Source organism: Urocitellus parryii, chromosome 16 (genome assembly GCF_045843805.1).
Source record: "Urocitellus parryii isolate mUroPar1 chromosome 16, mUroPar1.hap1, whole genome shotgun sequence".
In the NCBI taxonomy this organism is placed as follows: Eukaryota; Metazoa; Chordata; class Mammalia; order Rodentia; family Sciuridae; genus Urocitellus; species Urocitellus parryii.
In genome coordinates, this window is record NC_135546.1 from 4,540,757 (window position 1) to 4,612,845 (window position 72,089).

A 72,089-nucleotide genomic window follows, 5' to 3' on the forward strand; every position below is an offset into this window, starting at 1 on the left:
GGTGGAGGAGTCCTTCCAGATCTCACAGCAGCCAGCGTCAGAGGCCCAGGTGCCTGGCTCCAGAAGGCAGGCTTTTAAGCACTCTGCTATGGGCATCTCTAGGTCAGGCCGGCTTGGGAAGGGCTGCAGGACACACAGTGCTGTGGTGCCTGCCTACAGAGGGACGTGCCAGGTCATAGGATTGCTTTACCCAGAGAAAACATAGGTCTACAGTTCTGCTGTGGCCAGGAGTGTAAATACAAGGAAAAAGACAATGTTCAAAGATTCTTGGGAGAGGAAGAGGCCTTCTAGTAGCCTGAGAGCCTTTTGCTGAGCAGAGCAAACAGACCTTTGGAGGAGACGTCAGAGCAGAAGGGATGAGCCCGCAGGGGTGGGGCAGCCAACAGAGCCAGAGGCTGGTCCCAGCTGTGCTCTGAGAGGCTCAGCCCAACTATCAATTTCCTATTTCTGTTTTACTAATTCATCAGTTAGACTCTTCACATTCACAGAGCCTCAGGATGGATGGAGTCTTTCATTTAGAAATTCTAATAAGCGTCGTTGGCAGAAATGTGAGTAAAGCACAATAGCCCCTGTGTGACAGGTCAAGAGAAATCAAAGGACAGAAGACAGCTCCACTCCTCCCATGCATCCTTGGCCCGTAACCTTGGCTGCTGGTTATGCCTGCTCGTGAAGACCAGGCGTTCGAATAAAACCAAGGGGAAGGGGGCTGGGGTTGCGGCTCAAGCGGTAGCGCGCTCGCCTCGCATGCGTGCGGCCCGGGTTCGATCCTCGGCACCACATACCAACAAAGATGTTGTGTCCACCGAGAACTAAATAAAATAAATATTAAAAATTCTCTCTCTCTCTCCCCTCTCTCCTCTCTCACTCTCTCTTTAAAAAAAAAAAAAAAAAAACCAAGGGGAAACCACCATGAATCCAGTCCCTCTAAAGTCATTGCAAGAATTCCTTAAAATTACTCTTCTTAGACAAATTGCTCTCATAAGCCCAGACCATTTTTTATCTTGAGGGTGCAGGGGGTGGGGTGGGGGGGGATACTACATCTTCTTGCTGACACAAACTCGTTTCCAGATGGGCTGGGGATTCCATCCATCACAGGTGCAGGTCTCCACGCTGCCTGCTGTATCAAAGGTCACACCCAAGAATGTGCAGGGGACTTCTGGCAGGGCCTAAGGACACCCTGCTAGTGGACCCCAGGGAAGCTCTTCCACCCAGCCACAAGGACAGATAAGCTCATTATGAGCTTAAGCGAAAGCCCACAATTCAACCGAAAACATTCAAACCCATTTGTGTAAACACTCTACAAGATGAAGAGATTAAAGGATTAAGGGTTCAATGGGCTCCAAGGGAGTGTGTGTGTGCGTGCATGTGTGTGTCATATTTTTGGAAGAAAAAGTCAGAGATATATAAGCAGTTTAGATAAAATTGGTAGAATCAGTTTTCAGTGGCTTCTGAACCCAAAATGTAATTTAATGACCATATTTCTTAGCACCAGATACCAGTGTCGGGCCTCTGCAGAAGTTGACAGCAAGTTTCTTTTGTGGAATGAAGCTGACTTTGGTGTCAAGGGAATTCTAAACAAAAGAAAATCTTGCCCAGTTCTTTGTAAACATGTAGGCACATTTTTTTTTTTTTTTTTTGCCATGGAGCATGGAGTGAAACAGACCTCAAAGTACAAAGCCAAGATCACTCATCAGCAACTTCATACCTACACACTCAGTTTAATGGGCAGATTTATGGGTGGCATTGTGTCACAGATTTCAGAGGTGTGTTTTTGTCCTTCAATTAAAGCCTGTGTCACCGGTCCAAACCCGCAGCTGATCAGATGAGAGAATGTCATGAATAGTTCATACCTGGCTTTAGCCAAATCTAGACAAAATAAATTACAGGATAAAGACACCGTCTTAGATTACCTTTCAAAAAATTGACAATCAAGACAGGAAAGATGAGAATTTTATCTACCAAATTAGTTGCATTCATTCCTTGAACAACGTCTGCCAAAGTGTCAGAAATCAAAGTGATTGCAGCCAAGAAATATTGAAAGACTCAGGGAAAATGAAAAAGCATTTAGCTGGAGGAGGAAAATACAAATAATGGAAAGAGACATCTTGTAGTTAATTCCCGGCAGGGGATCGCTCCTTTGCAAATTCATGTTAAGTCAGAACAGTTTATAGATTCTAAATTCAGAGATTGCAAAATCCTCAGTATATTTGTTGTGGACAAGATAGAAGTTCAGTACAGGGTCAGAATCTGCCTCCATTTATCTCTTCCACCCAAGAAAGGTACCAGAGAAAAGTACAAATTTCTCCTTATACCGAAAAGTGCACAGGAGAGAAAATGAGACCACGGTATACGTTTTAGTCAATTTTTTTCATCACCGTGACCAAAAGAACTACGAGAACAATTTGAGGAGGAAAGTTTTATTTGGCTCACAATTTCAGAGGTCTCAGTCCATAGACTGCCAATTGCATTGCTCTGGGCCCAAGGTGATGCAGAACAACACACCTCCTATGGCCCACCTCCTTCAGCCACACCCTACCTGCCTACAGTCCCCAGTAAGTTCAGCCCTATTAAGGGAAAAAAGCACTGATTAGGTTAAGGGTCTCATAATCTCACTTCTAAACTTCCTTGCATGAGCTTTTGGGGGACACCTCACATCTAAACCATAAAAGTTTATCATGAGGTCCTAAAATCAAGCCAGGCAAATCCAGGAGAGTCTACACTCTCAAATTCATTCATTCATTCATTCATTCATTCATTCTTTCTTTCATATTTTTTATTTGTCAATATATTTTTCATTATATTTATTTATATGCAGTGCTGAGAATCGAACCCAGGGCCTCACACATGCCAGGCAAGTGCTCTACCACTGCGCCACAACCCCAGTCTCTAAACTCTCTAATTCTTAATTTTGCTTCTGAGACATGACATGAATTTTAAAAGAACACAGCGATATGCCACTATAAGTTAGTGATTCTATCACACTGAAATTATGTTAAAGTCTATGCCTGAATTGGGGCTACTTTTCTGGCTACAAATAGGTAGGGTCTGGTCACTAAAGGTAACAGGTGACATTCATGGTAGTAAATTCTGTTGGCCACAAGATTCAGGGTGGACAGAGGAAGGTTTTGGTAACTGTGTTCCACTCCCTAGAGATGTACCCAGGCAGCAAAGAGAAAAGCTGGAAGGACAGGAACAGAAACAGTCTGACAGGAGGAAGACTAAAGTTGCTCATGTCAGGAATAAGCCCACTTCACAGACCCTTTGCAGTCCTCTGCTTTGGCAAAGGGCCAGGAACTGGGCTGCTCCAACATCAGAATCTTGTTTTCCCATAGCTCCTTCTCGGGCCCCTGAGAGAGACCTCATTTACGCTCTAGCTTTTGGCTTGTTGACAGACACCTGTCTTCTCCCCGTGTCTCCTGAAATCATTTCCCTCTCTGAACTTCTGTGTCCATATTTTCTCTTTTTACAAGGACAATCATATTGGCCTGGCTGTCCACCCCAATGATCTATTTTTAACAGGATTACCTCTGGGGAGATTTTTCTCTCCAAATAAAGTCACACTCTGAGATATTGTGGGTTAGGATGTTTGCATATGAATTTGGGGAGGACACTACATAACCCATAACAATTCTTGTAAGACATGTTGGTTTGTTTCCCCATGGAAGTGAGTCCCAGAAGAATCCGTCAAGCTATTATCTCTATCCGTATTTTACTCTTCATTTAAGGCTCAGAGAGCAGAAGGAAACTGCCCCAGGTCATGAAGCTACATGAGCCAAGGAGCCAGAATGTGAACTCCAGTCTTACAGATTCTGAGACCACAGTCTTTCCACCGTATGACATGTCCAATCCATGTCCCCTGAGCACCACTGAGTCAGACACTGTATCAGGCATTCAGGAATGCAGACAGGAAGAAAATCAATTTCCTTCCTTCTAAGAGCTACCTGCTTTTACTAGAAAAAGACATTTTTCCATAAAAGCTGTAGAAATGATGTCATTATTCAACAAAATACATAGTCATAAAGCATGAGTGTCAACAACCCAGAGGATCCAGGGCCAAAGGTGTCTAATGTTTTTGATATCTTTCCCACTGTTAAGAAGTAGTTAAACAGAAAACCACGGGAGCAAAGCAAAAGTCCATCATGGAAAATTGACAGTGCAGACTGACAGTGCAGACAGACACGAGACCTGGATGAGAGGAACACCAGAGGAACGGTAGACGTGGAATTTTGACAAACTTATTTTTATTTTTTATTTATTTTTTATTTTTTATTTTTTAAAATTTTTTATTTATTTTTTAGTTATCGGCGGACACAACATCTTTGTTGGTATGTGGTGCTGAGGATCGAACCCGGGCCGCACGCATGCCAGGCGAGCGCGCTACCACTTGAGCCACATCCCCAGCCCTTGACAAACTTATAATAAATTGTGCCAGCAAAAAAATCCCCAGTTAATCTATTTTCAATGTCATTCTATAAAAATTTGCTGTTTTAGGGCACTGTAAAACCTTTTTTTTTTTTTTTGGCCTCAAACACTCCAACAGCCCAAAGCTCTGGGGAATGGCTTCTTACCTTCCATTTTTATTTCTAAATGCCCAAGTGATACAGTCTGAGTGAGAATTGTTTTTATGAATAGATGCAATGAATTAGGGACGATGACTTACACCTGACTTTTTCATCCTTTCCTTTCATGAAATAAACACTGTGTGGAGTATCACACTTACTCTTTCATGTTATTAAATTTCTTGTCAAAATCTTACTTAAACCACAGAGACAAAGATGGATTCTGCCTCTGTGACTCCGAGCAGTTAAATTTACTTTTCTGACACACTGCAAGTTGATTTAGAGCTAATCTGTCTGCGTTTTATTGGTTTTGTGTAAAACATTGCTTTCTTTGGTTTATTTTCTTTCACTCTGCATTGTCTTTTAGAAATATGTAATTTCAATTTATACTGTAAGAAATTAGACTGAGAAAAGTCTAGAAAGACTTACAACAACAGAGAAACCTACATTAGTCATAGGCTTTTGGATATCTGCCACATAACAATGGGAAGGAATGTTAACAGAGGGGACAGAGAGGTGGTAATCAGCACTTACAAAGGAACACTAAAGGGAGGTAAAAACCATGAACAGACTAGACAGCAACATGGTGGATGGAGTTACCTGGGCTAAGGGATGGAGTCACCTTGGATCTATGATACCACATTTGACATTTCTGTTCATTTCGTTAATAGAAAGATGAGTTGTGGACATTCAGGTATAAAAGAAAAACTACCACCAGCAGCAGCAAAAATCCCCACCAGGATCTTGGAAAATAAGAAGGGGTTACCTAAGAGGCAGTTTTGCAAATGAACCTCACATTCTAATATTTGCGTTAGGTAGGAGACTGGATGTGGGGAAGGAAAAGGAAAGGTGGAAGGGAGGGCCACACCACTAGGGTCCCTCTGCCCCTCCCACCATCTTCCCAGGACTGAAACTGGGCCATCCTCCAGTTAAGGGTGGAAGCTAGACCACCACAGAGATTCTCTGACCTTGGGCATGTGCAGTGGCCCAAGGGACTGACCTTTAGTTAACCTGTTGCTTATTAACATGTCATTAGCATTGAGGTTTGCTCTCCTTCTGTGCATTTTCCCAGGGAAAGAGAAACATTATGCACAAGCAGTACGGAACAAATTATGTTAAGTGCAGCTGTCAATCAACGTGCCAATCAACCTCAGATCCACCCAGGGGAGAACAGAGCCCAATAAAAGCAGTCCCACTGTGTAGATGGGGCCCTCTGCTCTCCTAGAGTACATATTTTCAGTTTCAATAAACGTTTACTTTGTTTGCCAACCTCTTGAGAGAGGTGTAGAAGGGCTTAGGCAGCCAGGACAATATGGTGAGTGAGGAGGTCGGGCAGGGCCAGGACAATATGGTGAGTGAGGAGGTCGGGCAGGGCCAGAACATGGAGCATGGAGAGGGTCTTCCCAGGAGGTCAACTTCCTGGTTGATGAAAGTGCTTGTCGACACAAGTGGGGACCCAATCAAATAGACACTTCCATGCTTGTGCTCCTAAGCCGGGGATCCAATAGAAAACCTAAAACAGATGCATGGATAGAGGAGCCGCCTATCAATAGTAGTAAGAAGCCCATGGACAGGAAAAAGAACAAGCCAAAACTCCCCCACTGGACACCTGGGCCCTTCTCTTTGGAGAAGCCTGTCCCTGTCACTTTTATAATAAACCTGCTGTTTTCAGGTCTCTGTGCTGTTCTTCAGTTCTTTGCTGAATGAAGACAATGAACCCAGCACCCCTAGATGGTGACACTCTCATGTTTTCCTCAATTCTCTGGGACCTCCTGGGGACCCCTGCCCATGTGCTGGTAACACATGCAAAGCTTGAGATGTGGGTCAATGACAGCCTACTTCACTGAAGACTCAGTGCTAGATTTTCTGGAATCCTCTTGCAGGAATTTGGACCTGGTGATAGTATACATTGGCTTATATATTGCCACTTCTTTGGACAGCCATACTTACACTATTATTATTTAAATCTATTTTAAATCATTAAAATCTCTTTGAATCCCATCCTTTTGATCTGTTATTGGCTGTCTTTCCTGATTTTGAATCATCAGTCAATGGAATGATCAAGCCCTATTATTTAAGAAACAGAAATCTGAGTCAAACTTGTCTGTGTTACTATTTATATTACTCTGTTCCTGTGCCACAGGTGCTTGATTTGGGCCCTGGGAGGCTACAAGGTCCAGCACATGGCCCTATCTTGAAGGAACTTGCAGTTCAGATGGAGAAACCCCAGGAAGAGGGGTGTCAGACAACAGAGAGTGAAGTGGACTGTACTGTGCTGCAGACTTTGGCAGGATTCAGGTTCAGCAAGATGTAGAGGGAATCCACAGAGAGGGTGATAAAAGCTCAGCGATGGTGTCTACAGAAAATGCTACCGAACATGAGAAGTGAAACATAACATAAACATAAACTGAGGCAGGGGAAGAGCAGGGCGAGTATGGGGAGCTGGACCTCAGAGAAGGGTGTTCCAGGAAGAAGGAGAGGCAAATAGAAGAGTCCTAGATCCCAGAACAACTTGGATAAAGATGGAGAGAGGAGCGTGGTGAAGGTTGAGGTTGCCTTGGTAACGTCCACTGTACACCAACTCCATAGTGAGAGGATAATTGGCTTGGACACCATCTACATTTCCAGGAGAGGACTTGATTACCTAACGCTATCACAGCAGGTTCAACATCTTGGCTCTGATTGCTTTGCAGTCCAGGCGGAAGCCATGTGGTTCTTGCACTACCCTGACATAAGGCTGGGAGCACAGTGGAAATCCCCTAGGTCCTCAGTAACAAGGCTGAAGCATCCGTCACAAGGCACCGGCTGCCTCTGCACTTCTTGATAAGCCCGTGAGAGGCTCTGTCGCCTAAACAAGGGAGGCTTTGACTTTTGTCTCTTGCTTCTGAAATCTGGCAAATGATAGTGTTTGGTGATGACATTGATGATTCAAAATTAGGAAAGACATACCCAAAGGATTTAAAATCAACATATTCTAGGGATGCAGCCATATCACAATAGCTAAACTATGGAACCAACTTAGATGCTCATCAATAGAATGATAAAGAAACTGTGGCATATATACACAATGGAATATTACTCAACAGTAAAAGAAAACAAATTATGGCATTTGCAGGTAAATGGATAGAGCTGGAGAATATCATGCTATATGAAATAAGCCAATCCCCCCAAACCAAAGGCCAAATGTTTTCTCTGATATGTGGATGCTGATCCATAATGGGAGGAATGGGGCATGGGAAAAATGGAGGAACTTTGGATTCAGCAGAGGGGTGTGAGTGGATGGGGAGGAGGCATGGAGGTGGAAAGATGGTAGAATGAGATGAATATCATTACCCTCGGTACATGTATGACTGCATAAATGGTGTGACTCCACTTTGTGTATAACCAGAGAAATGAAAAGTTGTGCTCTATTTGTGTATGATGAATCAAAATGCATTCAGCTAATTAGAACAAATAAAATAAAAATTAAAAACTTTAAAAAATAAAAAAGTTAGGAAAGACAGTAAATAATGTTGATCAAAAAGACAGGCCTCAATAAATGGGATGGCATCAAGTTTAAAAACTTCTGCAAAGGAAAGTTTCAGTAAAGAAAACAACTAGGAATGTGAAGAGAGAATCCATAGAATGAGAGAAAATCTTTGCTAGCTGCTCTTCTGACAGAGAATTAATATCTAGACTACAGAAAGAACTCCAAAAGTAACACCAAAAATTCAAATAACCCAACTGATAAATGGGCAAATGAATTAAAGATAATTCTGTAAAAAAAAAAAGAAAAAGAAAAAAGAAAGAAATACAAATGGCCAACAAATATATAAAAAAATGTTCAACATTGTTAGCAAACAGGGAAATGCAGATCAAAGGCACACTGAGATTTCATTTCACACCAGTCAGAATGGCAGTCATCAGGAATACAAATAATAATAAATGCTGGGGAGGTTGCAGTGAAAAAGGAACATTTTTACACTGTTGGTGAGATTGTAAATCAGTACAACTGTTATGGAAATCAATATGCAGGTTTCTCAAAAGACTAGGCATGGAGCCACCATATGACCCAGCTATACCACTTCTTGGTATTTACCCTGAAGAATTAAAATCATTATACTACAGTGATATGTACATTTCCATGTTTATAGCTGCACAATTCACAGTAGTTAAACTATGGAACCCGCCTAGTGTCATCAACAGATGAGTAGATAAAAAAATGTGGTAAATATACACAATAGAGTTTTATTCAGCCATAAAGAAAAATAAAACTATGTAATTTGCAGGAAAATGGATGGAACTAGAGACCATCATGTTAAGCAAAATAAGTCCAACTCATAAGGTCAAGGATCATAAGTTTTCTCTCATATGCAGAAGTTAGAGAGGAAATAGGAAAAGAAAGGTGTAGGGATCTCATGAAAATCAAAGGGAGATCAATAGAGGAAAGAGACCAAGGGGCAGGGAGGTAGGAGAGGGGGGGAAGTGTTGAAGAATGATATTTTATTTGCCAAATTATATTGTTATACTGTGTGCAGGTACATATATGTAACAATAAATCCTGCCATTATACACAACTATAATGCACCAATAAAAAATATGTAACAAAGATGGGAATCAAATAGGGTTTACTGAGCTAGATGCTGAACTTGAACAGAGAAGGAAAGATTTAATAAAGATAACCAGCTAGGTGCAGTGGCACATGCCTATAAGCCCAGCAGTTCAAGAGACTGAGGCAGGAGAGTTGCAAGTTCAAAGCCAGCCTCAGCAACTTAGCAAGGCCCTAAGCAACTCATTGAGACCTTTTCTCTAAATAAATAAAAAAGGGATGGGGATGTGGCTCAGTGGTTGCGCTCCTGGGTTCAATCCCTGGTACCAAAATAAGTAAAAAAATAAAGATGAACATAAGACCATAGTCTGATTATGTATCTAGCTATCTATGTGTCTATCTATCTATAATAATACAAAAAAAAAAAAAGGCTTTGAGGGGACTCAGGTGCTGGTGCAGTGGGTGTGACCACTCAAGGATACAGTGGCATTATCAGTTTGCCACATATAAATGTATGATATGGACACCAAAATCTCAATGTGGGTTTAATCACCATACTACTCTCCAGGTCTACAGAATTTACCATCCTTTTTCTTATTCCATTTGTTATTTATACAATGAATAAAATCCATATTTTTGGAACTATATTTGAGAAGGTTCAATGATATACAGTAGAAAAAGTTGAGTGTAGAAATCAAGTAGTTTCAAGATGCTGGGAGGGGCAGTCAGTGATCAGCATGGGAATTATGAAGAAGGCACATCTGTGACCCCATCTTCCCCTGCCTTCAGGGCCCTTCACCCACAGGATCCTTTCCCTCTGAACCTCAGTTGATCTCTGATGTTGTCACAAGTTAGCTGTCCAGGCAGTGAGTGTCAAAGAACCAACACTGGCATACTAAATAAATGTAGTTGCTACTTCTTATTTACCTAGAAACGATAGGGCAAGAGTAGCGGGGTTCAGAGTTGCATGTGTGCAATTGCAGGACATCCAATTGCAGTGGGTACACTAAGGTCGAAACTAAGCCACAGCATGCCTGACCTGAAGGCATCCAGCTTAAAATTAAAGGAGAAAACCCTCAGCCAGGTACAGTGACACATGCCTATCATACTAGTTGCTCAGGAGGCTGAGGCAGGAGGGTTGAAAATTCAAAGCCAGCCTCAGCAATTTAGCAAGGTCCTAAGCAATTCAGTGAGACCCTGTCTCTGATAAAATACAAAATAGGCTGGGGATGTGGTTCAGTGTCCTTGAGTTCAATTCCTGGTACCAAAAAAAGAAAAAAGAAAGAGAGAGAGAGAACCCTCAGTCTATCTGCAGAGACAGTGCAGTGGCCTGTGCCCTCTGAGCTAGGGAAACCCCCAAACATCTCCAAACCCGTGCAGGCTGGGTGAAGTGACAATCCTGTGACTTGCTCCACAGGAGTTAAGAAACAGGGGTTGGAAGACCCAGGAGACACACTAGAGAATCAATTATTTTGTAATTCTTGAAATTGTCCAATAATAATTCTTTCCCTCTTTCCACACTACTCAGGGTTGTTCCCTCTCAGAAATGCAGAGTGTGTTTTGTTTTCTTTTTTTTTTTTTTTATTGTTGGTCGTTCAAAACATTACATAGTTCCTCATACATCATATTTCACAGTTTGATTCAAATGAGTTATGAACTCCCAATTTTATCCCGTATACAGATTGCTGTATCACATCAGTTACCCTTCCATTGATTGACTTATTGCCTTTCTAGTGTCTGATGTATTCTGCTGTCTGTATTATTCTCTACTATCCCCCCTCCCCTCCCCTCCCCTCCCCTTTTCTCTCTCTACCCCTTCTACTGTAAATCACTTCTTCCATTTGAATTATGGATCCAGATAGCCTCTGACATTGTGGGAAAGGACGCAGTTGGGTGCATTTTCCCCAGGGGATGTTCTTGTGGCTCCTTTCAGGTAATCTGCAATGTGAGTTCAAAAGCATCAGAGTGGCTGGCGCAGACACAGAGCCCTGTGTTGACTGCCACTCATTTCCATTCCCAGATGTGTTTTTCCTTCTCCTCTGCACTTAGGTGAGGCTATGATCGAGTTCTGACCTTGGGTTGTGCCCCGAGCCCATGACTAACCCCTGAAACTTCCCATTCTGTCCTGCACGCTCACGCTCACTCTTCTCCCTTGTATGACATGAACACACCTTTCTTTCCTGAACTCCTGAGATTTGGGGTTGTATGTTACAGGTGTGATACTAACACCAACCAGTTCAAAAGTAATATGTGAACAGTAATTTTAAGTACACATCCACTGAGTTGGCATGTTTTGGGTTCGTGACTCTGAGGCATACACCCGAACATTTAATGTGTTTTGAAGCATATCAGGCTTTGAGCAGAAATTTTTTGAAGCATGCAATTCAAAATTGATATTATTGGGGGTTTTTAGACCTCCATGATTAATGGCATTGAAACTACAAATAATGATATGCTTTTACATTTTTGCAAATAATGTCTAAAGAGACATTCCAGTTCTAAATGTGCATCCATAGTCAAGCCCGGCCCATTAGGGACTTATTAGATGAGACTTCAGTAAAGGATGCTGATATGGAGAAGGCAATTTTACTCCATATTTTGAGTGAATTTATCAATAGTTTGCTCTATGAGTGGTTTGCTCTAAAACCTTCAGTTCTCTCCAATAAATTTCAGAGGTATATCTCAGCCTTGGCTCTACTTGCAATTACTTGGAAAAAAATTTAAATATACAAGTTTAAGCTTTATTTCAAGAAATTCAAATTTAACCAGGCTTAATATTTTTGAGAAGACCCCCTCAGTCATTCTAGTGTATGGCCCCGGGGAACACAGCATCCATAGGATTGAGTTTCATTTACATGGCAGAGTTTTGTCAGTTTTCAAAACAGGGTGTAAATCTGTGGGACTCCATTATCCACATGTCTCACCAGTCTGAACCCATGCATCCTACACCCAATTATTACCATGTCTTCAGTCCCCGCCTTTCTTAACAAGACCCTCAGTAACTGCTGCTAGTTTTGCCTTAGGCCCTGAAATGAGAACAAACTACAAATATAGCAGGCTGATTACTCCAAGGTTGCTCACAGCTCTGTTCATCATTATTTTCTTCTAATGTACAGATAAGAAAATCAAAATACTCAATTTTCTGGCTTTGGCAGAAATTCAAATTGGTAGTGTGGTATTGTTGTTGCTAATTTTCTTTCCTGAAATAAGTTGCCTCTCCTCCTTTTCACCTTCCAAAAGAATAACCTATAGCTCTTTCTTGAATCCCCTCCCTTCCTGCCTGCCTGGACCTCTGGACATGAATGGTCTAGGAGTAGGGCAGCTATCTTGTGATCATGAGGAAAACAATATGAAGAATAAGGCCTATATGTTAAAGAAGAAAAGATAAACGAACCTGTATCCTTTGCATCACTGAAATGCCATGACACCCCAAACTACCACCATACCAAAGTGTGTTTCTGAGCCACTATGGTAGGTTTTCCTGTAATTTGCAGCAAAAATCTTCCTAACTAAAATATTTTGAACTACTTCATTCCTCAGGTGATTGGAAGACCAATCCCATCATTTAAAACAGGTAGACTATTAAAGGAAATGTCGGTATCAGAACTGAAGAGAAACAAGGTACTACAACAGAATGGTTGATTTTATGATGAGCAGAAGTTATACTTGTCAGCAGGTAGAGGAAAAGCTCAGGGAACAGTTTGGCAGGATCCAGAAAAATGTTGTTGGTTTTTTTTTTGTGTTAAGTCTTTAGAGCTGGGCCAGTGGTGCATATCTATAATCCCAGCAACCCAGGAGACTGAGACAGGAGGATAATAAGTTGGAGGCTAGCCTCAGCAATTTAACAAGGCCCTAAGCAATGTATCAAGGCTCTCTCTCTCTCTCACTCTATATGTGTGTGTGTGTGTGTGTGTGTGTGTGTGTGTGTGTGTGTGTATGTGGCTAAAAGTGACTCAATGACAGAGCACTCCTGGGTTCAATTCCCAGTACAAAAAAAAAAAAAAAAAGGCATTAGAAATATGGGGTTTTTTTTGTATGTATATTTAAAACAATTTTGCAACCGCCCCATCCTATCCATCATCTTTGATTCATTTGTGAAATCAGTGTGAACTCACATTAGAAAATGGCTGGTGGAAGTATCCAGATGATCTCAGTGATTCCCTCAGAATTAATAAGCCTTTTGAAGGAACATGCTTTGGGCTCCTCCTGGGTCGCCTGAATTCACGATGGCAGAGGTCTTGCAAAGCATGATGGAGAGTCGCCCATTCAGGAACATTCCTTTGATGGATTCAATTAAAATTGATTCAGTTGTCGGGGCCTCTTGAATAATGAGAAGTCTGATGTCCACAAATCCAGATATTTGATGTGAAATCATGTACATTTAAAATACAGTCTTATTAGGCATATCCACTTTGAAATCAAACGGTGGGGTTCTATAATCAAATAGATTTTGGAGCATGAGGGTTTTTTTTTTTTTTGGTAATGAAAATAGGTCTATAAAGTCTTTATGACCAAATTCAAAATCTAAGGTTAATACAAAAACGTTTGAAAGCAATCACCAGGTAAGTAAAAATTTAGCACAGGAAATGAAAGGCAAAGATGGGGAAATGAAATGAAGAGAAGCAGAAAAGAATCTGAAAGGGACATTAATACTTCACTTAATGAGAAAGAATATAGGGAGATGATCCTGATTGGGCGGTGGCGTAGAATAACTGATGGAGCTACTCCAGTTCACGCCAGAGAAAATGGATAATAAATAAGAGTCAGCTGGCAGATCTGTGGGTGTCCTGGACTTTTACAAGAGCGATAAATCAAGAGCTTAATGTAATCTTCAAGATGAGAAAAGTATGTGGGGTCTCTGCCTGATTTTCCAGGCTTCAGGAGAATGCACGTCCTGTCCGTTGGAAAAAAAAGAAAAAACAAACCCCCAAACCAAAAAACAACAGCAAGAAAAAAACAAAAAACAAAAAAAAACAAATCCAGGAAAAGTATTTGACAGACAACTGTGAAAATGAGCATCCATGGAGATTACCTTTCAAAAATATTTTAAAGGAATTTAAAAGCCATGAGCCCCTTTTGATGTCCATCTCTCCCTGGATTGCCAGGGCACCTCTATTATTTGATGCTATTTTCTTTCCAGTAAATGCTAATGAGAAAACGAGAGGCATATGCATCGTCAAGGCAACTGCATGGTGAGATGATGCTCTGTGCTTTGCATATACAAAGAGATGGAAGAAAGTTCTAGAGGAGATTTTAGCCATGCTCAGTTCAGAAGTCAGGTCATTTTTCATGATAATGACCACCAGGAAATAAAGGAACTGAAAATTTGGGTTCCTCTCTCAGAACTCAACATTGCTGTTGGCCAGGTCTCTGTATGACAGTTGGGTTGTGTGTCCTCTTATTGCTAGGGGACAGACAGATGGGAATGGTGGGAACATGAGGTTAAGGGGATAATTCTAAATATGGGGTCCACTGTGCTGACCCCCACATGCTTTGTTTTCCAAGAAGCAATTGACTTGTAGCCCTGCCTATTCTAAGTGGACAGGATATGTCACATTCTTCAGTAAACTACCTGTTATCTGCAGGGGAAATGCAGGTCCGAAATAGTGTCAATAAGAGGAACCCGAGTTACCTAGAAGTGGGAGAATATTGTGAGCTTTTTCATAGGCCAGATCCTGAAATTCAGGGAAATAAAGATAGACTCCTGTAACCATAAAATCTGTAAGAATTTATGGTTAAGAAGCCAATTAGAATCAGTCAGCATGGGCCAAGGTGACCTAGAGGGTCATGGCAGTGGGGACTTGAAAGTCTGTTGTCATCCTGCTGTCATTCAAAATCAGGAAGTAGACCTGGACTCTCTGGAAACTTCTCTGGGATCCCCAATGAAACTAGAATGTAGGAGAGGCACATTGTCCCTCCCCTCTCTGAGAGGACCCACTCTCTCTCTTGAGAGCATCCCCTTTCCTTTTCCTATCCATTCAATAAACTCATTCCTGTTGCTCTGAGTGACAGGTCTGAAATCCTCCTGACTTGATTAAAGAATCAGGGTTTGAAGGGGGTCAAAAAATACACAAACATTCTGAGTACAGCTTCCCAGTGTATCAATGTGACAAAATTTAAGATGAAGGAAGAAATATCTGAGACAGCACTGAACAGATATGACATGTAAATGTGGCCCCAATTCTATGCAATCTTATACCAAGTGTAACTGGATTTAATTTCTGAGGATTTCACTTGTGTTATGAACTCTGATTTTAATTAATACGTCAAGATTCTTGTATGCAACAAGGTTCTAAGTCACTTGGAAAATCTAGATTAAAAAAAAATTACTAGATGTCTGAGCTTGGGCAAATTAATTAACCAAGAGTTTTTTCTTTTATGGAGTAGAGATAATAATAAAACCCAGTTCCTGCATGATTTGAATGAGATAATGAATGTACATTTCTTTTTTTCTGCTGTTTTTCCAGTCACATGTCCCAGTGTCCCAGGACTGCTTTTTGGTAGTGAGATATTTCTATTTGTAGTACAATTTCATTCTATTACATATGGATTTCCAGTTTTCCCAGCACCATTTGTTGAAGAGGCTATCTTTTCTCCAATGCATGTTTATGGTGCCTTTGTCTAGTATGAGATAACTGTATTTATGTGGGTTTGTCTCTGTGTCTTCTATTCTGTTCCACTGGTTTTCATGTCTGCTTTTATGCCAACTTCATGCAGTTTTTGTTACTATGGCTCTGTAGTATAATTCAAGTCTGATATTATGATGCCTCCTATATTACTTTTCTCACTTAGAATTCCTTTGGCTATTCTGGGCCTTATTTTTTCAAATGAATTTCATGACTACTTTTTCTATTTCTATGAAGAATATCATTGGAATTATTAAAATTGCATTAAATTTGTATAGCATTTTTGGTGGTATGGCCATTTTGACAATATGAATTCTTCCTATCCGAGAACATGGAAGGTCTTTCCATTTTCTGAGGTCTTCTTCAATTTCTTCCTTTAGTGTTCTGTATTTGTAGAGGTCTTTCACCTCTTCTGTTAAATTGACTCCCAAGTATTTTATTTTTGTGGGGTCTCCAGTTTTGTTGGGGATCCTAGGAAAGTTTCCAGAGCCCCACCCAAATCTAACTCTTGACTTTTGACTGACAGCTCAGAAACTCTGTGGACTGCATTAAAGATAGGATGGTGTGGTGGTCAGAGAGTGGGGGTTTTTAAGGAAATTGGGTTCCCCTGTCTTTGTGTCAATTTACTGTGCGCTTTATCAGTTCATTACCCTTTGATGAGCTCCCATATGGAGCTTTCTTTGTGAGGGTCTTGACATTGTGGTGGCCAGGGTGGTTGAAGGTTGTGGCACATTTTTGGTGATAAGGCAGGCCACCTGGTACGTGTGGCATGATCTTACAACAACAGTGTTTTTAAAGGAGATGTCACTATGGCTGGGGAGGGCTGATGTGCAGGGCCTCATCTCCCAGGTGCTGGCCTATAAGGAAGAGGCTCCCTGTAGCTTTCAGGTGGCCTTCATTGTCCTTCCCTGCTTACCCATTTAGGGCTGATTAGCTACTTAAAAAGTTCCTTAGTAAGGGACAAGGCCTTACCTTATTCACAAATCACCATACAGCAAGATGTGTTTTTGTATCCCTGGGTAGGTAAACTGCAATGTCCCAGGTGGGAAAACACAATTGACTTAATATCTTCATGGAGTTCAACCTTAAGAAGCCAATGAAGATATACAAGCAAAGTATTAGAAAAATCAATGTGGACACTTAACAGATGCTGCTCTAGTTACTTTTGCCAAAATCGGAAGAGACCTTGACCCAGTGGGTTTCTACAGCCACAGCTAAATTCTTAGGTGTTGTTAAATTACATACCATGCAGGAATATGAATATCTATATCAACTATAATCTCACTGTGTGCAGAATTTCCCAAGACTTCTAAAAATAATTCTTCAGTAATATGTTTCATCCTGCAGTTTCATTTGGGAAGCAGATCTTTACCTATTAAATTTGCAAAGGTTGTGTCAGAGGAAAAAGGAGTGTTTTTCTAATAATAGTCCCAAAGTAACAATTTGAATTTAGGGCATTGGAAAAGCTTCAGTGTTGTTGGAAGTTCCCAACACCAGAGAAGTTTTAGTGCTGTGCTGGGGTAAGGGGGTTGGTGTGCCCAGAGCAGCATTTTGTCAATGAGAAAAAGGATATTGTTGTTCATGGACTTTGTAAAAAACTCCCCTTGGAGTATAAAGAAAGGGCAGGACGGTTGGGCTCCCGTGTCTCCCCTGGGGCAGCACCATTGAGCAGATCTGGACAACTGTCCTTCTGTTTGAGATAGGGCTCTTCTCAATAATACTTCGGTTCCTCATACATACAAGTGGCCCTTTTTAGATTCTTACAGAATAGAGGACGCTCCCTTATTGCTTGTATTTTGGGGGCCAGTTGTTTTATCTGCAGAATCAGATATTTATTTCCATTTCTAGCTTGTTCACTTTCTAGGATGTTTTGAAAATATCCAGATCTAAATTGATGATTTCCCACTTTCTATCTGAGTAGTCCCCATGTTAAATTTGAGTCCATTGCACAGAGAAGACAAAAAAAAAAAAAAAAAATCCTCTGTCTTCCACTCTTAAATCTACCCAGAATATTAATTGAAAGTTATTGGAAAGTAAGTATCTTACTTACTCTTTCTTTCTTGATTTTTGTTTATATTTTGTTGTTCTTTCAAGAAGTATTTTTATGGACATATAATAATTGTACATGTTCTTGTGCGGTACAGTGTGATAATTCAGTACATGTATCTAATGTGCAATGATAAAATCTGGGTAATTAGCATTCCCATCTGCTGTAAGATGTTCTCTGAAAGCTCACATGTTGATACTGCTGGTTATTGGTGACGAGTCCTGCTTCCCCACATGTTGAAGTTTGAACATTAGAGAAGCATGCCGAGGCAAGCATATAAAGCAGGGTTTATTTTAAAATGGGTAACTTCAACTTCTCCCAGGAGGGAGAAGGGGGCCACAGCTGGTATCCTGGTATCCCAAGAAGTAAGGGTGTCCTGCCTTTTTTGATATGTCCTAGGCTTCCTTTGTTCTCCCGCTCTATTCCTTTATCTTTCTCCTTCTTGCTTTATGTGACTTGGCCCAGGAGAGGCTCAAGTGGGGTGGCCATGGGCTGGAGGGGCCAAGGTGGGGTGCTCCAGGCAGGAAGGGGGGCCCAGGGTGAATTAATTAGCAGTTCCCAGTCTGCTCTGCAGTTGCTTCATGAACAATTCTTTAGGGCAGGGCTTTGGGAACGTCAGCATTTCAGTCTCCCAAGGACACAGTTTTCAACCTTTGGACCCAAACTGGTTTGGTCTGTTTTCTTCCATGGGGGAATTTATGTATCTGTGCTGACTACCTGTTTTTTAATTCTGGATTCAGTGTGAGAAATGCAGGATTGATCAGGGCAACTGGATTATGAGAGCTGTAACCTCATCAATGGATTAATTCATTTGATGGGTTAATAATTTGAAAGCACTACTGAACTGGGTGGCAACTATAGACAGGCAGGGTGTGACTAGAGAAGCAGGGACTTGCCTTTGGGGTTTATATATCTTGATTCTGGCTCCTTGGGCTTGCTATCTCTCTCTGCTTTCTGGCTGCCAGAAACTGAGCAGCTTTCCTCCACCACACCCATCTGCCATGATGTTCTGCCTCATCTGGAGCCCAGAGCCATGGACACAGCTGACCACAAACAGGACCTCTGATACCCTGACCCTAAAGAATTCTTTTCCTCCTCTATGTTGTTCTTGTCAGGTATTTTCATCAGAATAACAAAAAACTGACCAATACTGCCCTTAAACATTTATCCTTCATGTTTGGGAGCTTTGAACTCTCTCTAGATCATAACATATATAATAAATGGTTGTTCATAATTTTGAATCTTTGACCACATACTTTTAAGGGGAAGTCTTTGGGGTCTTATGTAGCACATTGTCTAGTTTTCATGACATGTAAGGCCAGTTTCTGAACTGTTGTCCTGTTGAGGTATTTAAATATTGTCCTGGACTTTCTCCTTTTGCTCATTTCAGGCTGTGCCACTTGGTGAAGCGGTTGGCTCAATAGCAATCCAGGATAGCAAACATCTTACAAAATCAGGAATTTTGCCATGCGTGGTGGCGCCTGCCTGGAATCCCAGCAGCTCAGGAGGTGGAGGCAGGAGGATCACAAGTTCAAGGCCAGCCTCAGCAACAGCGAGGCACTAAGCACCTCAGTGAGACCCTGTCTCTAAATAAAATACAAATTAGGGCTGGGGATGTGGCTCAGTGATTGAATGCCCCTGAGTTCTATCCCTGGTATCAAAAGAAAAAATCAGGATTTTTTTTTGTTGTTGTTGTTATGTTTTGTCTGTTTTTCTTCACAGGTAGGAAGACTGGCAGGAATCCAGCAGTGGCTGGCTCACAGGAGCCACCCCTTCACTTAGCTCTGAACTGGGGTTCAAATTCAGCCTGGGTAGATCCGTCTTCCAGTTTAGCAAACTCAAGGCAATGTGTAAGAGGGCAATTTTTCTTTCAAAGTCCAGATTCTTTCTTCTGCCAGGGGCCATTTAACTGCTATTTCTGTTCCTAGGATTATCAGTAGGATTTAGTCACAATCCTGCCATGAAGAGTTAGTGTCTAGGATGAAAGGACTATGACATTTCCCCCAAAGCATGCTCTCATTTCCTAGAACATTCATGAGTTCTCTATCTCCTGGTTAATTCGCATCACCTCAAATTCTGTCAGTTTTGGAAGATAAAAATGAACAGAATTGGCTTTGCTAGGTACAGAACTTTACGCTCAGTAGTAACTCCCCGTATGTAAGAAAGCAGTGTTTTGTCCTGTTTCTGGAATACCAGGTGGGGGGAGGGGTGGGCATCAAATTTCTTCCTTGTCTCAACAGATGATCTCCTTTCTTCAAAGATTTCCAGGCTGATATCAGGAGCATTGGCAAAGGAAGTGGGGAAAAAATACTCCTTAAAAAAATCCATCTACTGTAAATCTTGTGAAAAATCAATGGAATTAATCTAAAGTGGATGTCAAGGTTCTAAATCATTGTTAAAATATACAATCATAGTGGTCAGATCTGCTGGCCACTCCCTTCCAGATCTCTCCAAAGCTGCTTCTGAGAGATGGAAAGGAGGACAGATTTCTTATGCCAACTCTCCTCCTGGGGCTTCTGGTCTGCTAGTGTCTGAGGGGCAACTGTAGGACTCTCTATCTGTAACACCCCCGAGGAAAATAAGCTTCCTTACAGGTTCCTCCTAGGGATGCCTTGTTCCTAACGCTGGCATTGGCATCGGTGTGTCCACATCTTTTCTGCATTTTCAATTTAGTTTTCTTTCTCTCTGATGGTCATTTGGAAATAGGAATTCTTCCCTTTCCTCCCTGTTACCTTCAAAGACAATTGTTCCATTTCTCAGAACATCCCCCTGGCCCCTTCATTTCCTCTCCCACCCTCCACCCATTGGCCTGATGAACACAGTTGAAACTTTAGACCTGGTCTTGGTTTTCTTTCTTGGTCTCACACTTCCCTTCCCCATTAAAGCTGTAAAGATCCCAAAAGGTTTGTTCTCTGCCATGATAAATCACAACCTGGTACATACAGAATACTAAAAAGACGTGATAAATAAACAGCTAATAGAGCACATAACAGGTTCCAATATCAAGAAGGGAAATGGGGAGGCCAACTGTGGATATTGCCATATGCACATTTTTGTCAACTGCAAGGTACTCATGCAAATAGCTTTGAAAGGGAAACTCCACACCATACTTCCAATGAAGTCTGAAGCTTCTCATGGGGAATCTGTATATTAAAGGAAAGAGTTGGTATATAGCTATTCTAGTTAGTTGTTTTTTTGCTGCTGTGACCAGACCCAACTGGTACAATTTTAGAGGAGGAAAAGTTTATTTGGGGGCTCCAAGTAACAGAGGTCTCAATCCATAGACAGCCAGCTCCATTCCTTGGGGCTCGAGGTGAGGCTGAAGAATGTGGTGGAGGGAAGCAGCTCACATGATGATCAGAAAGCAGAGAGTCGCCATTCACCAGACACAAATATATACCCCAAAGTCATGTCCCTAATGCTCGCCTCCTCCAGCCACTCCCCACCTGCCTTCAACTACCACTCAGTCCCATCAGGGAATTAATTAATTCACTGATTGGGTTAAGGCTCTCATAACCCATCATTTCGCCTCTTAACCTTCTTGCATTGTCTCACGCATGTGCTTTTGGGGGACACCTCACATCCAAGCCACAACAATAGTTTAGGTGATGTTTTTGAGGAAATTCAGATTGTTTTTCCATATGTAAAATGGGAGGGGACACTTTTCAAAACTACCTGCAGTAATTATGGAGCACAGTTTATTCACTATACCATAGTCAGTAAAATGGAACCATTCCACAAATACTTATTATTAATATTATTATTTATTATTAAGAAATTGTAACTCCAACATATTCCACCACCTGCCGATTGCTTTAGGTAGTAAGTACAGGTCATGGCCCTCAACGCCAGCATGTAAGAATTGGGAAAAGCTTAGAACTTTGGTGCCTTAGAACTTAATGTCTATTAAAAAAGATTCTCTTAGAAAGAAATTAATTGCTGAGTTCAGGATCCCCTCCCTCCTTTCTCTCTGGGATGGTGTCTAAAGCCCAGTAGCTGTCTGCAACGTTTAGCTGGGAGTGGGAACAAGCACAAGCTGGCCATCTATCAGAACTGGACTCTGTTGACAAGTTCTCCTTTTGTCTGGACTTTTATTCCGTGCTACAATTCTCCCTTTCATCAACTGCCCCACGTTTCAGATCCCTCTATTCCCTGTCACTGAGGGGTGCCTAGCAGACCATCTCTTTTTCCTGCGCTACTCTGAGTGGTGGACATCTTTGCTCCCTGTCCCAGACTCGGCTGTTGGCCTGGAAACTGCCCAAGGAGGTCTCTGGACTTGTGTATCTGTACATGTCTTGCAGAAAATTTTTCTCTACTTACTGTGTGACGGGTGTGGAAACCCAATATGTGGCCATCTGGGGGCTTGAGCTAGTATATTAGGATAGAGGTTGAGTTGCCTCATCAGACACAGAAATAATACCATTTGAATAGGCAGATGTTCATTTCTGACTCCTAAAGCCATGAGGAGGGGGTTCTGTGCTGGTGCAGGGTCTAAGGCTGAATCAAATTGAAATGTCACCATCCAGGCTTCCTCTCCCTGTTGCTCTCCTGCTCAAAACTCAGCCTCCCTTCTGGGGGTCCAGCTTCACCTTGCTTTCATCTCATCCACAATGAACAGGGAAGAAAAGGGCACACTCAGTCACGTGACCTAACCCAGCTGCATCAAATGCCGGGAAACAGAAATGTCAGGAAGGCCACATGGCAATTACAATTTGAAAGCTCTCTGAATAAAGCAAGAGGAAGCGGATGTGGTCCCCACCTCAGGGGTGAGCAGGAGAGTCTGCCACGCCAGGCAGGGGGTTGTCTTCCTGCTCTGTTTCCCACTATTGATATGGCTGCGGTGACAGTTCTGCTCCCCACATGTGGAAGCATAACATTAGAGAAGCACCAAGAGGCAAGCAGATAAAGCAGGGTTTATTTAAAAAGGGGTAACAGACTTCTCCTGGGAGGGAGGAGGGGGCCACAACTGGTGACCTGGTGTCCCCAGAAGCGAGGTGTTCTGCCTTTTGATATGTCCTAGGCTTCCTTTGTTCTCTTGCCCTCTTGACCTTATCTCTCTCCTTCCTGGGTCTGTGGGAGGGCCCAAAGTGGGAATCAGGTGGGCTAAAGGGGGAAGGGCAGGATGGAGCAGCCCAGGACACATTAATTAACCTATTACAACTTCCTGTAGGGAGGGACAATCCCTGGGACAAGTTACCTTAGCAACAGGTTGGAGCAGGGGCAGGTTATCTTGATAAGGGTGGAGAAAAGGCTCTGAGGGAATTAACATTTCAATTCCTCCATTCTCTGGATAGGATCCTTGCCTAAAATTTAAATTTTTATAATAGGAGTATAATTTGATATACCTCTTAGCTTCTATATGCCCAGGATATATATATGTGTGTAATACACACACACACACACACACACACACACACACACACATATATTTAATTTTTGCGGGGGGGACATACCTGAGTTTTGGCAAATATCCTATTAGTTCCTATCAGTGTCCTGGGATGTATGTAACTGAAAATTTGATTCACCAATTCACCATGAGCTGCATAAGATTAAGTTTCCTGTCATTCTAGAGAATAATCAGAAATCACACTTCATTTTATTTTCTTCTTGTATTTATTGTGAATGCAATTTCACATGGACCCAATGAGTTCTTTGAATACATAAACCATTCTAAATAGTTATTTTCCTAATATGTCCTCAAAGTAAACCCTTGGCCGTAAATGGCAGCTGTTTTGTTTCTGTTTTTTAATCAGAAATGATTACAAGGGCTAATCTCAGAGACACCAGGCGGATGTCTCAAGGGCAATTTAATAAAGGTATTTCTTTATTTGCCTAGGATGCATTGAATTTTGCCTGAGATGTTCACCCTATCATCTTATTTAAGAATTGCTGTCAAGAGACAACTCATAAAAATAGAATCTTATTAGTATTAATCTTAATAATTTACTCAGCCAGCTCACGCACTCAATTCTGTGTAACTGTTCTCCGTGTCACTGAATGGCTTCCCAGCTGTGATCGCCATAATGAAGTCTCAACCAAATTCTCTCCCAGCTAGATTATTCTACCTTCGAAAGGGATTTAATTATTCAGAATCACAAGATGGTCACTGGGACATTAGTGATCCCAAAGTCCAGTCCTTTGGTTTTACAGATAAGGAAACAGAATTTGTGTGAGGAGTTCAAGGTTACACAGTGAGGCTGAGTATTTTTAAATTCAATTATAATGAAAATAAGAAGCCATATGCTAATAGGTACAAATCTTTAAGGCTCACAGTTGGAATAACACCATGAATAGAAATGGCTTCTCCCTTGGGGGTTATAGTATAAAGGCATTAAGTTAAGTGAAAGTCATATGTGACTCCATCAAAGTTATTCGCACCTGACTTTTCGCACTAAGCCCCATCCCCAGCTCTTTTTTGTATTTTATTTAGAGACAGGGTCTCACTGAGTTACTTAAGGCCTCACGAAATTGCTGAAGCTGGCTTTGAACTTGTGATCCTCCTGCCTTAGCCTCCAGATCCACTGGGATTATAGGCATGTGCCACTGCACCTGGCAGCCACAGGCTTTCGCTACTTCTGCCAGGGTCTGAGACTCTGGAACCATGAGCCAAACTTTTCCTTCTCTAAGTTTTTTTTGGTTACTTGTCACAGTAATGCAAAGATGACTAAGACAGTGTCTTTTAATTTAGTAAAGGCTTCTCTTCTAATTTACATCTTTTCTCCCCCTAAACTAACTTTCAAATATTTTTGACCTTTTCTCTTGCCTTCTCATGCTCTAGAAGGCTCTCAGAACAAACCCCAATCTTCTAGTTCCATTAGCAACCTAATGACCCAGGTTACTTCCTACTCAGCCCTTGAATTCCACAAGTGGATTCCTACCATTGCTTTTGTTTGGAAAGAGAAAGCAACTATATAAACTAATGCTCAAACATAATGCTTTTTTACTGCTGAAGCACCCTATCACAACAACTCCAATTTTTTAGCAACAACCTAAGGTCTGAAGAAAATGATAATTTTACAGCAAAAGGGATAGTTCATCTCTCCGGAGAATAAAACTGTCATTGATCTTCGTGACAAATTGAACCTCAGGGTCTGAAAATATAGACCTGGTTTTCCTTCTTTTATTTTGTCTTCATTATAAGAATGACCTTGTCTCTATTGTAAATCAGAAGTAACCAGAGCCTTGTGGCTTTGTAAAGTTACAAGGAACAAACAAGGACCCACGACAGGGCTTATTCCCATCAACCACAATGGGGAGTCTTCCCAGGGATACTCTGTAGTTCTGTATGTTGATCTTTGCTCCTCAGCCTCCTGGTTAAGGCAAGGAACCTGCAAAATACATCTCTCCATCTAAGGGAAGATTTTTTTTTTTTCAGTAAAATTTCATGACTGTAAAAACCAAATAAATAAATAAAATAGCTCAATCAATTGTCAACTTTCATTTCGATGTAAGGAAGTTCTCCCCAAGAGAAGGTAAAGATATCAGATTTGATTTATGTTTGCTAATTTGTACAAGCAAAATGAACACTAGGTTAAAAATTACTTTCTAATTGTTAAACTATATGGCCCCTTTTAAGGGGAGAAATTAAAGGCAGGAAGAGAGTACATGTGCATTCAATTCTACATAAAGAACTGGGCACTGTGTTGGCAAGAAACACAGAATGCACATTTGCCCATCACTACAGCTGTACAAGAAAAGAGTACTATTAAAATATATAAGAAGGGGCTTAGTTTTTGATGAAAAAAAATCACAGAATACATAATCCAAGTATTGGCATTCAAGAATGGTAGGCGATTTGAACGTGCATCAAAGGGGTTATGATATTTGACATGGAAGAAGAGCATCGGCAGAGCAAAAGGTGGCCATGCTCACAGAAGACAGAACTTGCAAGCAAGACTGCAGAAAATGTGGCCGGTAACCTACACAGTATTTACCACTTTAAAAACCAACAGATTTCATGTATCAGATTACGTGGCCACTCTTCTAGAGGTGATGTTAATGACCATAGGACAGAATATTGAAACCAAAATGGTGTCCCCTGAGTATTATGGTTAAATATTCACATTCTCACTAAAATTCATGTTGAAACTTAATGCCAGGCAGCAGTAGTAAGAGGACGGGATTAGTGTCTTATAAGGCAGCTGGTAGGAACTAGTGTGGGCCCTTGGAGACCTTCTCCTTTCCCCCAAGTAAGGACACAGCATTGATCTCTCTGCAGGACATAGTGACCAGGAGCCATCTTGGAAGTCCAAGACAGGCTTTGGTCAAAAATGACTTTCTCTTCTTTTTCCTAGTCTCTACAACTGTGAGAAGTAAAATTGTATTGTCTATAATTTTCCCGGTGTCTGGTGTTTTGTTATAGCAGCACACATGAATAAAGAAAATTACATTGGACTGATTTCTTACTGTGCCTAGCACAGGCCAATAGCATTTCAAGAAGATACTTAAATATCTTAAATTTCTAAGTTTTATCATAACAAAGGAATATAACACCAAATACATATTTATAGTACAACTAAGAGGAGTGGGTAACTCTCAAGGTTCACATTAATTCAAGCTTCATCCCATCAGTATAATCAAGCAATACATTAAGATAACCTCGTGACTGATCATTTGGCTTACCCTGAAGGTGGACTTTAAAATTAGTGGCTTACAAAATGCTGTGAGCTGGCACAGTTTCAGCTTAGCATGAGCTGTAGTTTTTTAGTTATACTCTTGATCATGTCTGGAAACAATACAATTAATCTAGCATCCAAGAATCAGACTAGATACAAAAAAGTTGAAGCTGGTCTTTATGATGTTACAAGGATCAGTCAGCCGATCCTTGGGTCAGGGACAACTGATTTTCCCACTTGAAAGAGAGAAAAAAATACTTCAAAAACCAGCCTGAAATCAATCGCTCCCTCAAAAAAATCTTGATTCTCTCTAAAGCTTTTTCCACCAAGGTGACCAAAAGAAAAAGGAAAGTTCTTTTAGAACAAAAGATGAGAATGGTTACACCATGTTCAGTTGGTAGAAACAGAACTTTTGTAAGAAAATCACTTTACTAATAGTTATTATTTATTGAATGTTAAATCTACTATTTTCTGAGGTTCCTGTTTCTACTTATTTATTGTTTTGTGTCTGTAAGAGGTGAGAATTATTATTCTCGTGTTGAAGAGATGGATACCAGATGAGGAAGAGGAAGTCATACGTCCAAGGCCACAATTCCAATACAAACCAAGGCAGTTGAATTCCCAGTGAAAACACTTAACCTCCTTCTCTCCTAAATACTTCTGCAGCATTTACATAACTTTCATAAATGAAATTATCCCCCAGGTTATTAAAAACGTATCTTTATTTTAATGAATTTTCTTAAAGCCTCAAATTCGTGGAGACTATTGTTTTATATTCTGCATATAAACTGGGTCTGCTTGAAATCTTGGATTTCCTTTAAGCTATATCTTTCTGGGTAAATTTTGTCAGTTAAAGGAGGAATTGAAATTCAATGGGTTTAACAAGATTAAATTGGAAAGATTTCTAGTTTCTAAACCCTTTATTGCTTCCTGTCTTCTCAAGGGGAAAATAACAATTGATAGGCTGTTAAGGAGCCTAATTATGGAAGGCTTCTGGGGGGGTCTAAAATAAAAAACAATTCAAAAAATTTTCAGTTACACCTCAAAGGAAGAGAATAAGGCACCTCTGTAGTAGAAAGAATGTTTCCCCCAATATAGCTTCTGTGGATTAGATGGTTTCCCACTCAAAATGACCCATCTGTGAAACTGATATGACTGTCTCACTTAAAATGAAAGGTGGGGGTGAACAGCAGGTGTTTAGACCCAAGTAGAAGTGCACTCGAAACTCACTCTTTCCTGGATGAGCTGTTATATCTTGTTATGTGAAATGGGAGTAAAGCAAAATCTACTAAATAGAGTAGGTAGGAGTATTTCACAGGATAATGTACATGCAATGCCCAGCGACATTCCTAGCAAGTATTTAGACTCATCAAATAATAGGATATCGTGGTGGCACTGGGGATCCTGGTGTGGAGGAAAACATTAGACCCACCTTACACAACAGGACTTCACATATGTTAATGTATTTACAAATCACCTGTGTATCTCATTAAAACATATTATAATTCAGTAGGTCTGGGACAAGATTCAAGATTCTTTTTCACTGCCAACAAATTCCCAGGTAACACTGATGCTGCTGGTGTCAAGGTCACTCTAGGGTTAGCCAAGATCCACACTGAGGACACTGGGAATCAGACATGTGAATAATAATTTTTAAATACCAGGAAGACTGTTTCCCAAATGAATTAACCAGACTTTTGCAGTAAGAATACTGTTTGGAAAGGAGTTCTGCCTTCTAGGCCGGTGCTTTGATGGCTGCACTGTGAAATGTAGTTCTGTAAATTTTCACCGAGCAAGAACTTCCTGATCTCCTCAGTTGTGGACAGTTGTACAGAGTGGGTCCTTCCTTGGAGGAATTTACAATTTCCCTACAAGGACAAGGCATGTATGAATAAAAACATGCAGATGTCCACACAGGGATGAGTGAAATAAATAGAAAAACGTACCAGAGGAGGAATAGGGGCTCCCACAGGATGGAAAGGGGAGAGAAGCTGCCGATGGCTGCGTAGGTTTTGTTGACTTCTCAAAGACAGGCCAGCGTGCAAATAAGGACTCCTTCAAGGATCCCAAACCAAGAACTCTTCCTGAATCACCCATGGTGGAATTAGGAGAGCTCCAAGACAGGAGAATGTGAAATTCTACCACCAGAGATCCTTGGTGGAGGTGAGAAGGAAGATGTGCACCCAGGGCAATATCGCCCTTGGTGATAGTTTGGGCCTCCAAACTCAGCATCCGTGACATTTCAAAGCCCCATGTCACAAGCCCCTCAAATGGTTTTGTCCTCAGGAGATGTAGGATGGAAGATGAGGGTTAAAAAGAATCATAAGCCTGTCTCCTCAAGGGTAAGGCATCAAGAAAAATGTTGAAAACAGCACTAAGACACAGCTCAAATAAGACAAGGAAAAGGCATGGTGACAATATTTTTGTCACCTAGCAACATTTTTTTTCTTTACTTCTAGTCTCAAGACTGTTCTTGGGCAAAGTCAGTGGAACAACGGCACTTAGGGATACAACCACGTGTGTTTTTACACACACACAAACTCACACACACACACTTTCAGGAAGCCCCAAGGCAAAACATGCTTTATCATTTCACAAAAATTAATTAAATCAAGTGAGGAATGGAAGCAATTAGGGCAAAGTACTGTATAATAGAAAACACTTCCTGATCAGGGCATCTAATTAAAAAGAAGAGGAAATCATGACTTTTAAAGGTCCTTAATTATTAGAGAAAACATTAGTTAATGGAGATGCTCAGCTGGACCCATAGGGAAGTTTTTGTATTAAAGGGCTGTCCAGCTAAGGCAGCGTGGGAAGCCCCAAAAGATCAATGGGACTTCTGTGAATGCGGGCCCCTGAGAACTCTGGAGGGCACAGGCTTTGCAGGCTGATCATGAGGACATCATTGTACATCATGGGCTTCTGGAAGAATCGCTAACTGCAGTGGCTCTGCAACTTGTCATGGCAGGCTGCAGAATCTTCTAGAAAGTCAAGCCATGCTTGATTATATCTTGGGCCCAGTTGGATTAGTTCACGGAGAATTAGCCTTGGGAATAATTTACACACAACCATCCAAAGGCAATTCCAGATCTGCCAGTGACTTCAGGGTTCCTAATTATAAACATGAACTATTTTTTCCCAGTCATGAAAGAAAATCTGTGGGCCGTCATTGTTCTGGTTAATGACAATCCCGTCACTGATGATGTCATAACATATTTCAGCTTTGTCCTATTCACTCAGTTCTCTCCATCATATCTTCGTAGTTCTAGGGGAATATTTTTCTCTTTAGAGTTCTAATTTATTTTCTAATCATATGAACAACACGTGCTCTTGAACACACTTAGAGAACAGATTAAATATAAAAAAAAACAAGAAAATCAAGTTATTTTCTTTTGATACATCTATGGCAAAAAACAGAGTGTCTGCTTGCCTAGCCTATGTGAGGCACTGAGTTTATATTTAAAAACCCTATAGTATCAATATAGCATCACCTAAGTATTTGCATGGGCCAGGTCCCAGGATCATCTGCAGATGCTCAAGTCCCGTATACAAGATGTTATGGTGTTTAAAGAAAATCTAGGTGCATCTTCCTGTGCACTTTCAATTATCTCTGGGTTACTGATTATACCTAATATAATGAAAATATTATGTAAAAAGTTGCTGTACTGTATTGCTTAGGGAACCATGATAAGAACAAAACCTGCATGTGTTCAGTACAAACTCAATAATTTTTCCAAGTGTTTTTCATCTGAAGTCAGAGGAACCTGTGGGTGCAGAGCCCACACGGAAGGTCAACTGTGCCACGAGGTTTCAGGGCATTATGGTTTTCTCTTTTCATAATGCAACAGAATCAACTTTGATAGTCCTGATATCATTTTTGGTCAATAGGATCCGTAATATGTGTATTTTTGCTATTTTTTTTCTTTTTTGGGCGATACGAGAGAGATTGAACTCAGGGGCACTCGACCACTGAGCCACATCCCCAGTCCTATTTGTATTTTATTTAGAGACAGGGTCTCACTGAGTTGCTCAGCACCTCGCTGTTGCTGAGGCTGGCTTTGAACTCAGGATCCTCCTGACTCAGCCTCCCGAGCTGCTGGGATTACAGGCATGCCCCACCGTGTCCGGCTTTCTTGCTGTTGTTTTTAAAAATCAAAACAGAAAACATTCACGTACCCAGTTTGTTGGTGAAGTCATGGATGCATAGAACAAAGGAGAGAGTGAGTTTATCTGGTCTCACTATTGCTCTGTTCCCGGTTCTCATGGACTATGGCTTTCCACTGCGTGTATGAAATCCCAATCTGGTTTTAGACATTTTCTTGCTCATCTCCTATACATAGCCCAGGCAGACTCTCACCCAGGTGAAAACTGTTCCAACTCAGACCTACTTTGGGCTTCCAAATCTGACATGTGGGATGGGTGGGGAGATGGGGGACATCACACTAGCTCCATTACATTTTCTCAACCTTCTGTTTCATTTCCAACTCTGACCCCTTTGCTAGTTCTAGTTTCCCCAGGGCAGGAGCAGGAGAGAGAGAGTCAGCAAATGTCTTAAAATGTGGGCATAGCACTATCTTTCCTTGGTGACATCTCGATATGCCAAATGTCCAAATGCGATTAGCTATTTCCTGTGCAAGTTTGTGAATTCTTCAAAAAACTGTGCACATTTGTTGGGAGCCTGCGACTGCACCCTGAAAATGGCGCTGGCTTCCTGCTTCTGATGACTTAGCGGTTGGAGTTAGAAGTAAACAACTCCTTGTAAGGCTGTGGGCTGGGCTCTGGCCTGCTTCCGCTGCGCTGTACCTATTAGACTCCTCCACGTAGTGCTGGTTCATTGGCAAGGCTGGGTACTTAAGCTAGGGCAGACCGACCGCTTGCGCGTGCGCTTTATTCTCTTGTTCCTGTTTTCTCATCATGATTCAAAGGTCCTGAGTAAACTGCTGAAAGAAGAATCCTGTGTCGTTTTTTCCCTTGCTGGCGAGGGGTCGCGACAATTGGTGGCCAGAACGGGGAAGAATATTCCTCGAATCCAGGATCCAGAACTTTCAGCAGTCAGGGTGGTGCACCGGTAAGTTCCCAGGTAAAGTGGGAATCCGCAAGCAAATAGCGGGACGCTCCTCTGTAAATAAAGAGAGAGCGGGAAAAAAATAATAAAATAGGACGCTCCTCTGTAAATAAAGAGAGAGCGGGAAAAAAATAGAATAGGACGCTCCTCTGTAGATAAAGAGAGAGCGGGGCTTTTGTACTTTCATTTTCTTCATAGTTTTGAAAATATTATGGGTGTTATCTCTTCAAGCCCAATTTTTTTGGCCCTGGATGGGCTGCTACGTTCAAAAGGACTTAAGGTGGAGCAGAGTATTTTGCGGATGTTTTTAAGAGAAGCTGATATAGCGGCTCCTTGGTTTGTTTTTTCAGGGAGTCTTACGATTCCCAGCTGGGACAAATTAGGGAGAGATCTGGATTTCGCTTATGAGCAAGGTACTTTGGAGGATAGTGTTATACCACTTTGGAAGTTGGTTAGAGAATGTATAGCAGATGGTAAATGCCAGGAAGCTGTGGGTGAGGGTCAGGCCGTTCTTGAACAACTACATGAGGAAAAATCTGAGGGGTCACATAGCGAAGTGGCAGAGAGTGTTAAGAGTAGGAGTGGTGAAAGGGCAAAGGAGCCTGAAAATAAAAATAGGAGAAGGCTCTATCCAGACTTGACAGAACTAAAAACACCTGAGGACACAAGCGGCTCAGAGAGTTCAAAGGACCTTTGCCACCTGGCACTGTGGGTTTGTTAATTGGGCGTGCTTCCTCTATTTTACAAGGCCTTCATGTTTTCCCTGGGATTATTAATCCGGATACGGTGGGAACAGTGAAGGTTATGGTGGAAGCTCCAAAAGGCATTGTGTCCATCTCCCCAGGAGACCGGATTGCTCAATTGCTAATTTTACCCAGTTTACATACCCGCTTTCCTGCTGATTCCTTTTTAAGGACAGGTGATGGGATTGGAACCACAGGAGGGAATTGTGTTTACTTGTCCTTAGATATGAATGACTGTCCTATTTTAAAGTTAACTATAGAAGGTAAATCAATTTTAGGATTACTGGATACTGGAGCATATCGTAGTATAATTGCATTAAAGGACTGGTCAAAGGGGTGGCCGGTGCAACTCTCAGATCAATCATTAAGAGGTTTAGGATACGCTCAAGCTCCACAAGTCGGCTGTAGGCATTTATCATGGAAAGATTCTGAAGGACATTCTGGCACTTTTCAACCATATGTGCTTGATCTTCCAATCTCCCTATGGGGATGTGATCTTATGAAGGACATGGGGTTTCAACTTAGTAATAAATATTCAGCAGTTGCCCAAAATATAATGCAAGACATGGGATATAGACCAGGTCTTGGATTAGGAAAAAATTTGCAAGGACGTAGACATCCCTTAGAATCTCAACAAAAACTTGATAGATATGGGCTGGGTTTTTCTTAGGGGCCGATGAGGATCAGGTGCCCATTACTTGGAAATCAGGGGAGCCGGTATGGGTGCCTCAGTGGCCGCTCTCCTCTGAAAAATTGATTGCGGCTCATGCTTTAGTACAAGAACAATTAAAGTTGGGACATATTATATTACGATGCTCTTTTCTAGGAGAGATAGATAATCACTATCCTTCACATCCTCTTATTACATTTGTTAAGGAACATCCTATCATTTTCCCTAAGATCACTTCTTCTACGCCTATCCCAGGAGCTGCAAATATCTTTACAGATGGATCTAAAACTGGTATTGGAGCCTATGTGGTAAATGATCAACCTCCTATCCAACATCAGTTTGATCCTGGCAATCCACAATGGGTGGAGCTGCAAATTGCCATAAAAGTATTTGAACAATGTCCATTTCCTTTTAATTTAATCTCAGATTCTGTTTATGTAGTTCAAGCTTTAAAGGTGTTGGAAGCAGTGGGACCCATACACACATCAGGAGTAATGTCTTCCCTTTTTCTTCATCTTCAAACATTGATTTGGAATCGCTCCGCCTGTTTTTACCCCTTGCATATTCGAGCCCACACAGGTTTACCGGGTGCTCTTTCTGCTGGCAATGCCCAAGCTGATCTTGCTACTCGTGCTTCTTGGGTGTTCCCTATTTCCTCCTTAGATCAAGCTAGAAACTTTCATAGTAAATTTCATGTTAATACACGAGCACTTCAGAAGCGCTTTGCTATCTCCCGTGCTGATGCTCGGCAGATTGTATTGGATTATTCTAATTGTATCATTTTGCATCATCCCTTTTCAGTGGGCGTAAATCCTCATGGTTTGCGGCCTTTAACTATATGGCAAATGGATGTCACTCATGTTCCCGACTTTGGCAAACTTAAATATGTCCATGTGTCTGTAGATACTTGTTCTGGCATTGTTCATGCTTCTGCTTTGTCTGGTGAAAAGGCTGGAAATGTTATCACGCATTGCTTGGAAGCCTGGGCAGCCTGGGGATTACCACAGACCATTAAGACGGACAATGGTCCAGCGTATACTGGACGACAATTTTCTTCCTTTTGCAACCAGATGGGTATCCAGCTTGTCCATGGTTTGCCCTACAATCCACAATGTCAGGGTATTGTAGAGCGCGCTCATAAGACTCTAAAAGAGATGTTAATAAAACAAAAAGGGGGAATTGGCTTAGGCCACACCCCGAAAGAGCGCCTCTCCCTGGCTCTATTCACTATTAATTTTTTGAATCTGGACATCCAAGGGCGCTCTGCTGCGACTAGGCACTGTTCACCCTCTGCCCTGAACTTTGGGCACGTTAAGTGGAAAGATGTACTTTCTGGACAATGGTATGGGCCTGATCCTGTGCTGGCATGGGCACGAGGTTCTGTCTGTGTTTTCCCTCAGGACCGAATGGAACCGTTGTGGGTGCCAGAGTGCCTCGTGCGGAAAGTCCCTCAAGCTCCGTCAGGAAGGAAGAATGAAGATGAACAAGATGAGGTGCTTGATGCTTCTCCTGATGGTGATCGGACATGAGGTCATCTGGACTGCAGAACGACTCCTCTGGGCGGTGGTGGAGATGTGGCTATGTCCATTGCCCGTTACTTCTCAGGCTGGTGTACTTCCATTTTTCTTCACTACTAATGGCTCTGCTACCATGGATTGGTCGACCTTGCCTATGGATACTGTAGCAGCTATTGATAACTTTTCTACTGTTTCATTATTTGACACATTGTGTTTCTCTGTACATGTTAATTACTCTGATTTCATACCTTGTATTATGTTAACCAATCAATCTTTGGGCTGGTTTGATAGTGATGGTTCCCGGGACTCAAATGGTAATGCTACTGTAATCAATGGTGTTTTTCCTGCTAAGGTATTGAGGGCCAATACTTCTATTCCTCAACAACCGGCGTTGTTGCCCCGTAATACTTAAACAATGCTGGAATGCCTCTTTGGAGGATTCTGTTGTGGTAGTACGTGTGCCCTCCTATTTGCCTTTATCTGTGTCTATTGATGATGATAATTTGCCTGTATTATTGCAAAGAAACAAAAGAGACTTTGGTATAACTGCAGCCATTGTGGCAGCCGTTGCAGCTTCTGCTGTTGCGATGGCCACTGCCGCCGCGGCTCTCGCTACTGCTGTGCTTACTGCTGATGCTGTGAACAAGCTTGCGGGTACTGCTGCAACAGCCATGGAGACTCAGACTATGATGAATTAACATCTACATCGTGGCATTGTGCTTCTAAACCAGCGGGTAGATCTACTACAAGACCAAGTGGACATTTCGAGTCAAGTACTCACTCATGGGTGTTTATTGCCCATGGATGGACTACAGGAAATTGTTAGAGTAAATAAGACGCAAGTCCATATTGCTCCCGTGAAAGATGTAATATCATGGTTGTTTAAGTCTTTTAGTTTCTTGAAGCAATGGGCAGGCATTGGGTGCGCTGGCTGTGGTCCTGGTACATGCCATTGGATTGTGCCTGTGGTGTCTGGTTCGTATGCGCAAGCGGCAGCGGGTGCAGAATCTTATGCTTATACAAGCCTTTGCCGCTTTAGAGGCAGGACAGTCCCTTCAAGCATGGCTCACCATGCTCAAGTGATCGACACAGCACAGGGTGCGAGGCAAGGCACTGCACTTGGGAGCTCTAGGTTTGAGTCCCAAGAAAAGCATGTCCTATTGCATGTGGGTTTGATGTCAACGCCCCACCTCCATGAAAAAGGCATCGGTCGGAATGGTGACTCGCCTGGGGAGGCGCCCCTCAGGAGTGTGCCATTATTTACGGCCACTTTTGCACAATGGAGATAGGACCTCTACTTTTACCTGTTGCTTGTAAAACAGAAAGGGGGAACTGTTGGGAGCCGGCGACCGCACCCTGAAAATGGTGCTGGCTTCCTGCTTCTGATGACTTAGCGGTTGGAGTTAGAAGTAAACAACTCCTTGTAAGGCTGTGGGCTGGGCTCTGGCCTGCTTCCGCTGCGCTGTACCTATTAGACTCCTCCACGTAGTGCTGGTTCATTGGCAAGGCTGGGTACTTAAGCTAGGGCAGACCGACCGCTTGCGCGTGCGCTTTCTTCTCTTGTTCCTGTTTTCTCATCATGATTCAAAGGTCCTGAGTAAACTGCTGAAAGAAGAATCCTGTGTCGTTTTTTCCCTTGCCGGCGAGGGGTCGCGACACACATTCCCTCCACAAAGGCATAGAAAGCCAACCCATGGCCTCTGGATTCTGTCAGAGCCACACTTAGTTTGGGCTTATCTCTCCCTGCTAAGAAGTTCTCTAGGAAAGATGGCTCATACCAAGACTCCTTCTCTCTGGTGCATACCTGTGACCACCTTTGCTGCCATCCAGCTTCAGAAAATGTAAGTTATCTTGGGGCAACTCAGGTTGTGCCCTGCTCGGCGGGTCCTTCTGGTGTGTACTAGGATACATCCCTGCACCCTCAAACCCCAGTGCCACATTTCAGGCTCTCAGCATGATTCTCCCAGAAGCTGACCCTGAGATCGAGACATAAGTGCAAGCTATTTAGAGGAGAGTCTTTCTCAGGAAGCACTATTATGAGACTGAGCTAGCAGTGGGGAAGTTATCCAGCAGGGAGCCTCTGCAGGCTGCCAGGAGGGATGCTCAGTAAGGAACTTTGGAAGATTCTGTGGCCCATGCCTTCAGCTACACCCACTGGGCAAAGATGGTGGGGCATACAGATTCCTTTCTTTCACTGAGAGTTGCTTCAGGTGGAACAATTTCCTCTATATTTCAGCCTAGTCTATTCACACACTGCCTGAACTCAGGGGACCAGAGAAAGCCTGAGGTCTGAGTGCTGTGTACTTGCATGTGGGATCTGCCGGTCAGCGGGTACAGGGCTAGAGGGTGACCATTCAGAGTATCTGTTGCTTGCTCTTCTCAACTGCAGGGAGGAGGAAGCTATTTCTTTACTTCCAAGCATTTTATATTTTTTAATATCCATGCTATTTACATATTCATTTCTCTACTTGTCTATCTTATCTATTTGTATTAGGATATAATTTGCAGAACTTATAAGTGAGCATTCGAGCCAAGTTTAAGTGTACAGTGAAGGGCCAGAACGTTTTCATCATCCCAAATAGAAACTCTATTCTTAAAGAACAGCTCCTATTTCTCCTGCCCTGTGTCCTTAGTGGCCTCCATTCTACTTTCTTTCTCTGAATTTGCCCATTCAAGTTTCCGCTTGTGAGTAGAGTCCAACACGGTGGGTCTTCCCTTACACAACGCATTTCTTTCCTTCTCTTTTGTACCAAGGATTGAACCCAGGGATGCTTAACCACTGAGCCATATCTCCAGTCCTTTTTACATTTATTTTGAGATAGGTCTCACTAAGTTGCTTAGAGTCTCACTAAATTGTCAAAGCTGTCTTTGAACTTGCAATCCTCCTGCCTCAGCCTCCTGGGCTGCTGTGATTAGAGGTGTTTGACCCTGTGCACAGACAGCCACACATTTCTCTATTATATTCTTATAGTGGCAGATGAGCTAAGAGTTCACAAAAGTTAATTCCATAGACTTTTTACTGTGTCCCACTTTGGAGGTATGGCATTTTCCACCGTGTTCTTAGCTTCAGGGCCAGAGCCAACACAGAAAAGCAGTTCTGTCTTGACACATTTGCCAATCCACATCTATACCCACACAGTCTTTAAGCACTGTGAATTCCACTGGAAAAAACAGACTCGAGGTTTTGGGGATTAGCAGTTCATCCTTGCTTACCACACCTGGGTGGACCTAGATGTTTGATATGAGGTAATTATAAAGATTTATGTTGGTAATAGTCTATTTTCTCCTTTGAGGTTTTTAGACACTGTGAAAATCAGGAGGAACCTAAAAATAACTGCTTTAAATGCATATTTACTCTCTAGGGTTAAGTGTTTGCTCCTTCAAAAAAGGAAAGTGCAATTCTTAATGAAGAATTAAATATTACAGAATTCCTTGAGTCTCAAGATCAAGAATTGGTGCTATAAAGGGCAAGCTTGCTTCTTAGACATTCTTTTTAGTTATATGTTTATTCAACATCTTTGTTATCTAATGTATATTCAGAGTCAGTTGAGAAAGAGTTTTGAGATTGGTTTCAGCTTGGCTATGTTAATGAAGACAGTTCTATTGACAGTTTGCTTTAGCTTTGTTGAGTGAAAAAACTATTCCTGACATGAATCCACCATCTCCTTGATATTTTTCTGCTTCAGAGAAAAGAATATGGAGAACATCAAGTTAAAGTTTGGCAGCATGTACCACCTCTATTTTTAAAAACAGGAGAAAGCCACTTGAATGAAGAACTTGGCTATTATAATTTAAGACTCAGAATTATGCATGATGCATATATATTTTTTAAGCACCATGTGAGCGGTAGTAGTGGTCAGAGGCAAGTGGGGGATTTGGCCAATTTGAGGATAATGGCATTTAGTAGTCTGTTATTTCCTAATAGAAATTCAGTATATTTTGAGATTGAGGCCTCAGGCATGGAAGTCAGAGCAGGAGTGAAGGTAAGTACTAGACTGAGCATCCGATAGTATTGCAACAGTCTTTAAAAAAAGGAAATAGGGAAAACATTCATGCCAAGCTTACATTAAATTTTATTCATCCATCTATTTATTTACAGGTGAGGAAAGGAGACCAATGCAATGTGCAGGACTGGGAAATGTAAAGCTATATGCATGCAGATATGGGGTAACATGGAGAACTGGCGCAGTTTCCAGTCAACTTGGGTCTTCAGCCCACAGTTAATTTTTAAGTATGCCTTTGCACATTTGCACACACCAAACAAGCCAAATAACATCTATTACATGCATTTTATGGAAATGGGGGGGTAAGGCACATTCAGATTGGAAGAAATAAAAACTATCACCCCTCCCTCCGTTAGACTTATTCAGGCTTTTAACTAGTTCCAAGACAAAATTTCATTTTTTAGAAAATATTTTGTAGTAGTTAAACTATATTAATGATCAACAGCCCATCACAGGCAATTAATCTGGCCACGACCAATGTGAAATTTCCCAGTAGGAGGTGATCTGGAGTTTGCTCTCACATCTTGCATTTCAGCAAACAAAAGAGTGTAAAAATGGAACCAGTTCCTCAGACAGTGAAAGGACAGGGTACCAGAAGGAAATGGCCTAGTTGTTTCCATACTGCCTTCAACTCTGTGTGTCAAATACCTCCAGTCCCTCCAGGAAAACTGGCAGAACCCATCATTCTCCCTGCCAAAGACCTTGCGCAAAGAACACCAGGACCGCATCTGTGATTGACAACTTGTGACTGCTCTATGGCGTAGCAATGAGGAAGAATGCCCACGAGGGGGCGCTGTGCGATGCTTCAACAGGAGGGCACTAGAATTGTGTTAGAAGGTTGGAGGGAGGGTTCAAGGTTTTGGAAAGGGCTTGCTGCACATCCCATGAAGGAGGAGGAGGAGCAAGAGCAAGACAGAAAGCTTAAGAGTAAGAGCCTGAGTCAGAGGTCAAATCTGCAGCGTCAAGGCCTTTTCTGATCAGCATTAATCCCTTCCCACCGGTGAGGCCCTCGACCTAAAGGCCTCCCTATAGGGCCCACCTCCTGACACTGCGGCCTCGAGGGTGAAGTTTTCAACACTGACACCACACAGGCATTTTACCCGACCTTTCTGGAGGGCGTGCAGACCTGAGCCAGGCTACCCCCTGTCATTTGTAAAGAAAGAACCGTCACTCATGTTAGCCAGGGAAGAGGGGGTTTGGGACTTCATGGTTTGCACGGTGATCTTATTTTTGTCTGTTCTGACAAAAATCTCGAAAATGGTCTTACAAGGTTGTGGAGTGGCCTTATGTGATGCTGGTGTCTATGAAACTGTTTATGAGCAGCAAGAGAATACCTGGCCCAGTTAAGACAGACACCAGCCTGCAGGAACCCCCATGGTAGCGGGAGCGCAATGCCAGGCCTGCCCCTGGCTGCCTGCAACCTTTTCTCTCTTTTTCCATTTATCACCGTTTTTTTTTTTTTTTCCATCAAGCCTAAACCACGTGGTTTATCGCTTTCCCTTTCTAGTTTGAAGTTGACCTCTTGCATAGAGACCCCCAGTGGAGCCAGGGCCTTGCCCCCGGTTGGCCTTCCCCTGGAGGATATTTACTAGACGGCCAGGGTCCTCCAGCTCTTGCCCTCAGGGTGGTTCCCTGGTGCAGAAGATCAAATTCCTCTCCTTTATGCCACCAGTGACTCACCTCATCCCTCATATACTGGATCCCTTTTCTTTTCCTTTTTTCTTTCATTTTTCCATTATTTTTTTCCTCCAATAGTGGGGATTAAATGCAGGCCCTTGCACATGCTAGACACATCCTGCTTCTTGCCCTGTCATTTTTCTTTGATGCTCTCTGTCCTTTCTAGAGAGGCTCCAGGCAGTTCAGCCATTCCTTGGCTGAAGCAGGAGGCTGAGGAGGCCATCTGCTGTCTTTCTCTTCCTATAGCCTCCCAGATTCTGTGCATGGCTTCCTTGAATGGCAAAGGCATTGCTCCTGCATCCTCTCACAGGGAGGGAGAGAAAGCCCACAGAACCCTCTCGCAGGCTGAGGTTTAACAGCCCCCTGTCAAATGCTCATTTGGACTATGGAAGGTGTGGGCTGGCCTGACCCCTGGCAGGGGTGGGTTGGGGGGAGAAGGGAGGAACTCAAGCCTATTTGGCTGCTACTTCATAAAGCCCTGGAAGGGAAACCCATCTCTGTTTTAGGCTGGTCGCTTCAGAATGAAAATTTTCTTTTCTTTTTTTTTGGGTGCTAGGTATAGGTCCCAGTCTGCAATTCTGGACCATAAAAAGATGCTCTCAGAATATTATTCTTATAGGATTTCAAAGAATTCTAAGCCTCTTAAAATTATTTAAATTCATCTACACTTGTGATCTTTCTGCTAATTACAAATAATTTTCCTAAATTTATAAAGGTTTGCCCACTTGGCCTTAAAAGAAATCCTATTTGATTATGCCTGTCTCACATACAGAGTCAAAGGTCATGGTTGATGAAGGGTCCCAGGATTGATTAGCAATGTCTGTCATGGGCACAGCAGAGGCAAGCAGAGATGTGTTTGCCAAGCATGCACTGGTCTGATACCAGACTTATTTACGCTATGGGAGTATTATATGCTGCTGAAAGCAATGAGCTACTGAGGATTATTTTATAATTTTGACATTTCTATTAATTCCAGTTGAACTTCTCTGCCCACAGATGTGGACTGGGGAAATCAACTAATGGGAAAATAAAAAAGATAAGGCGCATGCTCATAGATAAATGTTGAATGAAAAGATAATAGAGAAATAAGAAGCCTTAGTTCCAACTAACAACTTCTACTACAACTTTAGTTATAAATGCCAGAATCTTTTTTAAATCACAAAATATGGTTGTTTAAAAGGTTTATTTCAGATTAATTTTAGAGTGTGGTCTTTTAAAAATCTTTCATATAATGCCTAAAAGAAGTAAGCCTAACAGAGTGGTGAATTCCCTGAAAAAGCAGAGACACTGAATTGATACTCATGAAGAAATGAGACGAGGGAACCTGGGAATTTAAATGGTGTGCACAATAATAAAAATGGCTAGAAAAATATGATAAAGATTATTAATGCAGGAAGTACTGAGACAAAACTATTCAGAGAGCTCATTCTCATCAATGCAAAACTGGAGAAGAAATGAAACATTATCAGCACTTCCACCTGTTAATGTGACATCACAAATCCACTTGTCTGTTGGTCAATGGAGATTAATCAGTATGTTCAGGAAATTGTTCCTTTTATTCACAGAGGTTTTTGCAAGAACCGTAAGGACAATTGACATTTGCAGTATGTAAGCTGACTAAAACGAATCAATAAAAACTTCAAAAACAGTATTCGTATTGGTACTTAGAATTAATCTATTATCTATTCGGGGGTCAGCCAATGGATCACAAATGGTGGGCAGGTACAGAGAATGCTGCCAGGAGAGGAGCCATAAATACATATGCAACATTGCCCATTTAGTATAAAAGTGATATGGAATGAAATTTCATGGTTCTTTGGTCACTGTCACAGAAATTATTTAAATTCAAATTATAGCAAACAAACCCAAAGTAACCTTTTTTAAATCCAAAAATTTAGCATGAGTAATTCAGTGAGTAATACCTAAATATTTCATATTTCGTATTTGGAAATTTGGACATGGTCACATCTCAGTGTGTTGGGAGAAAGGAGATGGGCGATAATGGGCAGCATGAGGCAGAGGCCTTCCATCAAGAAAGGACTGGGCAGTGCTTTCCACCTGGCTGCACATTACAGTCACCTAGGGATTTAAACATATGGATGCCCAAGGATACATGCTCAGAAATGTCCAGGTGCTCACTCTGCTCCAGTCTAGGGGCAGCCTGGCTGGGAAGGACTAGTGATCCTTCACTCTGAGCACTACATGCTCATTGGGCTCGCTCCATGAAGACCTGAGGGAGGGAAGTCATTTCACTTGGGAGACTTATCAGTACACTCCTCGAGCAATGTATCATCCCTAATGCTCCTCAGAAAAGGGATACAGCAAATGCTCCACCACTCAGAATGGAATTATGTATGGATAACCCACGGCACGTGGAAAATATCATCAGAGAAACATGCACTGAATGCTGCTACCCTACAGAGCATCCTAGCTCAGCACCATGCACCCCGTAGAGTAGCAGTTGTGGGCTTCATCATCCCATGGTGGGCTTAGAATGGCAGCTGCCCTGCATCACCAGAGAATATTGTATCACATCTTAGCCTGAACGGGATGAAAATTCAAAAAAATCAAAGTATACTTTTGACTGAACGCATATTGCTTTTTCACAATCATAATCAAAAAATGGCAAGTAGGACCATGACATGTTGAGAATCATCTGTATAGAGAAAGGCCCATCTCTGGTGCTTATGTTAGCTCCCTATGCAGACCAGACCCGTGCTATAGGGGGAACACTCCCACCCCCATGGAGCGCCAGTCATCCCGCCAAGCCAAGGCCCAGCTTCCTGCATCTGCCCGTTCTGCACCAGGGTTTATCTGGGATCTACCCACTCACAACAGAATTAATCTCATCTTTGCCAGTGTAGATTTTGTGCCTCAGTATTAACTCATTTCCAACAACACAGCACACTGTAAGACTTCCTCCAGGGGTTTAATTAACTGTTGCTACTCCTGTGGCCATTACAGGAGAAGGCAATTCACACCAGTCTTGTGAAATCAGATTTCTTGTCCCTCTTCTATTCCTACTGGAATGTCTATCTGTCGCTCTCCAGATCCTCACCTGGACTCTGCTTAGGTGTGTTAAATGATGGGCACCCCTGATCTTTCTTGGGTGCCCATGAATTAGGTTTCCTATTATGGGCCTAAGACTATTTTGATGAAATCTATAAAAATATTTAATCATTTATTTTTAGTAGATTATTTATATGCACATCTTATCTGAATGCATGACCATCATTCTTGTCCTTTATTCTTGACAAAATGACTGATTGGAAAGGTTTCTATTTCTATACCTTTCATTTATCTCCAGTGTCTCTCATAAATGTTGAATTAAGCAGGTTTTATGGAACTTCTCATAAATTGTAGTTTTCATTGAAAGTGACTGTGACAGAGTAGATTTCGACACTTTCAACTTCAATAACAATAACTCAGAGCTTCTGGGCCTTAAATGACAAGGTTCACGCACTATGGAAATTGTGTATTCATGGAGAGCTGCTGGTGCCTCCTCTCAGGGTTGCCTCTCAAATTCCTTAGAACTTAGCAAACCCACCGGGACAGTCAGGAAACAAATATTTTTATGAATTAGAAGTAGTAGGAATAATAATTTTTCCTACTACAGTGATAAAGATACCTTATCTTTCAAAAGACATTTCTCAAAAGGCATTATTTTTGGAAAATTAACACTTGCTGGGAACTTACCAGCCAACTGTTATTTCACGTTTCGTGCCATTTAATCCTTCAGAGAGCCCTGTTGAGCTAGTGCCAATGGCCCCCAGTTTGTGGAAGAGAAATTGAGGCAAAGTTAAGCAATTTGTCCAAAATCAAATCGATAGAAGTGGTGTCATTTCAAGCTGGGCAGCTGCTAACATTTGAATGTGTTTTCTGCGGGTCCCCCAGGGTTCACCTGCTGGAAGCTTCCTCTGTAGGGTGGCGGTGATGGGAGAGGGTGGAACATTTAAGAGATGAGGTGAGCGGAGGCAATGAGGTCCTTAGTGGGGATCCCTCAGAAGGGATTCCTACTGGTCTCCCAGAAGAAGTAGTTTCCATAAGAATATGTTGTCATCAAAAGAGTGAGCCTGATTCCTGGATCTCCCTGACTTCCATCTCGCTGTGTGACCTCCTTCACCCAAACTCCTGCCATTGGGGTGCCAGCTATCATAAAGCTCCCACTAGAGGCTAATAGATGGGAATGCCCAATCTTGGACTTCCACTCTTCAAAACTGGGTACCAAAGTAGCCTCTTTTCTCTATAGAATACCCAGCCTTGAATACTTTCTTATAGCAACTAAAAAATGGAAAAAAATAATAATGCAATTAAAATTATTTTCATACACACAGATATATGAATAAGTAAATATGTATGCAATATATACACACATGCACACAAATGCATCAATGAAACATCTCATGTTGCATTTCTCAGGACTAAAACACTCAGGGTCACTCCAGGTGAACTGGGATGCATGAAATAACTATACAAGAGTCAGAGATACCTTTTTCTTTGGGTCCTGTGAAAGCTCTCTGACCTTAAGGGTCCGCAGAAGGAGAGAGAGAGAGAGAGAGAGAGAGAGAGAGAGAGAGAGAGAGAACTCTGAGAAGAGACGAGAAGAGAAAAGAGAAAAAGAGAGAGAGAGAGAGGGAGGGAGGGAGGGAGGGGGAGAGAGAGAGAGAGAGAGAGAGAGAGAGAGAGAGAGAGAGAGAGATAGAGAGAGAGAGAACATGCTGAGCCCTTTTATTGGGGAGAAGCCATTCAAACAGGCAAGGGGTCAGGTTTCAGGGGATTGAATCTAGCCTCCTGATGTCTGCTGTCAGCAGATTGACTGACATCTAAGAAGGCCATGCTCAAAGGCAGAGCAAGAGAAGAAGACACACAAAGGGAGCTTCCATGGAATATTCTATCCCAAACAGGGCAAAGGGGTAGGATTACAAAAGAACAGGTGAGTGTAGCTCAACCCCAGGGGTAGGCCTTCCCAGAAGACTGGCCTTGCTATCCAAGCAGGACAATGTCCAAGTCACCACAAGATGTAGTGATTGGTCAGAGCCTTCTGCTTCAGGACTGGAATGTGTGCTCACTCAGAGTGGCTCCCCACAATCTCATTTGAATGTGCAAAACCCAAGAACTAGAATGATCATCTCTGCTCAGTTGCCCCCACTATGCCTTCCTCTACCACCAACATTTCTGCAGTTTTTATGTGTTGAGTATTTGACTACCTAGTTTAAGCTTCTCCACACCTTGTGAGGAGTTATTAGGTTTGCCCTCATGTACAAGTGAGGAAACCCAGTATGTTACTCAGTATGTTGCAGATAAATGAGAGAATGTGTGACCTTAGAATCTCAGCTCTAACATTGCCACATTTCACCACCACCCAGTGCTGATCACAAGTGAAGATCTTATCTAGCAGGTAATTAGGAATCAGAGAAGGTTTTAAATCAAGGGCTTAGCATGATTCAGGGTGCTGAGCGGGCTTTGGCAAGCATGTTCTGGAAATCATTAACTGCATTGTTGAACATGTTCTGTTCCCTGTTTTAACATTTCCCATGTCTGACAGCTGGTGTGCTCTTTATGGGATTGTTAATGCATCATGGAGCCAAGGAAAGTGCTGCTGGCCCCTGCTGGATGTGACCCATCTGAAGCTTCACCATTCTTCGTGTGGAAGATAGGTAGCTATTAATGTATCTGGCGCCTTCTAATCAATAGCGCACAATTTTATGGCAAAGACCTATCTTTTCCTAAGTGTGCATGCCAGACCTTAAAATGCCAGGCAGAGTTCAATGTTCTGCATATTAGTGGAAAAAAAAAAGGTTGTGGAGTTTCTTCTTAATAAATACTCTGTGGACATCTGTTGACAATGTGATCATAAGCTCGTGTTTTTTGAATAGCACAAGTATGATGCTGGTAGATTTTTTGTTTATTCTAAAATCTTGGAAAATATGGATCATTTCTCTTCCTCCTCCACATCACTCTAGAAATAATGTAATCGTCTGACAGAAAAAGTGAAGTTTTCTCGTTAGAACAAAGTAAGATGGCCTGATGGACGCCAGCCCAACTCTCCCAGAGGCACTGATGTCACCTCCTCTCTAAATTGCTAAGTTAAATGGCTGGGAAGGGGCAATTGGGGTGACTGCCACTTTCCAGGCGGCCAAGTCTGCACAACATCTTCTTGGCCTGCCGTTCTAGAAGTCACCTGAACATTTTGCAAGCCTGGAGTCAATTTCTTACTTTGTTGTTATTGTTTATTTTAATTATCTTGTTTTTAAAGGACACATAATAACTGTGGGTGCTTCTGGAATACAGTTTGATGTTTTGGTGCATGCATACATAATTCAGTAATCGCATCACAGTATTGATCATATCCACTACCTCATTCATTTGTCATCTCTTTGTGGCAAGAACATTCAAAGTCTTCTCTTCTGGCTATTTTCAGACACTTGCATGACACTGCATGGGCACCAGACAAGTCTCTCAGAAGCTTAAGTGTGTTAACTCTGGGGGCTGCAGGTGTGACTCAGTGGGAGACCACTTGTCTGGCACATGCAAGACCCTGGGTTTGAAACTTAGGCACACACATACCCCAGTGACTGGTGCTTCGGAGTCATCCAAAAACGTTACTGCTGTAATGGAGTAAGTTATAGCACATCCTTATTTCTATGCCAACAAAGGTAAATACACCAACCTCAAAAGCAAAGAGCATGTTAGCATTTTTTTTTTATGTCTAGCTTGAACTTTCTTCCTCCTTCTCCTGCTCATCACCATTTCATGTCACTTATTTTGGGGAATGACGGGTGATGCTGAAACACTTTCACTCATTCTACTTAGGACACAAAAGGGCCAATTTTTGATTTCATCAGTGCTCACAGACTATCTATTTTGTGTCAGGTTCTGTGGGAGCTGTTAGGCATTCGGCTACTTCAGTGGGCCCCAGAGAAGTTCACAGTCAAATGGAAAAGGGGAGACCTGGAAACAGCTAGTAAGAAGAGCATATTCTAGAGCCAGGCTTAGTGATGTATTCCTGTAATTCCAGCTACTCGGGAGGCCAGGATAGGAGGATAGCAAGTTGGAGGTCAGCCTCAGCAATTTAGCAAGACCTCATATCAAAATAAAAAATAAAAAAGGTCTAGGGGTGTAGGTCCCTGGCTTCAACCCCAGCACCACAGACATAGCTAATGCACTTCAACTGCCTGTATAGCATAGTTCAAGGTCCACGAAAGCCTTTAGGAAGTATTAGCTGTTGGGCTTTTTCATTTCATAATGATAATATGTTAAAAATAACATATGCCAAAATAAAATAGATTTATGTATGTGGAGGAGATGAAGCCTTCTTATCCAAGTAGATCAGCAGAACTTGATACTCTGTCAAATTCTGCCCCATAAATCATCCGTTCTTCTTAAAAGAAAGAAAAAAAGAAAGAAAGAAAGAAAGAAAGAAAGAAAGAAAGAAAGAAAGAAAGAAATGCTAGCCAGCAATCAGGTATGGTAAACCAATTTAAACCACAGCATAACAAGGATCACTTTCCTGCCTTTGACCTTTCTTATTAAAGAAAATGAAAAACGAAAAAAATAGGAAGATAAAGAAAATTGGTCACCACCCAATAAATAATGAAAAGTTGAGAAAAAGTTTCTTCAGGGTTTACCTCTGTGTAGAGATCCTCAGCATTGCATCTCTGGGTGACCAACATAGGGCTCAGAGTGATGGAAATAACTCTGCAATGAGACCTTTCACTTTTAGCTGGGTTGTAACTCAGTTACCCTCACAGCGCCTCAGAAGTCTTAGAGATGACAACACACCTTTCTCTACTAGAGATGGGGGTTGGGAAGGCCAGTGTGCAGACCTGGGGAGGGTCATCAGCTATTCCATGCTACTACATCCAGGCTCAGAACTCACAATCACCCAGGTAAAGCAAGATGATGATAAGACTTCTGTTCTTTGGGGATGCTCTTAATTTTTTTTTCCCTCTGCAATTCTTGAGGCCATCTCTTACACTGAATAAAAGCAATTTAGAAAATTCAATCTGCAGAAGTCAAGGCTGCCCCTCATTCATAATTGGCAGGAGATGCTACTCTGAAAATTGCCCATTTAATACAAGCAACAGGAAGAGGAAAGCAAGCTTTCCAACAGGGCAAGGGGGCATGAAGGGAGGGCCAGTTGGCAGATGTTAAGAAGTGATCTGATTAATTCATTGCAACTGGTCATTGAGAGAGCTTGTGTCTGACAGAAGACCAGCATTTGGATTTTCTTCCTACTTCTCCTGCTCCATTGATTGCTTGAATTGCTCTAAGTAGAAGCACAACGTGAACCCAAGAAGAGAATCTAATGTTGTAGCAGGGGGAGAACCAGCATGTTCCCTATGTAACTGTCCTCATAATCCCTGTCATAGTCTATTTTATGTTGCAATCACTAAATATCACAGACTCAGCCATTTATAAAGAAAAGAGGTGAATTTGTCTCAAGAATTCTGGAGGCTGTGCAGCTCAACAACATGGCACTGGCTTCTGTTCAGCATTTGGTGAGGTTCTTCCTGCTGCATCAAAATATGGCACAGGGCATCACATGATGAGACACAATGAGAATAAATAATGGCCAATTTGTTGAGGTGTTAAAATAAAAAAATATCACTGGTTGGGGCTGAGGTTGTGGCTCAGCGGTAGAGCGCTTGCCTAGCACATGTGAGGCCCTGGGTACGATCCTCAGCACCATATAAAAATACATGAATAAAATAAAGGCATTGTGTCCATCTATAACTAAAAAATAAATATTAAAAAAGAATATTACTGGAAAAGTAAAATAATGAAAAACAATCTATGCTTACTAGGATTTCTCCTGGGAGGTGCTAGTGCCAGGATTGTAGGTCCGATTACCTGTAGGAGCAGGCAGGGCATGGACGAGAGCCCACCACTTGTGCAGGAGCAGTGCATGCCTGGTTCAGAGGTCTCTGGGGACGCTGCGATTGGATGTGTCAACCTCTTACTACAGAGCAAGAAAAATTAAGTGTCCCTAAGGAACAAAAATGTGGGTGCAGGCTCAACACACCTTTTGCTTTTCAAAAGCAGAAAGCAATGCAAATGCTTCCATTGACTATCTCATCATTGACAGCTGCCATTCAACTCAAATTTCCTTATGGTTCAGGGACCAGGCAAAAGGCATCTCACAGGGGTCGAAAGTCGTGAACCTCTGCTAAATGTGCTGGGCAGGGAAAAATGAATAATCCAGCCTGTGTGTGTGTCTGTGTGTATTGGGGTTGTGATCAGAATGGACAGATACAGTCAAGGGGCACAGTGGAGTCACAGTGATGGACAGTTGGTGACCTCAAGAGTCCTATCTGGGAAGGTTGGTCAATCCACTAGGCTGGATGGAGGATGTGAACGTGGCACCTGAGCTGAGCACCTTGGTATGATGCAAGAGGCTCCGTGCTTTGACAGAGCCACCTGATTTCCTCATTTTCCCCTCATACTTCGCTTCAGCCTCTCTTTTAGACAAATATTTGACAATTATTTAGAAGCTATTGCTTTATATAAGTGCAAAATTATTAGCCCATTTTCAGCATTCAAATATTTTGGTGATCAAGAAGATAAACCATCTTCACAAATATCAACTCTCTGCTTTTTTCTCCTTTCCCTCCTTCCTCCCTCCTCCATCCTCTCTCACTCCTTCCCTTAAGAGTTATATCCAGAGAACAGAAAGTTGGAATAGCAGCAAAAGTTTCAGAAAATTAATGACAAATGCAGTATGTCCATGGGCGCGTGGCTGTGTCCAGCTGCAAAGTACCTCTCCTCATTACCTTTGTTCCTCCCTTTCATTTTTAGATAGTCCCTCGATTTTTGGCACAGAGAGACTAATGTGCATCAATAAAGTCTTCATGAAAGATGCTAGTGTCCTGGAGAATATAGAGGGCCTTTCACACCTTAGTATAAACTAGGTCAATCAGCTTCCCCTTCCCTACCCCAAACACTTATATCAAGTTAGTGACAGTGAGGAGATGGGGAGTCTGGAGGAAGAGCTGCCTGGGCATGTGAGGTACCTTTGGACATCCAATGGATGGATGGCCCAAGAGAAATGTGAAGCACCGAGGGTGCATTTTGAGCTCAGAACACACTCCTAGGTCATAAAGAAAAAAAAAGACCAAATCAAAGAAAATGTTTTACTTCTAAATGGTAAGTAGTGCTATGCCAAATGTATATGAGTTCTCTCTCTCATTCTTCTTCCTGCAGTATTTCTATCATTTAGCACAATAATAATTGTTTCCGATTTGGAATTGCCACAATTTGGCAAATAGTGTGTGTTAAATGCACTTTTAAGTGCTTCTAGAAACTTACCCATTGTTAATGCTCTTTGGGAAAACAAATATTTTCTAGGCAGGACAATTCAGTGCAACTTTCTTTCACATGCTATAGAAAATAAAAGTTACAATAAAACAGGTTTATGCATGTATGTGTGTGTTTGAGAGAGAGAGAGACAAGCAGAGAAATACAAAAGAAAGTCAATTATGTAGCAAATGTTAAATCTGGTAAATTTGAATAAAAGCTACACAGTGGTTGTTATACCATTCTTGCAAGTATCTTATAAATTTGAAATTTGCTTCAAGTAAAAATGTTAAAAGTTATGGCTGCACTTTGTCCTCAGTACTGGGCTAAATTCTAGTGTAGAGCCATACTGCAAGAAAGAGTGGCGGGGGCTGGGGATGTGGCTCAAGCAGTAATGCGCTCACCTGGCATGCACCGGGCGCTGGGTTCAATCCTCAGCACCACATAAAATAAAGATGTTGTGCCACTGAAAACTGAAAAAGAAATATTAAAAAATTCTCTCTCTCTCTCTCTCTCTCTCTCTCTCTCTCTCTCTCTCTTTCTCTCTCTCTCTTAAAAAGAAAGAAAGAAAGAAAGAAAGAAAGAAAGAAAGAAAGAAAGAAAGAAAGAAAGAGTGACATATGACAAGTCACATTTCCTGGCTGTAGATTGGAGGGCCTGTGTGTGGTACTAGGTGATTATTGTCAAATTTTACCCAGAAAATTGGGTAAAGTTATGTACCCCAGGTTTCAGGCAAAGTTGAGATAAAATCAATAAAAGAGTCTGGTAAATGCTGTTTCTTGGAATGGTACTGTGAAGGTCCCAGCAGAAACTACTCCTAATGTCTAGATCACATCGATTTCTAGACTGAGCACAACAAATTGTCTTCTATCCTCTCTTCCAGTGTGAATAAAACTTAGAACAAGGAAATCAAAAAGATAAACCATCTTCACAAATATCAACTCTCAGTTTTTTTCTCCTTTCTCTCCTTCCTCCCTCCTCCCTCCCTCCCCCCCTTCCTCCTTTTACAGTACTGGGGACTGAACCCAGGGCCTCATTCAAGCTAGGCAAGCACTCCACCTCTGAGCTATATCCCCAGCCCTATTTTTTCTTCCAAAAATGATTTTTGTGTCTTGTGCAGCCCTGTCCTAGCCACGCATGTTATATTACAGCATATTCATATATCCACGTAGATCCTTGCTCCCTTCAGGACAATAGTGGAGAAAATTGACAGGTGTGGTAATGTTAGAATAATTGGGATAATGGGATAAGGTTCTAGGTATTTAATTCAGTCTCTACCAAAGCAAGGCCAGTCTGCTGTTGTAAATGGAGCTAGTTTTCACTCTGCCTTGGTCACTATATGAGAGGAGGAAATTAGGGCTCAGGGTGTCCAATACTAAAGAAGCTGGAGATCAACTGAAAGATCTGAGTGGAACAGGCCAAATTTACCAATTGTAGGTTCGAATGATCAGAATGATCAAGTGTCAGAATGACCTTGATACTTTACTGCTTAAAATTAATTTAATGTGGGGCATGTGGTGCACACATGTAATCCCAGAGACAGGGGAGGCTGAGGCAGAAGGATCACAAGTTCAAAGACAGCCTCAGCAACTTAGCAAGACCCTGTTTCAAAATAAAAAGATAAAAAGGACTGGGGATGTCAGTCAGTGATTAAGTACCCCTGAGTTCACTCTTTGGACCCCCAAAAATTAACTTATAAAGGCCAAAAATCACTGTATAAACAAACATTATGGAGATTTGAAAATCTCATTTTGTGATTGGATCTGAACTGTTAACTGCCTCCTCCCAGTGTTCCTGATGTGACCTGAATCACCCAGTTACATCCACATATGTGACTGTATATGGAAGAAGGCCTTTAAGGTTAAGTTTAAATGAGGTCACAGTCAGCTCTAACTCAGTGGGACCAGTGACCTTATGAGAGGTAGAGATGCCAGACACATACCCACTGAAGAAAGGCAGACGAGGACCCCGGGAGTGGGTGGCCACAGGCAAGCCAAGGAAAGCGGTCTTAGGAGCAACCAACTGTGCTGGGACCTTGACCTTGGACATCTAGCCTCCAGAGCTGGGAGAAAATGGTACATTTCTGTTGTTGAAACTGCCCAGTCTGTGATATTCATTATGGCAGCTTGAACAGAATCATCCAGGTCGCTTGTCTTTCTTTTTAGCTAAAGTGAATATTGGGTAGGGGGACATTAGATCTTAATTTATCTCTGAAACCGTGGCGATGGCTGTCTCTGTCATTGCCTCACAGTTGTCTGCATCTGAAGAATGCTTAGTGTGGGATCCACATGATCCAAGTTCATGGAGATGGTTCCGTGTGCATGGATTTCACATTTAGATGGGCAAAAAAGATACTGCTATTTTCACCAACTTCTAACAGAATTGCAGAGTTTCTTTGTTGGCAGCAAGTCACAGTGGGATAAGAAGCAACTTTGACTTTGTTACTAATGACAATTACCATATTGCCCAATCAGAACGCAATAGCTCCAGAAATCTCCAATAATCATTTAAGCTCAATGCTATTTTGAAATTACAGTGATTAACAGACCTGCAGCTAGTTCTTATTATTTTATTCATTAAAAGAAGCACATACAATATTATAACCATGTTTTTTTTTAAACATTTCAATAACTCTTTTACTATAACTGGATTTCTTTGCAATTCTATGTATTTTATTTTAGTCATTTCAAAATGGTATGCTAACAGGGATTCATGGGTATCACCAGGCTACAAAGCACCAAACGCCCAGAAAAATTTAAGAAACCTCTGATGTAAACCTCATGTCTCAGCATAATGGGGATGGCCTGAAATTTGCCAGGGCACAACGTGAACTCTGCCCTCCAAGCATAAGGTCTCAGCATGAATAAATGGGGCGTGAACTCAAGCTGTGTGAGTAAATTCATTCACTAATCCTAGGTTGCCTGTGCTGGTGGATAGCACAGGTTCCCTGATGGGACAAGAGCCAGTCAGAAGGGCACTGAGTTGGTGGGCTCTGCACTCAAATAGCACATTTCCCCCAAGCTCTGCACTTCCTGTCCCATGTAAAATCTCCTGGTTAATTCCACCTGCCTTCCCGCCCCCCCCCACCCCCCCATTGCTGATTCTTCTTTCCCAGTTGGTTGCTCAGCTCCCTGGGAACATGAACGCCAAACTCAGTGTGCCTTGTTTTCAGCTGAGCTCCCAGCGTGCAGGAAAGGTCCTGGAACCAAGCAGGCAGTCAGCCAGGAGCACAGCTGCCTGCCATGCGTGCTGCAGAGGCCCACTTCCCTGGCCTCACGGGGTGCTTGCTGAGTCTGCACTGCCTGTGTTCATGGCCAAATCCATGTTTCCTCACCTGCCATCAACATTTGCTTCTCCCTCTGTTTGTGTCTGATTATACTTCAAATGCACTTCTAAGTTGTCTCTTGCTTCTTGCCAGAATAATACTATGTTTTTATTTTACCAAACAGTACTGTGCACTATCAACCAAATAGATGGTATAATTATGCTCATCATCTAGAAGAAGAGACCAAGACTTAAGACACTCTCCAATTTGCTTAAAATGATATATATAGCATAGAGCAGGAAAAACACTCCAATCTCGCTCTCTCCAGCCTCAGAACCCTGGCCTCCTCAACTTCTTCTTTTAATATTTATTTTTTAGATTTACTCAGACACAATACCTTAATTTTATTTATTTTATATGGTGCTGAGGATCAAACCCAGGGCCTCACACATGCTCAGCGAGCGCTCTACCATTGAGCCACAAACCCAGCCCATGGCCTCCTCACCTTTTGCTGGATAAATACTCAACTTCTCTAAATCATGAATTAGCAAATAACAGGGTCTTGACCAGATCATCTTCAGTAGTCCCTAGTATTCTATTTGTGTTAGAGTCAAGTCTGGCTAAAGCAACTCTTTCAGGAATTTGGGCCTACCAAGTATGACCAGCTGTGGACACCATTTGTTGTTCCAGCTCTCATCTGGCTTGTCCTGGTTCCTAGAAACCAGCAACCTCCTGAGAAGTTCCTGGGGGAATGGGCAATACCTATCTAGTAGAATAAAGAAGGCAGGGCACCATTTTGACTGTTCTCTCAGAAGGGATATTTGAAAAGCCAGAGTTATAGTTATTTAATTTCAGTGGAATTGTATCCAGCAAATTTTAACTGGCCTTGGAAGAGAAGTGAAATATTTACAGTTATTTCTGCTTTTATAGAAGGAAGAGGGTGAGGGAATGTTTACTTTTCCTGGGTTGGCAGGATTTTAAGGAAGCATCTCTCTCTCCTCCTGGGAGAAAAAAAAAAAAATCTATACAAATCTTGTCAGAGAGAGCATCTCACATCTTTCTTGTCCAATGCATGTTTTAAAGTGGATGGTAGGGATTTAGACATTAAATTCCCCTGACTTTAAGGCAAGCTGATTCAACTACACTGTGAGGATTGTTTACAAAATTGGGTGTTGGGTACCTTTGAAATAAATAGCATTGTTCTTCAATGTCATTCCCTTTGGTGGCTTTAATTGAAACAAATAATGGACCTTTTTTTTTAACAAAAAAAAAAAAAAAAAGGAAAGAAAGAAAAGCAATTGATAGCTTCACCCATTTGGATGCTTCCTAACTTCTCTAAGCTTTTGAAAGACAGGAAACTTTAAGGTGACTGTCTTAAGATGACAGAGAGACTTAGGCTCTGTTCTTTGTGGCTTCTCCTTTGTTCTCATGGGATCCTGCAGATGCATGAAAGCAGGTCCCTCCTCCCTCTTCTTCCCACTGACTTCTCATCCAGGCTGCCTTGGAGTGATGTGAGAACAGGGCAGCAGAGGTTTTGAAGCAGGGATGCCCTTATCCTCAGGGAGACACTACAGCTTTATTTGTGTGTACTTGTTGGGGTTTTTTTTTTTGAAGCTGAAAATGTTGTTGTGTGCGGTAGGCATCCTTGCTGTCTCTTATTACCAAGGCTGGTGTGGGGCTAGACAGTGCACACTAGGTACAGCAGGGCCGACTAGTGATTGGGTGAGGCTGACCTGGCTTCCGATCTCTGCTCCATCATTAGGAGCTGCATGACCTTGGGCAGATCACTCTCATTCCCAGTATCCGTGTCTCTTGTTCCAAGATCTCTTATAACCCTCCCTGGCAGTGCTCTTGTGCAGAACAGAACCCTCACAGGGTCAGGAAATGTTATCAGTTCTGTTCACTGGTGTATCTTGGTTCCTCCTATAGGATATGGCACAAAAATACTGTTCAATGAATCTTTGTGGATAAATATAAGATGAGAAAGTTCCAAGTACAGATGCCAATCTAATAAGTTCCTATGAACAATAGTTACCAGAATGATTATTATTTTCCCATTATGTTCAAATTGGCCTCATACAGGCTAAACAGCCCACATGATTGACAGCCCATTCCTTCTGTTACCCAGAGCTTTATTCTCTTAAATATTTTCAAGTCTTTGTGAGAGAAATTTCAGTGACAAATTTTAAATACTGTTGAGCACCGTCATGTTCACTGTCAGCGGTTGAATAAAAAAATACGAAAAGAATATATTTGTATTTTAAATGGGAAAAATGAATGCTGACACTTTTCACTGTGCAAAATGTAATAATCTAAATTCTTTCTTTGGTCAAGTTTTAGTGACTAAAGGAATGGGGAGCTTTAAGAGTTTTTTTGAATAAACTCCTTACTCTAACTTTGGCCTATCCTTATAATATTATTTTATTTATTCTTAACTGTTTTATTTATGAAAAGCAAAACTTTGTTGCAATTTAAGAGAAGTTCCCCCCACCCACCTCCATTTTTAAGAAGACACCTTAGGTCCTTTAAAAATTCTTTAGGCTCTCTGATGTGTCTCCCATCAGAAAACAGCCTTGGTTAAGTGTTGTTTTTAACTCACAGAGAGTCGATTCTGTACTGAAGCAGGGACCTTCTGCTAACTACTAGTGGCCAGAAACAGAAAGTGGCCAATACCGTTGGGGAGAGGTGGGAACAAAGAGCCATGAGTGGAGAACCTGGCTTCTGCCAGTCTCTCTCCAGAGAGATGCAAGAGGATTGGATATACTTTAAGACACAGGGTACCACTGCTTAAGGCAGATCAGGGAGCGTACTCACTTGAAGTACTGAGTAAGTGAAGACTTCTGGGCCACAAAATAGAAGTTTAGGGGAGAGAAAAAAAATCTTCATTTTAAAATCAGCCACATGTCAAAATGTTCAGCACCAGTGCACACAGATCCAGGACCCAGCAGGATGAGCAGCAGGTGCTGTCGGCCCTCAGACACAGGGATCCCATCCCCACCTTCCGTTTTCAAAAGTGAATATGCAATGCAGGTAACACTGAAACTGCTCTAAGACACGTGTGATACTGTCATTTTAACTACATGTTTAACCTTCCTAGGATATGACTGCTCGGCGGTCTTAGCCACAAGGTTCACTTCACACCTCCCTACAGAAAAAGTGTATTATTGGACAAAATGCATTCAAATGGAATCAATTTTAAAGACGTTTTGTTTGGGCTAATGGCAAACACAACTAAAGCAAAACCTCAGTTAGAAGGTTCGCCTGCCTGGGTCTCCAGGTGTGTGAGTAAGGTGACAGGATTGCTGCTTCTCTCAGTGGCCAAGGGCTTCCTTCTGCAGGGAGACAGAGGTGAAGGAGCTCCGGAAAGGGATTTTGCCGATGTCTTGGGGGGCACCAGAATCAGGAGGCACCACAGCTTTGTAGGTTCAAACAGCAATTCTTTATTCCCGATCTCACACCAGCCTCCACACACGTTCAGGGGCAGTCTCGTTCTGCCCTCACAATTCACCTACTCCACGAGGCTTTTTCCAAATCCCTTTTTTTTCTCACGAGAACTCAGCGGGAACAAGCAGCAGGAACACCCTAATCCCAGCAGCAATAATCTTCAACCTCAACTTCCCTAAAACTCCTATTGTCACGCCCTAAACCCAAGGACGGAGATACTTCCTGCAGGAATACACCCTAATCCTGGATCCACCCTGGTGATTGAGCAGGGTCACCTTTCTCAAACACACAAGCAAGGTCGCAGCAAATTTCCAAGGCAAGTCCATTTAACATGGGGTACACTGGCAAGGATTACGATGCGTCATACCTACTTGGTAATGGCCCTCAGCAGGATTTGTCTGTTTCTCAGCCAGGCTGAGTCCTCTTTTCCAGGTTGGTCCCATGAGAGAGACCCACCTGGGGCTTTTGCCCTGATTTCCTCTTTCCGATGAGCACATTGGAGCATCCAGGCAAGGGCTATGTGTGAACTGTCCTGAGGCTCAAGGGGTCCTGCACTATCTCACTGGCCCAGTCAGCCACCGTGGCCTCCTGGGTGACAGGCTGGCTTCCCACATCTGCCACAACTGAGAAAGTGCTCAGATTCTGTCTCTTCTTGAGTGCGCCTGTGTTTCTTTAAATTTCAGAGCTGGAACAGCTCTTCGATGATGGGTTCAAGGAAAGCTGTGAATTGGCAGATTAGCTGGTGTTTTGTCACCGCAGATGCTGAAGGGACATTCTTTTCAGCTTTGTGCATCCTAGGTCAGAGCTCAAAACTGCTTATAAAAACATTAAATACTTGCAATTAATATATGGACAAGGTTAATGACCACAAAAATAGTGCCTTAAAGCTTTGAATAAATACAGTCCTTTGGCCACCTCTTGTCATCCAGAGCAAATGCTGCAGCACAGAAGGAACAAATTTTATTTAACTGTTTCTGGTTTTATTTCCTATTGCTTACTCAGTTATATTGCTAAATATGTCAATGTATCCACTTCGTGATTAATCAATTTTAGACACTCTGTATAGATTGCCTAATATGACAGATGAGAACTTAACTCAATAATAAAGTGTTCTATCCCCTTTCCCTGGAAGATTATTAATTAATGCTGTTATTTTTAGTCTCTCTTGGTAATATCTCAATCTTTGCATTACCATATCACCTTTTTTCATCATTTTGTTCCCTAAAAATTGCATATGAGCTCCCTAGTTACCACATAGTTATGGTCATCTCTGTTGTTTCTGTGTCCACCTCCCCCAGCCCTTCTATTTTCCTAATTTATTAGGTGAACCAGCCCTGGTTGCTGCAGTTTGTGATTTTTTAGAGCTTTAGTTAAGACTTTCTTGCTTTACAGATCACTCTGCTCTCAAAACTGTAAACCAACAACAGCAGTTACCTTATGGCAAGGCTATAGATATTTGCTATGTAGCCGAATAGTGCACTAGATTGCCTTGCATTCCTTTGGCAGGGTTCATTCTTTCCCACTGGCTGTCTGTCCTCCTCCTTCTCCTCTTTCATCTGCTGCTGACAGTGCACGCTCATGTTCTTGCAGTGTCTCAAGGGAGGCATCAAGTTTACAAGCACCTTTCTCCTGGTGTTCCTGATCATACTGTGGCTTCTAGGCCTGTTGCTTACTGTCATTTTGAATTCCCACATTTCTTCTAGGTTAGAACTATCCTGGATCCTAGATCCCACTTCTTCCACTTTCTTATTTTCCCATTTTGTTAGAGCACATCTTCCAATAATATTCTAATAATATTCTGCATGAGTTAATGAAATTTATGATTATGATTATGATTATGATTGCAACTGTTGCAACAAATCCACACCAGCTGGTGAATTAAAAATCCATGCATTTATGTTCTCACAGTTCCCCGGCCGGAAATCCAGGACCAAGGCGTTGGCAGGCTGTGCTGCCTCTGGGGGTCTGGGGAGAAGACCTACTTCCCTCTTCCAGTTTTGGTGGCTTCAGGTGGCCCTTGGCTTCCTTGACCTTGTCACTCCAAGCTGCCCCCACCATTTACATGTTTTTAATGTCTCTGTGACTTGTAAGGACATTTGTCATTGGATTTAGGCCCATTCAGGTAATTGAGGATGATCTCATCTTGAGCAGCTTTTTCATTTTTTTAAGTGTTTGTTCTGCATTATCACTGTTATGGTTTGGATGTGTCCCAGGAAAGCTCATGTGTGACAAAACAGAGGAGAAATTATTGGGTTATGACAGCCTTAACCTAATCAGTGAATTAATCTGCTGGCGGGATTGACTGGGTGGTCACTGAAGGCAGGTAGGGTGTGGCTGGAGGAGGAAAGTCCCTGGGAGCAAGGCCTTGGGGTACAAATCTTGTATCTGGGGAGTGGAGTCTCCCTCTGCTTCCTGATCCCCGAGTGAGCTGCTTCCCTCTGCCACTCTATTTCGCCAAGATGTCCTGTGTCACCTCAAGCCCCAAGGAGTGGAGCCTGCTGTCTATGGGCTGAGACCTCTGAAACTGTGAGTCCCCAATAACTTTTCCTCCTCTACAGTTGTTCTGGTCGGATCGTTTAGACACAGCAGTGAAAAAGCTGACTCAAACAATCATAGTTTCCTTTTTTCTTGGCTTTGCTTTTTGGTTGCAAACTTTTACAAAAGGTCTTTAGCCCCTTGAGTGATTATTACAACTTAAGGTGGGGGCAATGGGTGGCTTCAAGCCAGTGAGCAGGCTTGCTGCTGATAGACTTTTCTATTAGTTGGTTGGATAAGGACCCAACTCCTCATCTGTTACAGGGTTCCTAGATATCAGAATACACAAGTATTTACTAAGGCATATCAACACCTATACTGTGGGTCTACTTCTCAGCATTTTTAGACTGAGTCTCCTTTTCCTCCAAAATAAATAAATCTCTGACTAGACACAATTTCTCATGCAGGGGTCAGGGGAAGGAAGTGGTCTGGCTCAGTTATCTCTGGGTCTATCATATCTTCCATTCTGATAGACTATTTCTCGTTCTCTACATTTTCGGGTCCTGTTAATTGTCTCCCTTCCCAGCCACAGACCCTGTGCAGGTGTATATATTTCCTCCAATCTGTATCCCTCATCATCTGTTTTTTAATCTTCCAGAAATATGCCCAAATATCTCCCTCACTGATGTCTCTTTTTGTGATTTCATCAATGTAAGAAATTTAATGCCTTCTTGGAAAGCTGACACACAGATGAACACAGTCAGCTTGTCATCCCCAACCTGTAGTGTGGACTCTGTACTGCAGTGATCTGGTCTGGATCCCAAGGCCAGGAAGTGTATCAAGCGTGTCTGCGCTGTGAGATGGAGGCCATCTAACTATGTGCTACACATTAGACAAATACATGTGTGCCAAACCTGCTAAGACATAAAGAAATGGTAATGCCCAATCTCAGTTTCAGAGCTTCCAAAGCATGCTCTTTTTTTTTTTTTTTTTTTGGTCACATAAGAGGAGATGCCATCAGACTGACTGCCGAGAGTCAGTGTTTCCAAGGAGACAGAGAGATGCATCTACACCATGCAATCTAGACATGTCAGAGCTAATGGGAAGAGGAAAGGCCCATAAACACAGAGTAGGCAGTTCACCCTCAGCTCTCAGTGTCCCACCAGGATGGAGGAGATCAGTCTTGGTCCCAGACAGGCAATATTTCAGGCATTTTTTGGCTGAATTGAGTGACAAACTCACATGCGCTTCTTACTTCAATCGGCTCCTCAGCTGACCTATCACCATTAATGGTCACTGGCAGCCTACTTGGACATGAGTATATCTTCAAGAAAACCAGAACAGAACAAAGTGATCTGAGGAGGGGGATCACCAAACGGATATCTGAATTAAGCAAAGGAATGCATCTGAAATGCTCAACAGAGGGTTTAAAATGAGCAAATGCTTGACTCACTTTATTATTAAGATCAGCCAAAACACATGATCTGCCCAGAATAGCAAACAGGAGAGCAATAAACATGCAAACTAATATTGACATCAAACTATAATAGATGTCAGGAACATGAGGAATTGAGTTAAAGCAGAAAACAATTACAGCATGATACATATAAACCCCAATATGTCAATGGTTAAAGGTAAATAGTCTAAATATTACAGTTAGAAGGCAAAGATGTCCCAAGATTTAAAGAGAAACTCAAATATATAATGCTTGCAAGAGAGAGCCTTCACCAAAAGCACAAAGAAAGGTTGAGAATAAAAATGTAAAAGTGCAAAAATGCATATTATAGAAACATTTAAAAGGAATGCTAGCAGATTAGAAAGAGCTTCTCTTTACCTCACTATGGTTGTACTATAAGAAACCCCTTTTCTAAATGGAATTTTCCAGTTGTCAGCATTTTCCAGCCAATGCAAAGAGAAGGGAGAGTAGGAGTCAGACATATTCAACATTTTTAAGTGAAGGCCAAGAGCTGCACCCCTTTTGCTCAAACTCCACCCACTGGCCACACTAACTCTGTGCCCTTAGCTAACTGGTAGGAAAGGCAGAAAATTCAGTCACTCCATTAGGAGCCATGGGTCAGGCTAAATTTTTTATTTGGGACAAATTTTTTAATAAAAACATATTTAATATCAGAAGAGTAGACACTGCCATAATACCACATTTTATAGAAGAAATCATATATAAGAGAAGAAAGTTAAACTTACTTAGAGTCACATAGCTAGAAACTGGAGGCCTAAGACCTTGGCTGTGAGAATCCAGAGCCTCTGAACTTGAGTGGCTTATTGTACATCTGCTGAAGGTACTGTCCACACCATGGAAGCCTTCAGTATATTAATGATACTCTTGATCTGGAATATCCTCCCAGAGGCTCATATGTTGAGGGCTTGTCCCCAGATAATGGCACTATTGGGAGGGGATAAAAACTTTAGAGGTAAGGCCTAGCTGGAAGAGATGGGTCACTGGAGGTAGGACTAGGAACGGTGAATTTTGTTTCTGGCTATGGTTCACTCTCTGCTTCATAACTGCCACAGGGTGAGTAGCTCCACTGCTCCATCTTACCAACACCCTTCCACCATGATGCTCTGCCTCAGCTCAGGTTTAGTGTGACGGAGCCAGGTGAGCATGAACTGAAACTTCTGAAAACCTGAGCCCAAATCCATCTTTCCTCCTTGTAAGTTGTTTTTTCTCAGATATTTTGTTATAGCAACAGAAAACTGACAAAAAATTCTCTCTCTGGGTTTGGTAGCATATTTGAGAGGCCAGGAGAAAAGCAGACAGTAGGGTAGCCCACCAAGCACCAAGCACTAAGCACCACTCTAAATTACCGTGCCAAAGGTCACATTCTCCAAGGACCTCAACATCCCACAGGGATCTCAAGTTGGAAACACATATGGAGAATGAAAATCTAGTGCAAAGAGAGCAAGGCCCCTATCACCTATCACTTCTTTGTATTTTAGAAGGCAAATTGTGGGGAAATGTAGCCAAGGGTTAAACAAGAAGTTTTGATTTCTTCTTTCACTAATAATATACTAAATTCTGCTCACTTACTCACAGGAATTTTTTGGTATCATTTTTGAAAGTATGACCAAAAGGAATTTGTTCAGCTAGAAAGAACATATTGAGTTAATAACTAATACCAGGGTGGGGGAGCGCCCTAATTTTGTAAAACATGAAAACTACAGATGTCATAGTAACTAGATAAAGTGAAGGAAAGAGGCAGGGAAGAAGAGGATTGAATAGCGGGGACTCATGGCAAGCGCAGTCTTGCTTTTAAGCCATCTTGACTTGGAGCCCGTACTCGTTTCCCTCTGGGGGCTTTTTCACAGTGATGCTTTTATTTCAGCTCTCCAAAAATGTTCCAAAGCCTGAAAAGGCCCTGTGGGTTACTCTTGGTTGCCAGGGAAACTGCCTGGATTGGCATTGACTTTCCTGGTTCCGGAGGCAATCCCTGACAGACACGAGGGCCCATTGGGGTCCTGGTCTTCCCCTGTAGCAGCCTGACAGCCTCAACCCATGCTCTATTTCCAGATCCAGGCTGTAAGCCTTTCGAATCCTCCATGTTCTGAGCAACCTGTGGGTAACAAGGCTGAGTCCAAGCCCTCTTTTATGGCATGCTAATTTTAGTAATACAAGGGCCTTCTTGTATGCTCATGGATGTGGTGTCACCTTTGTTTGACTTTTGGTTGGATTTATTTTGTACTTTTAAAAATACATCCCTATGACTTCAGTATTGGCAGATAATCTGGCAGAATAAAACAGAAGTGATGATTGAAGTGGTAATTACATTTTTCTAACTCTATGTCCTGTAGAAATGACATTCCTGGATTCATTATTTTCCCTATGTTCATTTTAACAGTTTTCAATCCAGTTCTGATAATCAGTCATAGAATACAATAGATTAGGGGGAAATGATGAAATGACGAATGGATAAATGCAGAAGGAAATGGTTACCCATCTGCAGGTCTGGACCATTAAAAAGAAAGCCAATATCCATTCAAGGCCCTCTTGGGGGAAGGAAAAGAAAAGCTCTGATATTGTAGACTTATGTTTAAATTCTTCTTATGTGAGGTTCTCTAGATGTTGAAGGAGTAATGGAGAGAGAGAGAGAGAAGGATATTTTATGTCTTTCCCTGCATCTGTTCTATAAATCCCATGAACCAAATGTTAAAATTATATTGAGTCAAATCAGGTTAAGATTTTGTGGCCCCAAATATATGGCCTCTTCAAGAAGTCATTTTCCTTACCAGTGAGAGTTGAAAGAAAGGTTGTCTTTCTAAATCCTTTTCCTCCCTGTTGGAGCACTATGATTTTACTCACTTATAGGGAAAAATGGCATCCTGTAAGCCACTATTAAACATAGCTGCTATGCATTATTTTTGCTGTCCATCATTTATTTAGTTTTCTTCTCTTCAGTGTATGCTTTTTCATTGTGATGGACCATCTCACCCCAAGCGCTCATCCAAGGTGCTTCTGATAGAGTTGTCTAGACCTCCCCTAGGGGACTGATGGGAGGTGTGGCTCAGTTCAACCAATCAGAACATCACAGGCTTCTCTCCACAGTGATTGGTTCAGGAAAGGTCATGTGAACCTATCAGAGCCAGGGAGAAGTATAGTGTGGCCTTTAGGAGCAATGTGTGAATCCTTTCCTTTTTTAAAAAAAATTAAATTATTTTTAAAAATTCTCATTTGTTATACACCATGGCAGAATACAATTCATTTCATATTACACATATAGAGCACAATTTTTCAAGTCCACTGATTGTACACAAAGTATTTTCACACCATTAGTGTCTTCATACATGTACCTAGGGTAGTGATGTCTTACTAATTCCACCATTATTCCTACAATTTTGCCCCCTTCCTTCCCCTCCCTCCCCTTTGCCCTATCTAAAGTTCCTCCATTTCTCCCAACTTCACCCCACATCACCATTATGAGTCAGTATCCTCATATCAAAGAAAATATTCTGCCTTTGTTTTTTTGGGATTGGCTAACTTCACTTAGCATTATATTCTCCAACTCCATCCATGCAAATGCCATGATTTTATTCTCTTTTAATGCTGAGTAATGTTCCATTGTGTATATATACACCACCGTTTTCCTATCCATTCATTTACTGAAGGGCATCTGGATTGGTTCCACAATTTAGTTATTGTGAATTGTGCTGCTATAAACACTGATGTGGCTGTGTCCCTGTAGTATGCTGTTTTTAAGTCCTTTGGGTATAAACCAAGGAATGGGATAGATGGGTCAAGTGGTAGTTCCATTCCAAGTTTTCCAAGGAATCTCCATACTGCTTTCCATATTGGTTGCACCAATTTGCAGTCCCACCAGCACTGTATGAGTGTGCCTTTCCCCCCACATCTAGAGGATATACAATCCATCAACAAACATATGAAATAATGTTCATCATCTCTAGCAATTAGAGAAATGCAAATCAAACTACTCTAAGATTCTTGTCCTTTTAAAGGGAAGAGTCAAGAGCTGGCATGGGCCTTGCATCGACAAAGATAGGGCATCCATCTCAGCAATATGGACAGATCATGTCTTTGCATCCTAAACCAACATAGTGAGTTCTACTGGGATGTTTTGGTTATATGGACCTTTGAGCTTAAACCACTTTAGGTCAAATTTTCCATTACATCAGAAAGATTCCTAAATGATGCTCATAGAATACCTCAAATCTAAGCACTAAGAGAACACTGATATGGAGACCAGGCAACCTATATTTGATATTAAAGCATTCAATAGAAATTAGTTCATTCTGGATAAGAATGCCCAGAGAATGCCTGTTTGGATGAATTTGGGAATGAAGCTGACTACAACTGAAGGCAAAGATCCTTCTCACATAATTCTTCAGTAACTACCCTGAGCAAATGGAATTATCAATATGGGAGTTGTTCAGTAAAGGCGTTGTCCCAGTTCCCATGATGCATTGAATTTTCGTACATGGAAAGCTAAGATCCTTCATTGAGGAGCTTAATTAAACTTCAAATTCTGGAGAAGGAAATCAAGTTATTACTTTGAACCACAATTGAAATTAACCCAAGGGATTACCTTCTCGGACTTCAGTTGAGGGAATCTGAGGCTCAGAAATATAAGGAGACTTCCTCAAAACGACAGAAGTACAAGGAACCAAGGTTACCTAGAACTTGGTTCTTTGGTTGTCTAATCAGTAATATTTTGTCCAGATAAGCAGGTGCATCTGAGGCCAGGATGTCATTTTAAGTCAGCTTTGCCCCTTTTCTGGGCTTGCTTATCAATTCATCTTAGTTGAGCTCAAGGGACAAGAGACACTCAAAGTGTCAAAGTAACTTTTAGACAATTTCAGAAGATGCCACCTCGAAGGCTGACATGATCTCCTCCATCACCAGATCACAATAGTGATGTAATTCCTTTAAAGCCATCTCGAAAAATTAGTTTATTTGCCAGTTACGGTGGCACAAGCCTGTCATCCCAGCAGCTTGGGAGACTGAGGCAGGAGAATCCTGAGTTCCAAGCCAGGCAGGAGGATAGTAAGTTCAAAGCCAGCCTCAGCAAAAGTGAGGCACTAAGCAACTCAGTGAGACCCTGTCTCTAAATAAAATACAAAATAGGGCTGGGGATGTGGCTCAGTGGTCGAATGCCCCTAAATTCAATTCCCAGTACCCCCCCCAAAAAAAGAATTAGTTAATTTATTTGCAAAATGACAGTAACCATAGTCTGTTTCTCCTCAGAGTGTTGAAGGGACAATGTGGCACAAGTCACATTCTTAGCACAGCTGTCATCCAAAGTCACTATTTTACCATCAAGATCACACACCAGTCCTGTCCTCTCCTGAAAATGTTATCATCCCATGGCTGAATCTGGAAAAGTGCCCTGAGATAAATAATAGTGCATGAATATATATTCTTCACATCAAAAGCTGTTATGCTTTGTTTTCAATAAGGTTTCGACTCTTCATCAGAAGAATATCAATAGAAGGGAGCTCAGAACTGTGCTTTGCCATTAGAAAGGAAGTTCATTTACCACCCCTGTGAATGAGCTCCCTGAGCTAATCCAACCACCTCTCCTTAGCGTTCATTGAAAGGAGACAGGGCTTGGCACAGCATTTCTGTTTTTTAAAAAATTAGTCATGTTTTTCTTCTGTTAACTCATATTTTATAGAAATCTGTTCTTACCCACTTTCTCATCACTAAGCAGAGAAAATAAATGAAAATAGAATAGTTTTCTAATAAGACTGAAAGGGAGGTATGTCTACAAACCCTTGGAGGCTCAGAGGTGTCAATGCAAAACAATGCTGGTGATAAAAACACTCAGTTATTTTTGAATAACAAGAGGACTCTGCGATTTTATTCAAATAAATAAAATGCATTCGGCTGGTGGTTGAAGAGCAATATTCTTGGCTACCAGACATGATAAACCATCAAAATGGTCCCTCTGGACTCAAGCAGGAGAAATGAGGTAGCAAATAATACTTTCTTGTTGATGAAAGAAAAAAAGACAATGTCTTGTTTGTGTCCACAGGCGAGCATCCTGGCGCAGAACCTGCTGGTCTTTACCTGTGTTTAGCCAGCTCTTATGCTATGATCTTGGCTGGAGGATTCTTCACTCTTAGCCAAAGAATGTATATTTTCTGAAAAAGCAATTGTAATATATTTTGTGCTGTGGTCTCCATGAAGGAAGAGAAAACTAGTCTCTGAAAGAAAATGAAGCTGAGATCTGTGGAAATACAAAGCCCCAGTGGTAGTTAGTGGTAGTTAGTGCAAAATCACCATCTTGGTGTGGTCCTTTGCTTCCAAATCTTTTCCACTTGATTAGCAAAATAATGCAAAAAAATCAAGATTTCGAAGCCGACACCAACCAACCGAATAACCGGTGTAATTATTTAGGAATATGTCCTTTAACTATTTTCTTCCAGGTTTGCACAATCCAGACAGTCTCACAGCCTTGGGTTTTTGTTTTGCTTGTGCTTAAACACTTATCATGACAGAGAAGCATCCTCTTTCCCCAGACTATGGCAAAGCTCCTAATTGCTCCCCCTGCTTCTGCCCTTGCTCCCTGCAGTCAATCCCAACCCAGTGGCCAGACAGAGAGGGCTTAAACCTACACCAGACAAGCTCCTCTTTGCTTGGAACCATCCAGTGACAATGGCCTGACATTACATTCAGAGTAAAAGCCAAAATCTCATTATGCCTCTCCAGACACCCCCAACTTTCCTTGCTGACCTTATTATCAGGTTTTGTCCCATTAACTCTGCAACAGTGGCACTGGCTGCTGTTCAGGGAACATGCCAGATGTGCTCCTGTGGTGGGACCTTAGCATGTGTTGATTGCTTGGCGGGGCCGGCTCCCTCCCTTCCTCAGAACTTTAGACCTGCCTCTCTCCCCTAGCGATTTTCACTGGCCATCTTACCTAAAATTGCAATACACCCCTACCCAAATGCTTCCACCCTGAATAAACAATAGAATGCAAATGCTAAGAGTTGGTCTACTGTATTGTTAAGGGAATACACACACACACACACACACACACACACACACAATTAGGGGCTTGCTCAATATAGGTGAATTTTTTCTTCTGAATAATTTGGATCTGTGGTCTGTTGAAACTGTAGATAGGAAACCCATGGTCATGGTGGGCCACCTTGGTATCCTTTCCTTTTTTTATTCCTGGGTTGTGGGTATTGTGGGTTCTTTTTGTTTTGTGTTTTTGTTGTTGTTGTTGTTTTTGTTTGTTTGTTTGTTTTTATTTCCAGAGTACCTGCAGGCCAATAAGTGAGAAATGTTAAACTAACTTTAAAAAAACCTCTACTCTTTTCCTTAACTTTAAGACAAAATTGACTGTGCATGGAGAGCGAAGATATCAGCTTGCGATTTTGAAATGCAAGCCCACCAAACCCATTCATTCTGTGAGAATCAATATCTCCAGGCATCAGGGCTGTGACAGTGGCCCCTGGGCTTCCTATTCATTCCCAGCCCTTTCTGGACCAAGTGTGTGTTTTCAATGAATCAAATCAGGATTCTAGCTGCAGAAACTCAGGCGTGATGCTCATTTTTGGGAAGCCAATTTCTCTTTCCACTTTAAAAATTTATTAGCAAAAGAAAAATCATCAAAGACACTACTGCTATGATATCAGCTATCTTGAGGAACCTGCAAGAGCAGATTTTTTTTAATGTTCTTTCAGAATTCCTCCCCTCTATGAATCCACTTGAAGAGGTAGGTTTTATTAAAAAGTCCTCTTAAGGAAAACTTATTTTCCTTCCTATGTGAGTTTTAATGTTCAGATCTTTGTTGAAGCACTAGTTTTCCCTTGAGGAAAAGGGGGACAGAATCTCTTTCTCCATTTCTAGATTAGCTACCTCTGTAGGGGGTCAAGTGATCTGTATGAAAACTGAGAAGCTGTCCCTGCTCTTTGTGCCGAACACATCATACTCAACCTCCATGGATGCTAATGAGAAACCGGGCTGACCTGTCCCAAAGCAGTGTCACAGGATGATGACCTGTGTCCCTTTTGCATTTTAAATGACATTTAAATGAAACTTGCAGCTGTTTGGAATGTATTTAGAAAGATTTCCTGCAGATCTCTTTTTCAGACCCCTGGGCAGTTAAAACAAGAGATCCAGGTGTAAGTTTCAGGGAAAAGAGATGAAACCCCATGAGCCTCAACCTCAGCCTGGAGAAGAGAGACCTGGTCAGCATGTAAACCTTTAAGGAGAGGGAACCCTTTAAGGGGTCTTCATGCTATTAGGGCTCTGCCTTGCAGGAATTGTGGGACCCTGGCCTGTTCCTCTTTCTTATTCCCTGGTCATGAGGGGAGAGGCGTGGCTCAGTCATACCCCACCCTGATGGGCCTTGTTGTACAGAATCAAAAGCAATAGGGTGATTAATCATGGAACGAAACCCCCAAAAGTATGAGCCAAAATACACCTTTTCTCTTTGTTGTCAGGTGCTCGTTATAATGATGGGATACTCACAAAGGAAGAGGCCTTATGAACGAGAGGGTGGTGGTTGTTCAAGTGGATTTTTATTCACTGTAGCACAACTCAGAACCTGGGTCTGACTTGGAAGGGTCAGTATTAGCCTGTCTGAATGGGACACCCTGCCGTTCAGTTTCCCTGGGAACCCTAGAGGATAAGAAGTCCCCTCAGCCTGCGATTACAGGGTCTTGGAAGACAACTGTGCAGAGAAGGTTAACAGGACCCTTTCCCTTCTGCTTAAGAACTAAACCTTTTGGTTAATTCTTGAGCTCTGTTCCCCTGGTAACCTGAAAGAGTAATGTCAGATGTTGCTAAGCAACAGTATGAATGACAAATGACTCCACACTGGAAATTACATTTAAGATTTCAGAAGAGTCCTTGATGGGAAGCCACAGTTATGGTCCTGCCTGAGTGGGCTGAGAACTCAGCACTGGGAACATCCCTTGCATGGACCCAAGAAACTGCCTATGCTGTGGTCACAAGAGGAATTGGCTTCCATAGGGCCAGGGTGCCCCCCAACTCTGCCTCATGTAGCTCTGTCTTCTTTCACTTGAACTAGACCCTGGAGAGATGCCCTGACACCACGATGATTGGTGCTATCTCCTGCTATCTGGAGAGCTCTCTGCAGATCAGCTGCATGGTGGGCTTGACAGAGAAGATACCAAAACATTGAACAGAAACTACCCAGTATGTAGCCCCCAGACTCCTGGATTTCATGGCACAAAGAATATTTAAAAATCCCACCTGGTCAAGATTTATGTAGCCTTGTGAAGGTGCAAACAATTGCAGAAATAGCATGCACTCTCAACTTCCAATGTTACTTCATGATGAAAAAGAAATAAAAACATAAAGGAAATCCTATCCTAACACAAATGTATGAAGGAGGTGCTTCTTAGGTTGAATAAATTTAGCCTACAATATGCAACATGTGGACCGTGTGGTCCGCAGTGGGCAGATAGAGGGAAAGACCTGCTTAAAATCTTGAGTCATGTGTGATTGTTTTCTTCTTGTAACTGGTAATTATGAGAAAACTCAGCATAGCCTGACCCTGGCCTGTGGGATAGCCTCTGGTAATTCCTGGACCACGTGTCTTCCAAGCTGCTTTCATGGCCTTCAATATTCTGGTTCAAATCCTGCTTCCCCTACAGAGTCCACTTCCCTCCTGGACCTTCATGAAATGTCACTAGCCAAACTTTCCTCAGAATTATTTATATAAATGCATCCAACACTGCATACATTTGATATTTCACCAACTCCATCTTTTATCAATTACTAAGTGTCTCCTCTGTAACCCTAACCCTCACTGTTTTGCTTTTATTCCACCCCAGCACTTAGCAGAGTCCTAGTCTAGACGATGTTACACTTTTCCGCCAAAGGCCAGTGAGAATTTTCAGCTGTGTGGGTCACTGCATTTCTGTTGTGGTCACTCAATTCTTCCCATGTAATGTCCAAGTAGCCACTGGCAATAGTTGACCACATGACTGATTTCCAGAACGACAACTTTACTAGAGCCAGAGGCCCTGGGACCAACCCCTGTTAAAGGCAAAAGGACAGGTTCTCATTGCCTGGTTGCAAATGTCCTGTTAATTCCTGCAAAAAAGATTGGCATCTCTCTGTTCCTCCTGGGTGTACTACTGAGGGGTGAGCCTCTCAGTTCTCTATGAGGAAGGTGATCCTAGGAACAGAGTTCCTGATATTGGAAAAAGGAATGGAGAACACCCACCGAGGTGTTAGGTTACGATGCCAGGGACACCTTCCCTTCATGTTAATTTTCAGCTTAGCATGAAGACCCTTTTCACATCCACTGAGAGTAACAGAGGCCAAAACAGTTCTCAATGATGGTGGAGGAAAAAGAACAGCAGGTAGAGGTGGAAGGGGATGGAGGTAATGATGAAGATGAAGAAGAGGAGCAGGCTCTTGTTCCACAGCACAGTGGAGTAACTCTGGCCTGCAAAGCTCTATGACATATTTCAAAATAGCTAGAAAACAGGAGTCTGAAGGTTTTCAACACAGAGAAATGTTTGAGGAGATGGCAATGCTACTTATCCAGATTGGATTATTACACATTTCACACATGGAAAGAATTATCACACTGGTCTCCATAAATATGGACAGATATCATGAGTTGGTTAAAAACTTTTTTAAAAATTAAAAGGTAATAAACAGCCAGACATGGTGGTGCATGCCCGTAATCCCAGCATCTCAGGAGGCTGAGGCAGGAGGATTGTAAGTTCAAAGCAAGCCTCAGAAATTTAGCAAGGCCCTAAGGAACTCAGCGATAGATAAAATATAAGAAAGGGCTGAGGATGTGGCTAAGTGGTTCAGTGCCCCTGGGTTCAATCTCTGGTACCAAAAAAAAAAAAAAAAAAAAAAAAAGGTAATAAACAAGAAAGTGAGGGTGTTGCCATTAATAAATAAATAAATAAATAAAATGGAAAAGAATGAGCAGAAGATGGTTCTGGTTTCTTATACTGAGGAATCGTTTGAAGCTATATTATTTTGCCCACCACTTGTCTGTAATTGGCAATAAATAATAGATTTATTGAAAGAGTGTTGTATCTGGCAGAATCTTACAATTCTTCTCTCTGAAAGTAGACTGACTC